The sequence below is a fragment of the Schistosoma mansoni genome, chromosome 1, assembly GCF_000237925.1.
Source record: "Schistosoma mansoni strain Puerto Rico chromosome 1, complete genome".
Taxonomy (NCBI): Eukaryota; Metazoa; Platyhelminthes; class Trematoda; order Strigeidida; family Schistosomatidae; genus Schistosoma; species Schistosoma mansoni.
This window is the reverse complement of record NC_031495.1, coordinates 55,790,530-55,862,618: the sequence shown is the minus strand read 5'-3', so window position 1 is coordinate 55,862,618 and position 72,089 is coordinate 55,790,530. Positions and strand designations below refer to the sequence as shown.

The following is a 72,089-nucleotide window of genomic DNA, read 5'->3' as shown; positions in this document are numbered from 1 at the left end:
CTGGAAGCAGACAAGGATCTTAATGAACACTATAGACATGTAACACTATACGAATTCTATTTGTCATTGATAAATTATTAATACAGCATAAAAACTGTTACACGGAAGTTATTTGACTTTTGGGGTTACACTTTACGACAAGTGAAATGATTCTCACTTACAATGCACTGATAAAAAACTGTTCACAGTCACACCTATATGATTGAGATTGCGAGCACTGATGATTAGGTAATCAAATACTAGTTTCAATGAATAATGATATACTTTAGTTTTTTAATTGAGAACATTTTGCGATATTGTACATTCGACTCACCTGACGTAGTACCTAGGTTCAAGCGAACTTTTATTAAAAATGTTTCCCGACATTTTTAGTAGAGAGTACTTCAAAATAACTGACAGTTCAAAATATATTCAATGCTTGGTGGTGACTTCGTTAGGTTTGGCGAAACAAACTAACTAGGCATACCCAGTCAAGTATTGACTCCGAATTAGTTACCCTCCTTGTAAGTGGAGTTCTCGTATTAGATTAACTCTACCTAGCAGTTACATACTTCTGTCAGTGAACAAATCTGTTTTTTTTCAGGTGATCGTTAATTTCTATTTCATTCGTTAACTGTTAGGTGTAGAGAAGTAAGAGACGTCAGTAACAGTTACATTCAGATAGTCTAAAGGTTGATGTAGTAATAGGATTTTATTCTATGTCAATTTAGATAACTAAAAACTATTGATTTTAACGTATTTATAAACCCATTAGTTAGAGTTGCCATACATTGACGATGGCTGAAGAAACAGTTATTTCATTCTACTTTGGGACTCCACTTAAATAAGCGTTAACGCCCTAAAATGGTATTTCTATCACAAACTTCACATCTATCAGTGAGAATAATTCAGCGGACTAGTGATATATATGCATAGAAAATTGTTACATGATTTGTGGTTTTTAGTTGTAAATGAATCTATAAGTGGAGTTTCAGGATTAGTTTGATCCAAAATAGATATGCAGTTCTTGTTTTTTCTTTAACTAACTTTTACAAATCTTTATTTATGACTTTAATAAATAATTAATTAGACTTTCAGTAATTTGTTAATGGTTTATTACTTTTAAACTTACCCCTCTTATTCACCTTTTCTCTCAGCCTTGCTTTTCTACACTACCATCACTAGGATCATTAATTCAAACTGAAGTGTTGAATTAACTATAAATCTGTAAACATTCACACATTTGTTATGACTATGATATTATTTAGTGATTTTACGTTTTATTCTTGGACAAAAATAATCAAATGATTGACTGATAAATCAATATTATTATGTTATGTGGTTAGAGATAGTAGGTAGGAAAACTTTGACTTGAATTTCATGCTAGTTGGTACTTGTCAGTAAGGCGTATCTGAAAATTAGCATGAAATTTAGGTCTAAAGTTTCTTGCCTACTACCTTTAACACTTTAATATCTCGACATTGCATGTGATGCAAATTTACGCATTACTTACTTAATTACTTACGCCTGTTACTCCCAATGGAGCATAGGCCGCCGACCAGCATTCTCCAACCCACTCTGTTCTGGGCCTTCTTTTCTAGTTCTATCCAGTTCTTGTTCATTCTTCTCATGTCTGTCTCAATTTCTCGGCGTAGTGTGTTCTTTGGTCTTCCTCTTCTCCTTCGACCTTCAGGATTCCATGTGAGGGACTGTCTTGTAACACAATTGGGTGATTCCCTCAAAGTGTGCCCAATCCACTTCCAGCGCTTCTTCCTGATTTCTTCCTCCGCTGGAATCTGGTTTGTTGTCTCCCACAGTAACTTGTTGCTGATAGTGTCTGGCCAATGGATCCGAAGTATGTTGCGTAGACAACTGTTGATAAACACTTGTATCTTCTGGATGATGGCTTTCGTAGTTCTCCAGGTCTCCGCCCCATACAGTAGAACTGTCTTGATATTTGTATTGAAAGTTCTAACCTTGGTGTTGGTTGACAATTGTTGTGAGTCCCAGATGTTCTTTAGTTGTAAATATGCTTCTCTTGCTTTTCCGATTCTCGCCCTCACATCTGCATCTGATCCACCGTGTTCATCAATGATGCTGCCCAGATATGTAAAGGTTTTCACATCCTCCAAAGCTTCTCCGTCAAGTGTAATTTGATTGGTGCATATTGTATTGTATCGGAGAGTCTTGCTTTTCCCTTTGTTTATATTGAGGTATACTGCGGCTGAGGCTGCTGCTACACTGGTCGTTTCCTCCTGCATTTGTTGTTGCGTGTGTGATAGAAGAGCCAGATCATCTGCGAAGTCTAGATCGTCAAGCTGCATCCTGCTCGTCCACTGTATCCCGTGCTTTCCTCCAGTTGTTGACGTCTTCATGATCCAGTCTATTACCAGGAGAAAGAGAAAGGGTGAGAGTAGGCAACCTTGCCTAACACCGGTCTTTACCTCGAATGAGTCGGTGAGTTGTCCTCCGTGGACGATTTGGCAGTTTAGTCCATCATAGGAGTTCCGTATGATATTGACTATCTTTTCAGGCACGCCGTAGTGTCGAAGAAGCCTCCATATTGTCGTCCTGTCCACGCTATCAAATGCCTTCTCGTAGTCAATGAAGTTGATGTAGAGTGATGAATTCCATTCGATTGGTTGTTCCACAATGATACGTAGAGTTGCGATTCGGTCTGTACACGGTCTATCCCTACGAAATCCAGCTTGTTGATCTCGAAGTTGGGCGTCCACGGAATCCTTCATCCTGTTTAACAATACTCTGTTGAAGACTTTTCCTGGTATTGAGAGGAGAGTGATGCCCCTGTAGTTGTCGCACTTGCTGAGATCGCCTTTCTTTGGTATCTTGATCAGAAGTCTTTTTTTCCAGTCTATTGGTACTTGTTCTTCGTCCCAAATCTTACTGAAGAGGATGTGGAGTATCTTGGCAGTTGCTGTTACATTTGCTTTCAGTGCCTTTGCCGGGATGTTGTCTGGTCCCGCTGCTTTGCCGCTCTTGACTTGTCTAATGGCCATGCTGATCTCCTCAATTGTTGGTGGGCCAACGTCGATTGGGAGGTCTGTGGGTGCTGCTTCGATGTTGGGTGGGTTCAGTGGAGCTGGTCGATTCAAGAGTTCTTTGAAGTGTTCTACCCACCTGTTTCGTTGTTCTTCAATGTCGGTGATTACTTTGCCTTCCTTGCTTTTCACTGATCTTTCTGGTTTACGGTAATTTCCAGCAAGTTTCTTTGTTGTATCATACAGTTGTCTCATGTTTCCCTCTCTTGCAGCCTTTTCCGCTGTCATTGCTAAATCTTCCACATATTTACGTTTGTCGGTTCTGATGCTCCTCTTCACTTGCTTGTTTGCCTCTGTGTATTCGGCTTGTGCCTTGGCTTTTTCTGCTCTTGTTCGGCTGATATTGATTGCTGCATTCTTGTTCCTCCTTTCTTCAATTTTATCCAATGTACCAACAGTGATCCATTCCTTGTGATGGTGCTTCTTTTGGCCCAGAACCTCCTGACATGTTGAAACGATTGCCTCTTTGATACCTTTCCAGTTGCTCTCCATGGTAGTTCCCTCTCCATTGAGTAGATCATGAAAGGCCTGGAACCTGTTGCTGAGGGCTATGTTGAATTTGTTGAGTTTGTCAACATCTTCATCATATTTTTAGGAATACTGTTATGAGTTTTTGTTGACAATGGTAGAAAATAAAGTCATAGAATAACAGTGGATAACTCATTTGAGATATCTGTAGTGAAAGTAGAGGAAATTAAGTACCATGGCTTAAAACTAGTGTTATTTTCCAATTGTAGGCTATTAATCATTTATACTTTGCGTTCTGCTGATTTTAACTTCATTGTTTCTTTCAACTGGTTGATATGGAATTCAGAAGATTAATTTGGAATTTCACAACTCTTATTAAGACAGTCAAGATTTATATAGCGCCATGCTTAACATTGTAGATTAGCGTAACTATCATTTGTTCAGGTTACCTGCCAATATATATTTAACATCCCTCAGATTTTAGTTTAGAATATCACCAGAAGTTCCAAGTAAATAACATACCATGATGTCATATTTCTATGACTGTACAAGATCACAGAAGGATTTCACAATGGGATGATCTGTGTCATCTTCCGCACATAAAAGTATATATGTATTGGCATTACATGACAGTCATTTCAGTTTAACGAGAGGACGTTCATCACTTGTTATTTGTAAACGACGTGAACGTTTTCACATATTTAGATCGATACAAGCCCCACATCACATCACAATGGTGAGATGAAATTGCCAAAACAAATTCCAGAGTAGTCGAAGTCTTAACAGTATTGGTGGTAGTAGAAAATACTAAGCTCAAACATTCTGATTCCATAAAAAAATGAATTCATAGATTAAAAATTATAAGATAATTTTGAAACTTAAGACCAAGAGGAATACAAAGACTAAATACATTTTCGCCGTTATGACTAATACTGACCCATATCACCCCGCGTTTCTAACCAGTGGTTAGTATGATTATGCGTACTCTAACCAGGTGGTTTGCACCAACGAACACGGGTTAGTTCAAAAGTTGGTGACTTCATGAACTGATTTTACTACCAAAGAACTTGTAGACTTCTTTTTGGGTTAAACTAACTTTTTTGAACGTATTAATGTACATATTATACGACACAAGATTTACTGGTTAAATTTGTCAATTTGATCCACTGGTATTCATTGTTTATAGATTAGTGCACCCTCTAGTTCGTTGATTTCAGAAGTTATGAATACTAAATTGGAAAAGTTTATCTTTTCAACATAGCAAGTGTTGTGGTAAAATATTTTATTTAAGGAAACTTTTAATCGGGAACAATTTAATAAAATTATCATTATTATTATTATTATTATTATTATTATTATTAATGGCTTTATTCAATATTATAATCTGGTACATCAAAATGAATGTAAAAAGAATTATAACCTGCAAATAAGTTATTCATGTGACGTGAATTAGATTAAACAGTTTCAAACGATTATTTTTTTCGTAGTTCTCACTACAAACTAATCTTGATTAGTTAGCCACTTAAAATGAGTAGGTACTACACATTTGTTCCTGATAGTACGGGACTCCTCAGAAGTACGCATTCACGAATCCATCACGAATCAACCCCAGAACTTTATATCTCGTAGCGAGCCCCTAACCTTTAAACCAATTAGTCGGAATCCAATGGTTTATCCTCATTCAGTTAGTAGTGTTGTGCAACCATCTACCAATACCTCTAGTGGGTAACTACTCTACTCTCAACTTACTTGAACTTCAATAATCATTACCTCCCAATATAATTCCAAGAGTTATTTTTTTCTAACTGTTTTAAAGCCTTATTAAAAACATCATTTAATTTTAAATTGACCAATCAGTTTTACTTTTGTTACATATGTATGATAATGTCAGTGAAATCCCTAATTTCATCGCACTCATATATACAAATGCTTTCTCTTTCGTAGTCCTTTTACAGATGACTTTTGTCTCAACTTAATTTAAATGAAAGATAATATCTGATGAAAAATAGAATAAATCAGTAAAAAAATAATCAAATGTTGAACAGCTTTTTCAGTAGTTCCGTTAACTTATCTACTGTAGTCGAGTTTCTGTGTGCGGAAGCAAGTGAATATGTTCATATGGTCAACTACGTATTACTCTTTTAAATTGTATTCAGTAACAGATATTTGAAGTGTCAACGGACTAGAAAGAAGGATACCTCATCAAGATACCAAAGAAAGGAGATCTGAGCAAATGTGAGAATTCAGAGGCAAAAGTTCGCTGTCAGTACCAGGAAAGGTTTTCAACAGAGTGTTGCTCAACTGAATGAAAGAAGCAGTAGACGCTGGATCGGAGAACATTATGAAAACTTCTTCGACACTATGGAGTTCCTCAGAAGATTGTCAACACTATCCAGAACTCAAACGACGGACTACAGTGCAGAGTTATGCATGGAAGACAGCTGACAGATGCATTTCCAGTAAGGACCGGAGTCAGACAAGGCTGTCTACTCTCCCCATTCCTCTTTCTTCTGGTGATAGACTGGATTATGAAGACTTCGACATCTGAGGGGAAGCACGGAATACAATGGACATCCCAGGACCAATTAGAAGATTTGGACTTCGCAGATGACCTAGCCCTCCCATCTCATACACACGGACAAATACAGATGAAGACAGCAAATGTAGTAGCAGCCTCTGCATTAATAGGCCTCAATATACACAAAGGGAAAAGCAAGATTCTCAAATACAACACCAACCCAATCACACTTGGTGACAAAACTCTGGAAGAAGTGGAAACATTCACGTACCTGGGGAGCATCATTGATGAACAAGGAGGATCTGATGCAGATGTAAAGGCGAGGATTGGCAAAGCAACGACCGCATTTCTACAATTGAAGAACATATGGAACTCAAAACAACTGTCAACTAACTTCAAAGTAAGAATCTTCAATACGAACGTCAAGAGAGTCAGTCCTACTGTATGGAGCTGAAACGTGGAGAACTACTACATCCATCGTCAAATATGTTCAAGTATTTATAAACAGTTGTCTACGCAAAATACCCTACATTCATTTGCCGGATACTATCAGCAACAGCCTTTTGTGGGAGAGGACAGACCAGCTTCCAGCTTAAGAGGAAATTAGGAAAAGATATTTGAAGTGGATAGGATATACATTGAGGAAATCACTAAACTGCATCACGAGGCAAGCCCTAACTTGGAATCCAGAAGGGGAGCGGAGAAGAGGAAGGCCAAAGAACACACTACGCCGGGAAATAGAAGCAGATATGAAAAGGATGAATGTTGACTGGAAAGAACTGGAAAGGAAGGCTCAGGACAGAGTTGGATGGAGAATGCTGATGAGCGGCCTATGCTCCTACACGAGTGGTAACAGGCGTAAGTAACAGATATTTGAAGGTAACTTTAATTTTATAGTCGTTATGGATAATATTATTAATTTTTACCTCAACAAAATTTAGGGATATGCTGTGTCATTCACAAAATTATCAAATGTGTAGAAATAACTTTTAAGAAAAACTTAATTTCTATGTTGAGTGAAAATCTTCAGAGTGACAACAGGAAATAAAGTTTTGAACCCGTTTATGTATAAGAATGAAATATAAACACTTGGGAATTAAATCAATGAATTAAATTTTCAAAATGTTTTGTTTTTTGGTTAACATATAGAAGCTATTTACTGTCTGTAAAATTCCTGTTATTGGGAAACCGATAGCTTAAAAGTGTCTGATCATCAAAGGTACTTTTCTAATATGATATTATTATTCAAAAGAACCTAGTTTAAGAAGCTGAATCATATTCACACAGGGGTTGATGGTAGCTAAATCAAAACTTGGGTAACTTGAAGGGATCAGTCACTTTGTCTAAACATTGAGATCGTACGTTGAAAACTCGCTACTGTCAAGATTTTTATTGACTATCAATATCATTCTTGCATACAAGATAATACTAAGTAAATTGTTATTGATTTTCTAACTTTGAAGGGTTGAGTACGTCAATAAGTAATATTTATTACTTATTTGATGACCAATAAATTCACCTTCGATAAACTACAATAATCCAAGATAAAATTCGTTGTTGGTTGTAATGATGAACTGGCATCGGGTAGAGAAGAGTTGAAAATCAGAAAGCAGTAAACGGATATTTCTTCCTAGGTTGCTATCAGCTTGATTTCATATGCGACTTAGCGTTCACACTAATGGATAGTTCCGAACTGTGAACAAACAACTATTCAGTGCTCCTTTGATATTCGTAATACTCATCTTCAGCTTATGTTACTTTGTTGTGACTACTATACTCAAATTTGTTCACTTATTCAATGAACTCAGTGAAACGTTCGTTACTAACATTTATCTCAGTATATTTTTTGACCAGTAATGGAGTCATAAGGGAATAGCTGTCATTATGTCAAGAATAATTTTTAAAAAATAATGAATGAAACGATTTATACCACTTTCTTAAACTTTCCACTAAAACCTTATTTAGTCGTTATCTAGAAAGGAAGCTAACAAAACTTTTCAAAGTCAGTTTATCAAACATAAATAATTTCCTTTACTGTTTACGATGTATTCTGCATATATTTGACTTAACATTTATATTTTTGAATCGATTCATTGAGTATTGATAAAAAGAATAATTCATACCACATTAAAGACTCGAGTGAAAATCTTCATCTCAATAGGATAATTATTGAAACATAGTGATATTATTGTAGATAATGTTGAAATGCTTCGAATCACTAGATAATGTGATTTTAAACTGGATTTTAATATATACCAGACTTGATTAGTATAACGCATCTTTGATTTAGATAATATTTTCGAATCTTTCAGTGATGTCCATTTACATATTGGGTGTTTGGGGGTATCTGACAGGAAATCCTGGACCTGAGTTTTACCGAATTACTTAGACTAATGAATTAATCGCAATTTGATTGACAGACTTCTATTAATACCAATAGAATTAAACAAACATGATGTAGGTCACTAATATTATATTTGTGCAAACCGATGATTCCTTCGTACTTGGTTGCGTGCTTATTACGAATTCCAAATATATTACATTCAGTTGTGTTCATCTAGTTTTGTCTGTTTTAAATCGCACTATTTAGGGGATTCTTAATTAGGAAATCAATTTAAATACTTCTAATCGTCCTAACTACTCAGTGATTCATCAGTCGTATGTATATCCATAAATAGTACTACTTAATAACAGAGAAGTAGAAGCTGAATTGTCCAAACAAGGACGTCAAACTAACTAAATACTGAAATTTAATTTCCTAGTGTACAATTTTTCATTAAACTGTAGTGTGGTGTGGGTCACCGATATCCACATAAGTAGTATATTACGATGGTCGGGCATTGAATGTATTTCAGTAGAAGATCGATAAGGAGAGAACAGGAACGGCACGCAATTGGTACAAAAACTCATGAACAATTATAATCGAAAATTATGGACCGATATTTGCAGAAGGGACAGTCAAGATTGAGACAATTGATTGATAGTTTGTAAATTGACTGTTTACTGTATGGTTCTCAAGTTTTAGTGAGATATTCTGTAATGTTGTGCTAAAATACATTCGATTGTCCCCACTCGTGTTTTATTCATTACAGTAGTACACAGGAAATAATTTAAAGGTGAGGAAAAATCTACTTTTGAGGTAATTTATTTTTCTACTAATGTTGAGGAAGTCAAAGGTGAAACATTGAGGAAATGAGAAATTGAACAAATTACTTGTGTTAAGATGTCATTGAGATAGATTTTTAATTAAACTAGACTATTATATCTTAGGAAGTGATTAACAACAGAATTTAGAGTTCCCATCCCATCCCATTAAGAAACTAGCCTTACAAATAACAATTCACTTTAAATAGAACATTTTAAGCTAAACAGTGTAGATGTGTGAAATGGATAGAAATTAAAAATACTCGTGTAGACAGAGTAAGTTTACGTAAAATTTAATCTTAGTAAAGTATCTAGAAACCTTAGAAATTTGTGCAATTTAAGCGTAAACGTATTAACGATGAAAGAAAACTAATATTTTAAATATAATTTTAGTCACTACAGAAATACAGTAAAACTAAGCAAACTTAAAAGCAAAACCAAATGAAAGTAAAACAATCTAAATTATCGCATGTTATTTCATTGAATAAACACAAGACAAATTTATGGGTTCTCAAGGTCATTCATTGTAAGAGCATCAAAAGTACAGATAAAGACATTGGTTTAACATGCTCAATTAAAACTGGTTAGATTATTTTAATTTCAATGGATAATTCATCTCGAAAAGATTGATTTCGAACTTTCTCGAGGCGGTGATGCGTTAAAATATGTTACAATTCGTGATCTTTTTCTGTTAGGTGTGGCTTAATAAAACTTTTAAGTTAGTTTTATTCACATTGTTATTATTAGTATATAGAAGTACTCTTCGGACCATTGCAAAAGAATTCTCGTAGATCATTCGAATTGCTCCCAATATATGAGCAAACGAAATCAGGATCTGATAAAGAGAATTGGTAGAGATTATTGGGTTTGGAAAGATAGCCAGCATCTTCGTCGATAATCTATCTCAATAGTCCGAAGAAGAGGTCATCACCAGCTTTTATGATTATGGTGAGATCATTAAAAAGCTGAATTTTGAACAATCAGAATGTTATAACAATCAGTGAAGCTGTCCCACATAGCTATAAGTGGGATAATAAACACTTAAATCTCACACATTTCGAAGCCCTAAGCATGGAAAACTGCCTGAGACTTATTGTAACCGAGCTACGATTTCTACCTCTTGTTTTACAGTCTATAATGCGGCAGTTACTGTTTATCTCAGTGTTCTTGATTTTAGTGGAGTGGCAGTATTTGAAGATGTAAAATAAAATATGGCTCGCAGCAGTTAGTATTGTTACACTTCCATATGATTCATTCTTCCTAAATAGTTTTATAATGATTGTCTATAATGAAGGATTCTGTTAAGTTTTTACGTCAGTGGTCATATGAGACGGCCTGAGATGCTCTGCACATGATAGAATCTGACAAAACTACCTCCTGGATAAATAAAAGGCGTTACTTCGTAGTCAAACAAACTGAAGGCGACAATAATCGGAATGAACAGTATCTTGAAAGGTAGGCAATGGTAAAAAATCATGAAAGGTATAAACTGATTAGAGAGAGAGAGTAGCGTCGCACCTCTGCCTGTGTCGTGGAATCTTCATTTTACCCGTACTTTGGCTTTAAGTTAGTAGATTACGTTAAGACTAACAAAATCAGCATCATTTTCGAATATTCCCAGGGTTGTTTATCCCGAGGAGAGGCAAATACAATTAAAAACTCTGATACCTACAGGATAATTAACCTAGAAACTATGCCTTTGTTTATTTGTACACCACAACAACCACAATAGCTTAAGACTAAATCGTATTTTCTCTTTTTTCTGAATAGCTTTCTAATTCATCCACATTGAAATCAAGGGAGTTTAGCAAGACGAAAAATTGGTTTTGAACTTAATATTTAATGTAGAGGTATCAGCGTCTTTCCAAAACGTATTTTAGTAGTTACTAGTCACTCAGTGTATGGAAACAAAAAAAGAGGCCATGAGTGTGTAGTGATCTACTTTTATAAAGAAAACGCGGTTGGCATAGTAGAAACATTTATTGTCGTGCTACTTGGCATTCGTCAGCAAGGTGTACCTGTAATCTTGAGGGAACTGGTGCTCCCTGACAGATTCGATCCCGTGTCACTCAGCTTCACAGTCAGAGACGTTACCACTGAGCTATTCGGGCCGCGACCGACCTCATGTAGGAGTGAGATGTAATCACAATTGATTGATCACTGGGTGGTGATCAATGTCATGTGCGTCAAGCCCTTCTTAGTGCTGATTGAATGCTATCGATCAACAGTATTGTTAGATGTCCAAACAGCGCAGCCTCATGAAGTGCTTGCGGATTATTAAGGCGACTGAACTGCTAAACTCAAATAGAAAGCCCCTCACAGATGAATAGCAAGCTACAGGCAACTCAGAATAGCTGACAGACCTCGATGATCTGATGAATATCATCATCAGTCCAGCCTTATGGCAGAAAAAACATTGTGTTGGACTTCAAAACATAGTAGTTGAAGAGCACGTTAATGCACTAAATGTCAAAAAAGAAAACATAACAAACAGACTAACCAGAACGAACGAAGTATTAGGAGCTCAAAAACGTGGGAGTCTACGTATATTACTTAAGAATACAAAATCGATGTGACATAGATTATGTAGGAGCCTGATCTGCATGATCTACGTGGAAGACTAGGCTCAAAAGCACATCAATAACACCAACTGTTTAAAAGTGGCTCCTTTTAAACGTGGTAAAAACGCTAAAGATGAAAACCATATAGTAGTTGCTTAACCTGTCAGTAGAGTGGAGTTTCGAAAAAAACCGAAAGCTTACCAGGACAGATCTTCAAGAGAGGTCGGTAATCTTCCGGAAGCTGGTAGAGAATTCTGATGACGATCCGAAAGCTAGTTTTGAAGATAACGTATGTTGTATTAACTCACCAATATGTAAATTACTTTCGGAAAAGGTAGTATGAGTTAAAGTACACAAATTAAATGGGATGAAATAAAAATGGACTCACAAAGTCTTTATGCAAGAGGCGTTTTCAAATCTAACTTAAATCTCCCGAGAAATAATCACGTAATAAAAAATCAACACAAACTGAGCAGAGTTCTGTAGTCCCGAATGAGTAGTAGGTGATATCTTCCTAACTAAACAGCAATCTTAGTCAAGTAGACTCAGCAATCCCATAGTAGATAGCTTCTTCTCACCGTCTTAAAACTGAACCAAGAAGTGCCTTTTGGTTTCATGCCTTTGTAAACCATAACACCTTCACTATCTTCATTCTAGAGTAATACAGACCCGATCAAACATGACTGAATGTGTGTTTTGGCCTTATTTTTGATTCACGGACATGATGTCAGCTATAAAGCTTACTTTCCACTTTGAGAGTGAACTGTCCATACAGCCATTTTATTTAAAGTCACCGTTTATGTGGTCTTTCAGTCAAAGACACCGGTTCGTAAGAAGTTGTGAAGGGTGGAAGTGAGGGTGACAAACTTACATAACTCACCCATAGATTATAAGACCAACCTCAGATTTATCTGTGGAAGAGGCAGGTAGTAATCCTTAGGGGTCATGCAAGTAAGTAACCCAGCCATTTATATCATGAGCAGTATTGAAGAGGAAAAAACACGACTGTTCCTGAATAAACCAAGAGATCCTACGTTTACTATGACAAAATAGAAATGTTGCCACCAGCCTAGGAACAGCGAATGAGATGGAATGTCACAAGTTCATCTGGAATAAGTGTACACGCACAACCTATGTATCTCGATGGAAATATGAAAACCAACGGGCACAATTTCTAAGCAGGCAGACGAAGCCACCATTCTCATACATCTACTACAGGACAAGAACATGCTCATGGATTCCTAGTTTGATTGAGTCATTTAAAAGAGAGGTAGACACAGAAGCGTACTAGAAGAGGACTAACATGAACTGAATTTATCGCATTATTCATACAACAGGCTGTAAAACTATTGCTCCGTTATTAAATATTAAACATTTGTTTATGACAGTTCTCCTAACCAGACAAATCACATAAGCCAATGTGAATAAAGATGTCATGAATATTCAAAGCCGGCAAGGTAAATAAGTCAGTGCGTTTTCAAATCTGCCCGCCTTTTCTTTTTTGCGACCTTGAACGGCCTGACACGAGGCGGTCATTCCGTATTTGATTTGTTGATGGTCGGTTGGTTGTCCTCTGGGTTGCACGAATATCAGGTTTTCTCGTATTTGCGTCGTTTTTGGCTGTAGTAAATTCTCGAAATCAATGCCGAAAGCGTTTATTTAGCTTCCTCTGTTTTGTAGTGTACAATTTGGCTCTTTTGTAGCTTCGTAACTTGACCTGGGATACCAATTACCTTACTGAACCTCACTCTCCTAGTTTAAAATTTGTAGGGGTCCACAAAACTGCGTATTGAGTATAAATTATCAGTAAAAGATACTTTGGATTTGTGTGAATCGTTGTTTTCTGCAAGAATTAAGACGACATGACGAGTAACCCGTAAATCTTAAATGTTTGTAATCCTTTCTTCAGTTACTGAAGTATTATCGCATGAAATAGCTGTTTTTCTAATAATTAACGAGTGGTGTTTGTAGTGATTTATGTTCCAGAGACATTTCGATCGACTTAAGTGGGGCGTTTCAACGCATAATACTGAGCAGGCGTTTTGGAAGCTGGATTGAATTCGACAGTGTGTTTATGGAGTTCCAAAAATTATGGATGCATAATCCTATCCCTTCTCAGACTACCCAAACGCATTACATTCACGGCGAAAGTAAACTGCTGAAGGACGTGCGATTTAAGTACAGTTTTGTGGTGTTCCATTGCACATTTGGTCATCGGCGTAAACCACAAGTTCTATCAGTGAATAAAAAACTGTGAGAACTTCAACTAACATGTGACGTTTAAGGTCTAAGTTTCGAAACTACCAACCAAGGTTCCGTGTGAAATTGGACGGTGATGAATATGTCATAAAGTCATACAAGATGCATTCGCTTTTCGTCCTCTCAGTTTCGTAAACAACACCCCCGCCACGAGAAGGCAGTGAGTAGGACTTCCCTGTCAGAGGCTATATATTCGCGTGGCCATGTGAGAGCATTTCGAGAGGGAGAGCGGACTCTCCCCACTCTCGGCCGTACCAGGGCATTTGGGGACAATCCACTGCTACTAGACACGGAAGCCCGTTAAGCGAAAGCTTCTTCTATTCCGTCCACAACCATTTGAACCATTTGAGCTATATATTGACGTTCACTTGTAAGCAGGAGCTACTTGAAACAACAACACTACAGTCAGGACCGGTAAGTGCCGTTGAAGTAAGAACACAGTGTACTGGCACAACAGATATATTTTTAAAATTGAAAGACACGGTTCGAGTACAAAAGGGGAAACTCACTACAAAATAGTTTTATTCATCGTTCTGCTCGTTCAGATCGCGTAGTGCTTCTTCATCTTTTTCCAGTGCGTTTACTCTTTGTTGCCCTGCAATAGAAAAGCAAACTCTCATTAGAAACGTCGCAGGGAATAATTATTATTACCATTACAAGTTTCATGAATAGTTTGACTCTCAACTGCTTCAATTACAATTTATAAAGAACTACCAACACCCATGTTCATCACTACCATAATAAAGGAGGTGAGTCATATGTAAATTATTTTACAGCTTGTTTTTGCTTGAAACTATAATTTCGGTCTATTTTGGACTTGATAAATGATGAATTTCGCTTGCCTGGGTTCGCATTGTTACAAATTACGAAGTTAGGCTGAGTAAACATTCATCCAGGTTGTCAGCTCCAAATACGTCGGGCAACCAATGGACTGCAATAAACGCCATGTAACACGCATCAATATTACAAAAATTAACATGTGACGGAACAATACTGCGATTAGCTGATAAAAAACGACATTAAAAATCCGCGACAACATGTAACACATAAGCGAGAATCAACGACATGACTTTTCGACCATGCCTTCAAAGCCCAGTAACGCTGTCGTCCGAAGCGCCTCTTTATACGAGGATCCCAAGGCCGATTAAACAAGAAGTTATGAATGAGGGGATGCGATGTGCCTGGAAATGCTCGATGTTCACAACTGTATATGATGTAGGCTGACTAACTTCAAAAGATGTTCAGCTCGGCGTCTCCAAACGCGATTTTGTGAGAATGCTTGACCGAGCGACTTCAGTAAAACTAATAAGGTGACAACCAATTTTGAAGACTTACGAAACTATTTATCCCAAGTATTTATTCACCTCTAAGTGAGGATAAACGAGATACGTCAGAACAGGGAATGCTGGTTTCAAAGCATCTTCTGACCAAATAGTTTAGAGAAAAAGTAGAAATTTAAAGCTATGGTTATTGGGAAGAGTGTATTTGGTTCGTATACAGAAGTAGCATCATGTGCGACTTTTCTGCCAAGAGCTTAGTGTGTGGTGTGTGCTACTGATGTCGACAGATACAAGTAGTATGTATCATCAATCGAAAGTAAAGTGCCTGGTGGCAGAAGGTTGGGAAGATAGAACAAAAGAGAACGAGAACAGAAGATGATTGCAGCGGAAACAAAGGAGCAATGAGGTCTGAGACGATTGACCGACATTTTGTAAATAAGGCATTTACTGAATGGTCCTCAGATTTTATTCAAATGCTTTCGATTGTCCTGAAGACGCCACAAATACTGTAGTTTGACAACACTTTAACCAGCAATACTTTCTGTAATTGAGTCGTGCCCACCAAGTGAAGTCAAAAGTCAAAAGCGAACGGGTTTGAAGATATATTCGATAGGTTATCTATGTATCGACGTGGATAGGACTTCCTTCTAAATACGCTACTTTGATTCGATCGATGCTCATGCTATCGTCAGCGACGTTCTTATGGACTATATACCACTTAGGTTCACGCTGAAGAACCTTGAAGGGTCCTTCGTATGCTGATTCAAGGGGTCGTTGATGTGAGTCTCGACGAACGACGACATGTGTACTATATCGTAAGTCAGGTTGAATGTAAACATCAGTTGATTGCGGCTGAGTGGAAGCAGGTCTAACTGAACGCACCGAGTTTGTAAGCCTGCTGGTGTAAGAGTTTAGATCCATGTTCATTGAAGATGACGAAGGATCCACAAATTCTCCTGGGAGTCGGAGTTTTGTTCCATAAACGAGTTGAGCAGCAGTGTATCCGATGTCAGCTTTCACTGAATTGCGAATGCCTAGTAAAACCAATGGAAGAGCGTCGAGCAACTGTAAGACGTTTGCTGCTGATAATGAAGCTTTCAGTTCTCGGTGAAAGCGTTGTACCAACCCGTTTATTTGTGGGTGGTGGGCGGTCATTCGTAGGCAAGTGATTTCTAGTAGTGTGGTCAGACAGCGGAAAAGTTCAGATGCGAACTGGCGTCCGCGGTCTGTAGTGATGGTTGAACGGCATCCGAAATTCGCCACCCATCGTTCCACATTTGTTGAGCCTAATCACCTTAGATTTCTGGCAGCTTACATAGCCGCGTGCCCTTTTCCACACGTCTTTTTTCATACCATACCAACAAAACCGTACTACTACAAGGTTAATGGACGCACGAACACCTGGATGAGAAGGATTGTGCAACGTATTGAAGATGTTGCGTCGCCAAAGTGTGGGCACGATCAGACGATCCTCACCTGTAGATGTGTCATATAGTAAGGTTTCCTTACCTGTTCCCATCTGTTTAATCCGCAGCTTTCGAGTTGTTGAGGATAACTCGCGCTGAAGATCAATGTCTCCTTTTTGAAGTTGAGCGAGTTTAAGAAGGTCGATTCCTTGGAAACTGTTCAAGGAACTTACACGAGGCGAGGAGTCTGTAACTACATTGTTTGCTCTAGGAGTGTGTTGTATATCTGAAGTAAACCGCGAAATATAGTCTAGTCTTCGAAACTCACGAGCTGAGTACTTGTCTGAAGATGAGCTTGAAGAGAAAGTAAGTGGTTTATGATCAGTAAAAAGAGTGAATTCCCTGCCTTCGATAAAGTGCCGTACTGCACAACACATGGCTAAGAGTTCTCTACCGAACGTGCTGTACCTCGATTCAGTGTCTAGCAACCGTCTCGAGAAAAGTCCCAAAGGTTGCCAAGAGTGGTTAACCCATTGTTGTAACTCTCCTCCAATCGCTGAGTTGGATGCGTCTACTGCGTTACTAATGGGCTCTTGAGTGTCCTGATATGCCAGCGTGGTTGCCTTTGCGATATGTCCCTTAACTGTGGAGAATGCTTTTCGCGCAGTTTCGTCCAGATCAATGGATTTCGCATTTCCACGAAGTTGTTCGGTTAGGGGTTTCATAAGGGATGCGCATTTTGGCATGAACCGTCTATAGAAACATATGAGGCCGTTAAACATGCGCAGCTGCCTCATCGTGGTCGGTTATGGGTAGTCCAGAATGGCCGCCACTTCGCTTCTAAAAGGTCGAATGCCTCGAGCATCAACTATGTGTCCTATGAAATCTAAGTAGTCGGTTCCGAGTTGGCCTTTCTGAATATTTACAGTAATGCCATGTCTTCGAAGTTTTTCGAAAACAAGGTGCAGATGCTAGATATTCGATTCTCTGTTCGGACTTGCTACCAGGCAGTCATCAACATACTCATGCACGAAGTTTGGACCTCGAAAAATGTCATCTACGAATCTTCGGAAAGTCTGGGCAGCATTTCTGAGTCCGAAAGGCATTCGCAAAAGTTCGTAGAGTTCGAGGGGAGTGATGATGTTGGTTTTTGGAATATCGCCAGTAGCCATGGGGATTCGGTTATAGGCTTTAATCAAGTCGATTTTCGAAAAAGACAGTTGTACCTTTCAAGGTAGCTGTCAAATCGTGAGTTTGAGGCGACGGGTAACGATCGGGAATGGTTTTTGCGTCCAAACTCCGATAGTCACCAGTTGGACGCCAATCGTTGATATCCTTTTTAGGGACCGTGTGCAAAGGAGATGCCTATGGGTTGTTTGACGGTCGAATGGCTCCTATGTCTATCATGTGGTCGAATTCACTTTTGGCCAACCTCAGCTTTTCGGGAGCCAGTCGGAGTGCTTTCGAGAATACAGGTGGTCTTGTAGACTAGATGTGACGTGTAACATTGCTGGTTACACAAGGCAATTTCGGTTGCGGTTGGTATATCCCAGAGTACTGATCAAGTAATGGTTGATAGAATGGGTCTAGTGTGTGCCTAATTCTGACCGGGGATAGTTTGCAACCGGAAAAAGAAGTTACGCGAACAGATAAATTAGTGTTTCCGTCTACTAGCCTCTGTTTGCGCGTATCGATGAGTAGATTGTTGTGTTGTAGGAGGCCCATACCAATGATTGGAATAGAAACATCTGCGACAAGGAAGATCCAGTGAATGAGTTTGCGTAAACCCACGGTGGGGATAAACGTACCTTTAACCATATGTGACGATTGGCTTTCCGTTCGCAGCCTGTTAGTTTAAAACAGATTCATGAAGTCGTGCCGTGCTCGTAGAAGTCGGCTTCTGAGTAGCATAACCAAGCTTCGATACCATCCGGCCATAAGGGTATTAGCTGAAAGAAGTCTTGGCCTTAAGTAGCTTGGGAGTCTGTTCTGTCAAGGTATGTTTAAAGTATGGGGACGAACAAGGGAGAAATATTCCTAAATACGAAAAAATATCACAATATATAAAACATAAAGTAAGCAATGGTTTATGAAGTTTCAAGTAGGAACAGACTCACAGTTTGTAAGTTGGTGTACCAGCTCACGTCGGGCTCACCAATGATGACGCCACAGGTATTGTAGTTTGACGACACTTCAACCAGCAACACCTATAACTGAACCGTGCCCACAAAGTGAAATGAAAAGACAGAAGCGAAGGGGTTCGAATATACATTTGATAGGTTATCAATGTATCGAGAAGTGACTGATCAAAGCTGGCTAGCCATTGCAGGAGAAGTTGAGAACGGCGTTCCCAGATGTGATCTCGTGCGGATGCATGACCAAACGCCTTCAGTTAGGTGAGTCCATTAAAGCTAATGTGGACAGCATTCAACGTCGAAGACTTGTAGAGCTATTTATTAACCTCTACAGTCGACACTTGTTTACGTGTTCACTACAAGAGCATTAGAAGCGTTCTCCCATAGGTTGTAAAATGATATAAGGCAGCTGCTTGATCTAATGCTTTCAGCTAGTTGATTTCCAGTGGCATAACATTGTCTTCGTCAAAGTCGAATATTTGAAACTACATAATTGTGGGCTGTTTTGCCGTTGTAAACATTTCATTTTCCTAGAATTTGAAATCTAAGCAAAAGTGAACACTATCATACTCAAGAAAAGCTCATGTCAAGCCCCAAATATGGATTTTTATTAATATATTTTACTTGCTAATTACGTTTTCTATGATTGAATTCATGAGTCGATGTAAGCTAGACCACCATTGAGAACCTGAAAGCATTAGACGGCCGTTTCATCATAATATGGTGCAGAATCTTACATTGATCCATGAATTCAATTAGTCAACTTACTACGATCTCCTCAAACTCAATTCTGATCATACTTACGTCCTAACAACAATTGGACGTTGGATGCTAACCTTGAGTAAACGCGCCACATCTGATAGATAGCGTTCCAATGCCACCAGGATATTTCCGATATGAACGATGAGGTTCTCTGTCGATGGACAAAGAAAGTAGAGGAAACTTTGACACCTGGAGCTCTAAAATGGTTTCTGGGGTTGAGTTTCGGTGCAAAGTGAAAGTGCCCACCATCAGTGACCTGCCAACTTTAAATGAAATTTCGTCATCGGATTTTGAGGTATTTCTTTTGTTTTCGTACGCGTGAAATGAATGTTTTCTCACTTTTTCACTTCGTAAACTATGGGTTGCACAGGGAGTTCTGTATTAATATTCCGTAATGTTTACAACTGTAGTTATATAGCTATGGCTTTATTTACGACTGTCCATTCAACAGTTGTTATTTTAGTATGTAATCTTTAAGCACGTAGTTGATTGGAGTCGTGCCAATTGGTCCTGATTGTCGATTTTACTCAATCAGCTTGATAGTCTTAAAAGGAAAATTAGACATAGACGCTCTAAGACTCATCCATCCTTATCCCAAAAGGCTCAGTCGAAATACGCGTCTTTCAGTTTGCCGATACCTTTCACATTCCATATCTCTGTCTCAACTTTGATCTAGTGTCATCCTTATCTCTGTGGTATGCTATGTAGTATGTGGGTTTATCTCGTCACTTCACTACAATTTGAGACATACATTCTACTTATAATTAAATACTTCTGTAGGAATTCGCTTGTCGGAAAAATTCCGATTTGATAAAAGAAACAAGAGAATATTCTATCCTAGACATTGCTTCACTTCTGATTAGTCGTTAACAATGATTTTCTCACATCGTCTCGTGTTTTCAGGACATTACCGGTGACATTCGTGCAAATGGGATTACAAATATTTTTCAAAACACTTGTAACTTGTTGGAAATTCCTATAAATATCTTGTATGACAAGAAAAAACTCTTCTACACAGCTGGCCAATTTTTGACGTTCTCGACTGAATTTTCAGGATTTGATCTTCCGGTAGTCCATTTATCGACTTAGGATACATAGAGGACATAGTTCTGCTTAATGAAAACGCTGAAAAAGTGCAGAGTCTTTTGGTAGCACCCAGCAAAAATCCAAGGGTGTTTGGGATGCGTTTCTCCCCTTCTAAATGAAGATTGTTGCTTCAGGACTGAGTTACGTCAACACCTGAACTAAGGATAGGGAGTGGAGTAGTCGAACGCCTCGATAACTTCACTTATCTTGGAAGTCAAACCAGCCTTAATGGGTTGGTGTCTGACGAAATCTCTTCACTGATTTAGTAGGCTCGTTTGGCTTTTATAAACTTGTATCACCGATGGCGAAGTCCAGATATCCGTCTATCAATTAAAGGACGAGTATACTGTGCAGTAGTTTGTTTTGTCCTACTTTACCGCTGCGAAACTTGGTCATCAAGAGTAGAAGATACTCTTAAGCTACTAGTATTTGATCACAGATGTCTTAGAAATATTTCCAGCATCTGCCGGGACCACCGAGTAAGTAATAGTGAGGTTAGACGCAGGGTATTTATTTTATTTATTTTATTTAAACACATAAATATTGGTACAAAAAGCATCAGATAAATATGCGCCTCACAAATCTCATTTAATTCGTGTGAGGGCTGAGATACTGCCCAGGTGCCCAGATTGAAGCAGGTGGTTTTCTTAGGGGGCCACACCCCGAGCCTTTGACCTAAAGGTTTGATCCACAAGGCAGTAGAGCATCGTGAGCAGATGCAGTCCCATGGTAGCCGGTGACCAACAATAGGTTCATACGCCATTCGTTCCATCAAGATCCTGGAGCCCATGTGCACCATTGGTTTGGAATCAGGGTTTTCCAACTCCCCTAGGTGGACCCTCCATGTCCACTAACCCGGTTAAAGCGCTGGACATTCGCTTTACGTCCTCTCACTTTCGTAAACAACACCCTCGCTACGAGAAGGCAGTGAGTAGGACTTCCCTGTCAGAGGCTATATATTCGCGTGGCCGTGTGAGAGCATTTCGAGAGGGAAAGAGGACTCTCCCCACTCTCGGCCGTACCAGGGCATTTGGGGCATTTGGGTAAATCAGTTGATGACGGTGTAAATCTTCAGCAACTGAGATGGTTGGGTCTTGTGTTACGTATGACTGAACACCTACTATCACGGTGCGCAATGCTGACTAGTTTTTGAGACAGTTGGAAGAAAGTTAGGGACGGCCAAACCAAAACATAGAATCAGTCCATAAAGTCACTAACTTCTGGTCTGAGCCATGTTGGTAGATGTAGACTACTTGGTTTTGGTCCGCGCAACTATCTTAACCAGTGGTTGGAGACTCTGGGTGAAATGGCTCAAAATCTATCAAAATGGCGATGCAATCTTTTATATATTACTACCATTGAAGTAACTGCTTCTACGAATTTGGTGATCATCTTGTTGTGCTAATGAGGCGTGGCAACTTAGACCGATGGATATATGTGCCTGGTCCCACATTGTAGCTGACTGACTGACCGATTTTAGGCGATGTCACTTGATACGTGTCTTAACAGCACTGAAACCTACACAATGGCGAAGGTGCATCCACTATTTGTGTTCTCCCAAATTCTAATCTTCTGAATTCTTCATGTCCCTTTCTTTCTCTCTTTCCAAATTTATTTCACTGGATTATACTCCTTGAATAACATCTTCAAACCTTAAACTTTCGGATTACTGCTTATACTCTTATAACTTCTACCACTATGGTATTTGAATCGACAACTGCATCTCTGTGTAAATGTGGTATGGCGACCCGAACTGATGTACATACGTACGTACGTATATAGCCTCTGCCAGGGAAGTCCTACTCACTGCCTTCTCGTAGCGAGGGTGTTGTTTACGAAAGTGAGAGGACGTAAAGCGAATGTCCGGCGCTTTAACCGGGTTGGTGGACACGGAAAATCCACCTAGGGGAGTTGGAAAACCCTGATTCCAAACCAATGGTGAACATGGGCTTCAGTATCCTGAGGGAACAAAGGGTGTATGAATCGATCGTTGGTCACCGGCTACCATGGAACTGCATCTCCTTACGATGCTCCACTGCCTTGTGGATCAGACCTTTAGGTCGAAGGCTCCGGATGTGGCCCCCTAAGAAAACCATTTGCTTCGGTTTAGGCACCCGGGCAGTATCACAGCCCTCACACAAATCAAATGAGATTTGTGTGGCGCAAATGTATCTGGCGCCCCTTTGTACCAATATTTGTGTGCTTAAATAATGATAATAATAAGCTGATTTATTCAACTTTCAAATAGTCAGTGTGGAACTCTTCCCTCTTACTTAGTCTCGACCAACCAAACGGTTTTTATCGATAATCATTCTTTTTAAATAATGTCATATCTGGAAACCACTCATACTCATTAATTTAGGTCAGTTAAGTATTTAAAGACTAGTGAAACCAAATAGGTCGGAACATAATTCCTCAAATTCTATCTTTTCTTATCTAAAATTTGTGTAATTGTACTATTTTTTGGTTAACACCTATTGTTATTTTTGACCTGATTTTTTAAATTGCATCCTAACGTTTTTGCTTTATTTTACTTGTAGTATGATTTTTTACACGAAAAGCAGGTTATTGCTGATTATGATGAATATTTCAAAGCAAAGAAAAATTTGGATGAAACACTTTCCACATCAGTGTGTGGAATTCCACTAGGTCAGTCAAACCCATTACAGGAAAACAATAAACAAGGCATCGAATTATCGCGGAGTTCTCATTTCTCCAAACCTCAGTCACTTTCTTCAAACAATTCGTGTCCAGACTCGGTTATTGGGACACCTCCACCTGCTGCTAGTCATCTTGTCTCCGGGAAGATTTTGGAACCTAGCATAATAGATAGTGGAGCTTCTAGCCAACCATGTAAATCAGAGCAGATGAAGATTTCGAGTAATAACCCTGAATGTTCTAGTTCAGAGTTGATTCATATGAAACCAAACTCTTCTACTAGTTCCGCAATTTGTACATACTTAAAAGATTTTGATATCCAACCTGACGACCCATTCACGATGACTGAACTCAAAACAATAAATGAGCTTGAGGAACTTAAGCAAATTTTAATGCATGACTCCATTTCTAGTTCCTGTCAACTACAAGCTTATCATCCGACAACTAAGGATATAATAAGCAATGATAATGAAGTTTCATCTGTCACCAACTGTTCTAATGCTCACTCCGTAAATTCAAAAAAAAAGAGTTATCCTCCTCTTTCTAGTTCAGAAAACAAACACGATTCTTGCAAATTTCCAGAAACAGCTAATTCATTTCAAAACAAATCTTGTTTCATAAATAATCATAAAGCTCAAGGATGTGCACAAGATGTAGCTATCTCAAATGGCCTTCATAATTCATCTGGATATGGAAATGCATCGACAAAATCTACAAAATTGCCTAGGCCATTTTTAAACTCCTGTGTTCCATATAGCATAAAGGTAAGCATCCCACTTCTCTGGTTTTTCTAGTGATCTGACTTCACTTTTAAAGTCAAACCAACCAAATGTAAATGTAATTAGGTGTGAACCTTACATATTATGTGACTTGTAACGATAATACCTGACTGCACAAATTTCAGTTTATGTAATCTGAAATGAAGAGTTTTAAGAACACAAAATATCTTTTTCGTGGTTGCTGTAAATTTGTAAGCACCCGTTATCAAAACGCTGGTGGAATAGATCTAGATTATTATGAATTATCCCTCACTAATCTCGGCATGTTGTAGTTAGTTCAGATATTAGTGGCACAGTATGCGAGATTAAAGTGAAAATAAACATCTCTCATACCAGCTCCAAATGTTTTGGTAGGGCTTTACATAGTGTTGATTGTTTAGGGGAAAGATGGGGAGATTATAGTAATTCAAATCTTGTCGTTGATATTCATGAGTTTACCTACAATCGCAAGGGTAGCCATGCTTTAGGATTTCTCTCCTGATCAGGAAGTTACTACTGTGGTATTTAGATCTTAACGTCTGTTCTGTAGTTGTATACAGAAATAATTTACCAGATAGTAACCGTGATAGGGCTTTAAGCCTTCGTTCTTATTCGGTTCTGTCAACAAAAATAATTAAAACTTACATTTGAAATCAATGCTACTTGAGATCTGACTACACAAACCTGTACTTGGTAAATAAGTTGCATTCATTGATTCTATATAACAAATTATGTAAAACTTATTTTATGTATACATAAAGCGAAATTAGGGAGACATTGGGCGACGATAAAGTGATGAAAATAGTTGGATAATTGTGTCATTAGTTGTGAATGTAAAAAACAACCACCTCTTTCCTGTATTTTAATTGATATTGATCGTATATTCTACCAGCATTCGTCTGAGAAAATGTAGCACATCACCTTACTAGAACCCTAAGTACAACCATATGATTATATCTATTCTTTAATGGCCTTTCAGTGTTAATATAACTTAATTATATCATTGACTGATTTCAGAGACTTCGACCGACATTCTCGGGATGTGTGACTTAAGACATTTCCCGTTCTTCCAGGCAACCTGAAAGCTCCTTTTTTAGGCATTCTGCTACTAGCCATTTAGCTGGTATTGGACATGCAAAGTTGATAGTGGCCAAATATTTGGGATGTTTAACAACAGAAAGTAGTGTAGCTTTAGGTATCGACGTTTTTTGATGCCTGAGGACAGTTGCATGGATCTCGGTAAACTGGAAATCAGGTAACTTTTGCTGTGGATATAGAAGTTTTATTTGACTGCCGTTAACATACAATGCCAGTCTAATTTACACAGTCAGGCGTTGTGGTTAAATGCAGAAACAAAAAATTACAGACATTTGTCAACAATGTCTCTGAAGCACTGTTGGTGTGTGGTTGAATTGTCGATGTTGGTTGTAACTTAAGCTAGTGTAAACTACATAGAACAAGATGGTTAGTAAGTTATTTGTTCTCGAACACCTTGCTTTCACGCTGTTTTAGACCAGTTAAAGGTTATGAGGTTCATCGGATTCACACTGCGATGATTTACGTGGTTATTAAACGACACGGCGAACTATTCGTTGAACTGCGACTTCTCGGTTATGTTCGGCAGGATTTTAAGTGTTTATATTTCATCTGTGAAAGTTCTAGCTTATCCCATTTGAACACTAACACTAACTAATCTCAGCTTTGTGTACTTAATTTTAAGCTATAGTTTTTTTTATTCAGATGAGTGATATCACATACTAAACCAAGCCGGGGTAAGTAGGATGACGTTCAAATCTGCAACTCAGTCATTAAATCTATCGTGATGGATCGCTTCTGAGGTGATAGTTCTAGTCATCTTATTTCTTAATGACTTGGAGAATTATTATGACAAAGCTAGGCTTTTTAGTTTTCAAGGTATAAACCTACCTCTTCTCAATCAACTTAAAGGGCTTTCAGTCGAAGCCGCCTTAAATTTTCTTGGATTCTCCTACTACTTCAACTGACATCATGATGCTTGAAATAATATTGGTGGGTAAATGGGGGTCCCTTTCAGGGATTGAGGGACCTTGATTACAAACCGTCGTCGCATATTGTCTCCAGGATCTTTAATCAACAATTTGTGCGTAAGCCTACTTTAGCCACCGGCCATATTGTGAATGGATCTCTTGACATAACTTGTCTTCGACTTGGATCTAAGGGTCAAAAACTTTGGTGTCTGAATGACATCAAACCTTTCGTGTAAATCCTAGCGATTGAACATGGGGAATTTAAATCAATTTATGAATTAATACTCACAAACTCAATCGTTTTTATAAACAAGTCCACATTGAATCGTGTTTCCATGCCTTTTTTCATTTCCATTTGGCTGTATGCTCTTTCCGTTTAGATTTTATCATTAATTTCAGCATTTTTCTGTTAGAAGTTCAAATACCATCAGTTCGTTAGATGGTTACTTTCGTAATTTTATTACCTATTGATATATCAGTACTGTTTAGACCTGAAGCCTTAAATGTTCAGATAATGATCCCATGCAACAGGTTTATTCACTCAGTTTTGAGGCAAATATTCTTTTGTGTATTAGCAAGAGATATTGTGTAGTTGCTAAAACCGAAGTTTGCTTGGCTCTGTTCGTACCTGGGACCTGGTTGAAAATTCAGTACTTTAAACACAATTCCTCAGACCTCGGTATTTACATGTGCTTCTCATAATAATGCTATAGCATTGAGAGGTTGATCTCCTAACTAGAGACTCTCATCTATTTAGAGCATGCGAATTATGTGATTCCCTTTCTGCAAGTCCAGCATTTGTATGTCATAAGGCTTGACGAATGTCGAACAAGTCATTTATGTTTGTCGAAAAAATTTTGTTGACACTTCACGACTGTATTAACTCCCTCAAACTAGTAAATTAGTTCTTACTTTCAACCACCTTGCTCTTAGTTCAATAATCTGTTAACCAGCTATGCCACATATTTAGGAGAGGTACAAGACTTGTACTAAACATTTTCAGAATTTTGTTCAGGAGTCATGCTTTAGTTCAATTTTTTGGAGAAATATAATTATCTTGTCTAAAAAAATTCTTCACACATTCCAACCATCGCCCGATTAAAAATCTCAGTAGACATTTCTGTTTATTTAACTACTTAATCACTTCTAATTAAATATCGGTACCCTCTCATTTCTCTCTACTTTCAATTTCGTTCATACATCTGTACTTCATGCTTTTCCTCATAGATAATTGGTCAGCGAATATTTTGCTAACATGTCTTATGAATAAGCATAATTTTAGACCAGATTAAATAATATTGGTCTACTACGTAAATTTATTCCTTTCTATTTGTATTTATTCGTTCGATTGATTATCAAGTATATTTTTGGGATGATATCTTATGATAATTAATCAATCACATCCAACTGTGCATACTGGCTTGATAAAACATAGATATAATTGACATACAGTTTATCTTTGGGTCACGATTTGCACATAAAGCAACCTGATGAATTAATAATGTATTGATTTTCAAAACTTACGTTTTAATTTCAAGAAAATCAACTATCCCATCTATTCTTGTGAATAACTTCTAAGTACTATATACAGTTCCTTTGAGATATTGTAGCTTTTTATGTTCTTTATGTGCTATGTAGTGGAAGTACAGATCATATGGTAGTATAAGTTACACTGTTACTAATTGCTTTGAGTATGACAATACCATTCATCGACACCAAACCACTAAGTTTACGTATCAGCTTGTTGCTCATAACATCAGGAGTTAACGGTTTAAATTCTTGAGATTATGAGTTGTTGTGGTCTCATGGTTTCATCAGTCAGCTAATCATTTATACCTTGGTCCAATATATATATATATAGATAGATAGATATAGATATAGATATATATGTATATAAACAAGTGTTGTTTTTCGATTATTAATTTTAGTCGATTGCCTCCACCAATCAACCTCAAGCCTTCGGTGGTATCGCTGAACAAACTAGTTTTGTGAATACTGAAAAATGTCAAGATATGTATAAAATCGATAATATCGGCATAGAAACACCTGTTCCACATCATTCTCAGATAAAACTTTTGGAAAGTTTGTTGTCATGGGCAACAAATTGTGGTTTTTCTCATTCTCATGCTCGTCGTCTTTTAGAATTAGGATTACAGAAAAGAGGTAATTCATGATGTCATTTTTTTTAAAGAAAAATGAATATATAACTGGTTCAATTTATCTTATTTTATCTCTCTCACTAGCTAGGTTTGATGTATATGTGACTTAAATATTATAATTAACTGAATAATTTCATATACATATTTTCCACACATATAGTAGCTTGTATGTTTATCCATTGTGTTAAAATTTGATATTTTTTTATTTATCACCTACTCACTTAAAGTACAATTAATGAAGTTCATATCATATCCTGTAAATATTATTGTTTTTGTTGTTTAAGTTAGTGTAATAAGTGTATAGAGATTCTGCTAATGTCAATTGAATGGTTTATTATTTCAAATTCTACTTGACTTATATCTCTTTTCAACTTACATTTCATTTCAACTACAATGGCTAATATTGATGTAGAATAGATAGAATGTGGTTAGCAGTGGAATCCAAAAAGTGCGTTTCATCATATTTAAAACTTGTTGATCTGATTTACATGTATCCTGATGGGATGATCGAAGCCACTTCAAAGTGAAGTAAATAGCATACTCGTTGCACAATTGAGTAGCTGTCTGGACTCAGTAGCCAAGTGAATAACGCAATGGTGTCTAAAGCAAACAGTACTGGGTCATCAACTCTGTCATCTAGGTACATCTAACTTACAAGTCCCAAATAGAGTGAAACTCGCGTCCTGGATTCCACTGGTAGCTACATCCCATCTATTCTATATCAGCTTGTGTCATAATGGTTACATCAAGGCAACTCGCATAGACGCCCATATGCCAATCAAGACTGATCAAATATCAGTCGGAAATACAAACACCCGGGTAGTCCAAACCATTTCAAATGTTTGTAATTTTGATGTGAATGTCTACTATGTACTGTTTTCAGGGCTGTAATTTGGTTGGTAGGGGTTTCACTATCAATTTGCCTCTCTCCTTAACTAGTTAATCTTCATGAGTAGTTTATTGACTTACTTTGACAATGCACATGTCACGTTTCAGTGAATTCTCATGGTCTGTGCTGTTTAGCTCATCAGAAATTTGGTATTGTTTGACAGCCTGTCTGTATCATTCCATAAGTTAAGTGCGAAATCTACCTTAATGTGTAATACTAATAGTAACTGGATTGTTGTTCCAGGTTTTTTTGACCAAATTCGATTCGATGAGATAGTGTCTATTGGCTTTTAAACAATGCTATCACAATCGTTGCTTCCTAAATGGAGGCAGACGTCATTCCTAAGATTTCAAGACGATGCTCCATAAAAGTAACCGGTCTGTTATTTGTGCTGAACTCTAAAAGTTACCACCTTAGATTTGTCTTAGCATGATTTATTTTCCGAGAAGACATGTTGGTCAGATAAAATTCCACAAATCCGACAAGCCTGTAGCCACGCACATTATGACATGCTTAAGTGGTTAGTCCCAACTTTTGGACGGAGAACTTATTCTAATTATCCCAATTATCCTGTTACATATATTTGGGTTCTTCACTTAAATGTAATCTTGATTATTTTTTAGATTTATGTGCTCATCATAGTATTTATGATTTGATTTGCTTCTTGCATTTCTTTCGTGCTTATAAAAATGGAATTACCTTATTATTCGCGTAGTCGGTGTATTGCTGAGCTCCATATCTCTATACGTTCGCTGGGTCTTTTAGTGAATATCTGCCTTTCAATATTATCATGTCTAAAATATACGTTAACATGAATACAATTCGTGTTCTACTTTTGCTATCTACGTTGTATCAAAGTGATTTATCAACAGAATCTGGATGTAGCAAATAGGATGTGCATTTCGTTAGCGTCGATATCGTTTGATCATACTGGAGTCAGACGGGCACTGAACGCTTCAAAGTCGCGTTCAAATGTTTGAGTAGGCATTCGGCTGAACATAAATCTTTTCGATACTCGGAGAGCTAAATTCATTAAGCATTTAGAGAATTTCGAATATCATTAAGCTACAATTAGTTATAATGTCTTTAGGTCCTAGTGTTGCTTATTTTGTCAAATGTTTTTAATTTATATTTATTTCACGGAGGCTGCATAAAGCTTATTTGACCGCTGAATGTTCATATCAGTTCATTTATGGGTCTTTTAGGTTCCGTTAGTTTGCTTTGTTTTAGCGCTTCAATAATAATTCTTATAAGAATACTGTTTTATCCATAGATTTTTGTCAATTGGATATAACATTGTGTTTAAATTGTGTCAATATCAAATTTTAAAGTATATGGGAATGGCATGTAATTGCAGTTTCAGTGAACCACTCTAAGTTTAAAAGCAAAAATATCGACGAACTTTTATTAAACAAATCTTAATTATACTGATCCGTTGAAATATAACTAGACAAATTAAAATTAATTTTATACTGCTGATGATATCGTCACTTCACTCATTTGACCACAAACAAAGGCTGTTACGCAATGAAATTGGGCAAAATTTGCGTAAGGACCGAGAATCCTAGTGGTCGGAGCGTACTAATGAGCTGGAAGTAGCAGCTGCATCCGGTAACTGCTGGAAGCTCTTCCAACTCATTCAAGCCACTGGCAGCAAGAAGTCTGATGTGAGCGAAACAATCTGTGAAGATGACGGGATGCCAACTACTAATATCTATCGACGTCTTGGACGATGGGCAGAATTCTTTGAAGAGCAGTTAAACTGGCCTGCTACTCCGGCAACATCGACCAGATTGTCCTGCCCCCAACGGGTGGTGACGACTGATCCACCCAATGAGGCGGAAGTCCGCAAGGAACTCGAACTCTTGAAACGCTACAAATCACCAGACCCAGATGACTTACCTCCGGCCCAAGGCATGCAATCCGCACTTAATCATTTGGCAGTTAATGTCCGCAGGTAAGGTATGTGCTTTGCACCTTCGAAGTGCAGAGTACTTCTATAAGATTGACTGGATTCTAATCCTGTACTCACCCTGGGTGAGCAGATTGAAGTAGTTGAGAAGTTCGTGTATCTAGGTAGCTACATAAGTGCTGGTAGTGGCGTGAGTGATGAGATCGATGCACGTATGGTGAAAACCAGAGCGGCTTATGCCAATCTGGGCCATCTTTGGTGCCTTCGTGATGTTAGTCTGGCTGAAAAGGTCGGATCTACAACGCGTCGGTGAAAACAGTTTTGCTCTATTCTAGTGAAACCTAGCCTCTCCGAGTTGAGGATGTTAGACGACCCACTGTGTTCGATCATAGTTGTCTCCCAAGGATTGCTGACATCCAGTGGCAACACCATGTTAGTAATGCAGAGGTTTGGCATCGCGTGTTCGGGCGCAGAGACGATAATCTAATTAGTGTCCCCATTATGAAACACCGACTTCGGTGGCTTGGACAAGTTCTACAAATGTTGTCCCAGAGAATTCCACGTCGTGCATTATTTGCCGACTCTGGGACTGGTTGGAAAAAGTGGAGAGGTAGTCAGTGTATGACATAGTGTCCTGGTATGAAAGAAAGCTGCAAAGGGCTAGCTTCTGTTGGTCCTTCACGACTCCCTGGTTTGGGTCTGAGAGATGGTGCAACACAGTGGCTAGAGATGTTATCAGATATGGCTCAGAATGGAACCCAGTGGCGGGCCTGCTGTAACCTTCTTTTACTTTCTTCATAAAGAGTGGTCATAACTTCCTTAACTGAAAGAGATCTTGTGGTTGTACATTTCTGTTTTTCCCCTTAATACTCTTATTATTACAATAACATACACTCTGTGGTTCTTGTCGCTCATTCTTTTTTCTTCTTATATGCACCTTACCCCTTTTCTCTTCCCATTCTGATTGTTTTGTGTAGTGCATATATATCTGGTGCCCCCTTGTACCAATATTTATGTGTTTTAATAAATAAATAGATAAACTGCTGATGATAATCTTTAACAGGCTTCAAAATTTCCCAGAGCATCTTATTTGTAATATCTTTAACCAAAATACCTAACAGTTTTCGTACCCACGCGACGCACAAATTAACAGTAACAGGTCATAGAAATTCACCTTGATCAAGAATAATTTGACATTGACATTTCCAGACCTATTATGATTTTGATTGTACTAAAAATATTCTGCATTGTTTCCTTCGTATAACTTAAACTTGTTAATTTAGGTCAGTTATTTATTTACTCTGAAGAAGTGACTTACATTAAGTCATGAAACGTCGGAAATACAATTTCTACTCATTGGGATATAACAAATAATATATTTATTACTAACATTTTAAAGGAAATCAGAAAAATGTCATACGTGAACGAAACAGAAATCTACTCAAAAGTCGTTCCATTAATTTCATGTTTGTTAATTCAATTTTTATCGTACTATATAGGGTTCTAATTAGTTTAGATTTGTGAATCAGTCATGGGTACCGTAGAACCTATCTCATGTATGTATCGGTCCATGTTCCCACATCATATTAGTAACTAAGGTTAAGGATTTTATTTTAAGAGTTTTGCTTCTCATCATTTCGGAAGTTTTCTTTTGTCAACTTAATGTGGATAAATACACATTGTTTCCTTTTTCATTTTAGCCTTTACATGTCAAAATCTTGAGCAGAACAAATTGATCTTATTAAATCTTCTTCATATCTTCAACTCACTATTGACAACTTTCTCAACTAATCAAAATCCTCATAAGCTTAGTGAACAATCAGCTCTTTTGATTACAGTTACCTGTTCTAATGATCTATTCAAGGTGAGAATTATTTGAAATTGTAACATAAAAAATAATAAGGTTAATAAATTGCGGAAAATTAAAATGCATAATAGACTAGTAAGTTGTTTGAAACACGAAATTAGAATGTAGTCTAAACGTTTTCGTAACTAATTTAATTTGTTCTTAAATTATGAAAAGGGTAGTTTCACACTGTCCTGCCAATAAATATGCGGACTTAGCTACCAACGTCATTACTTATGGACGATTGTCGGCCCTTTATGCTACTAAAAGCCTCGAAGGTTTTCGGATTCTTGAGCATCTTGCTCACCGGATGATTGTTAAAGACGATTGGATATCATCTGTGCGCACAATTCGAACGGAACACTGGGAGTTGAGAAATTTGTATGCAACAACCATTTCAAGATTACTGAACGTAACTATAAGCTGAGGCGAACTGAACGTCGCACCGACTAGATACTTTCTGTCCAAACGACCATTGTTCTTATAGTTAGTTATGATTCTTCAACTTTGAGCTTTGGTATCTAAGGGTTGACAAAGGTGTTTTGAATAGTGAAAACGGGTATGGGGCGAACGTAGTACCACAGATGTTCAGTATCTTAAAATGAGTAAGATTGATGTGCTGTAAATTTTTCATAAAATATTCATAGGAATGTTCGCCTATTTATTTGTTTAGAACGTTGCTGCATTACAAAGAAATTGTTAAAGTCATCGAGTTTAGGAAAATAAAAATTGAGTTAAACAATCTGAATCGTAATTATGGTTTTGGGAGGAAAACATGTTTCAAGTCACATCGCTCATGTAAAGGTCAATCGCTGATTATCTGAGAGTGCAGCATATGATACTTTCCAAGCTTATATCGTTTCTTCACAGTTGAAATCACGAGTCGATCTAAGCTAGACCACCACTGAAAACCTAGAGGCACTGAACGGCCGCTTAATCATAGTATGGGACTCCTCAACTGTGAGGATACTGCAATCTCCACAAATCCCCCATACTTATGTCGTTTTTGTTTTGTTTGAATGTACAAAGAAAAGCCAATGTGCCTGTGTACTGTTTCGTTGTAGTAGTTTGAGTTTTCGTTTTCATCAATTCAACCTCACCGATAAAGCCAATTGAAAGTTTTTATGACCGAAAAAATATAACAAAAAATATAACTAATATCACGGAAAAAAGCCATTTCGCTAAATTTACGGAAGTATTAAGAGAATAGAAGGTTTGATTTCGGGATATTAGAGTTTTTGTCAATCTAATCTTACTAGTGCACATTATATTAAATGAATTGAGTAAGTTTCAGAATGTTCAAAGCATTTTTCATAGAGTGCGTAATTGGTTCGGATTTTTGTCGTAAGGGATGATGTAATTGGTAAAACTAAAAAATCTTACTGAACAATGTCAAACATCAGCCGTAATGATATAACTTAAGATAGTAGTTGCTCTTGAATGTTATAAGCTTTTATAGATAGGTTTCATTGGGAATGCTGTGGAGCGTATATTTTCTTTGATCAGACTCATATCTGGATTCCTAGTTTGTAGCTTTCTCGAAATTAGGAAGCTTTGTTTAACATATGAAGCCTGTAAGTAGGATCTAATCCCGAATGCTTTTTGACTATTATCGCAAAAGAAAAAAAGTTTATATCCCACCTTTCTATCACTTTGATTCAAATTAACCGAAAAGTATGAATACAAACCTTTTTTAACTTCAATAAAATCAAGTTACCCTGTGATTCAAGGCAAAAGTTTCATATCGTAAGGCTAGACATTTTAATTTTTACTGGACAATTGTTTTAGCCCATTACATGTCCTTCCGGGAATATTCTCATTTGTCGTAATTGTGGTTCAAAAGACCTTAGCTTTTAATGGATAATGTATTTAAAGTAAACCATCAATTCTTGCTCGTATAATTGATTCGTCTCATGATGACAGCGTGACTTATCTTTGTCATAAAATTTACCGTTTCAGTAGCACGTGATGGTGACTTTTTTTAGTATACCCATTAAGCTCACAATTATTATATAAAGTCAGTAGATAAAACCTTAGTCTTGAAAGATATGTTGCATATTGTCATTGCATAATACTTTTCAAGGACTTAGTGTGTGAAATAAAATTCAACAGCAGTTAAGTGAGACAATATAGAATTCCCTCATTGCATGATTCAGGTTTTCTTGGCTGCTCCAAAGGTAAAGGTCGACTGTTTACTATCCTGATGGGTTCTGATCCTAATATTACGAAGATGAAACAACCATTTCTTATTAGTGATTTTTTCTAATTGCTCAATAATCAGGATCAACTTTCTCTTATTATACTCATATTTCTACCTAGAATCTGGAGGAAGCGACCTCAATCGCTCAGTTGTAACCTCTTTCGTTGCAATACAACACTAAGGTTTGGATTTCTGAGAGATTATCACCTCTCTCACGATCACAGATGTGTTTTACTGATGAGTGTGAAATATATATCCAGGGTTTTCTGTGTACTGATTTCAAGATAGAAAGTGATGATTATCGGCTTGAAATTACAAGGAGTAAAATATTGGTGGAGTTTCGTTCTCTAAGTTGAATGGTTTAGTTGCGAAGCGTTCATTGTTTTTCTACACAATATCAACACTACAAACTCCAGACAAAAGTAAAGTACCCTAATTTCTCCATCTATAGCTGATAGCTTGTTCTTCAATCTTGATCTTGAGTAGTTATTTTAAATCATTAACATGTCGTCTTCGTATTTATTTTGACTGTATAAACTTGGAAAATAAGTCATTTCTATTTAGAGGATAATCTCATATGTTGTTTTTTACCCGTCCTATATGTTTCAAAACATTTGTCGGAAGTGCAGGTTTACAATCTGACGGCTTTCTAATTAAAACTTAGATTGTCATGTATATGTTTCATATATTCCTACCTATTTCACATGGTTTGATCCAGAGCTGTTCTAGTAATGATTGGATCGTTTAACTATGGACCAGACTCATAGCCTGGTAAATTCATCTCCAATTAATTTCAAAAGTATTTTTAAATTGCTACATCGTATCTACATAAAATGATAAAGTCTTTATACTTCTTATTTATTCTAGGCAAAACAACTGGCCCGCCTAGTTATTCATCTAGAACAGAGCGGATTCTCACAAGATATGATCTATCGTTATATACAAAATCCGCATTCCATGGAAAACGAAGAAGTAGCTAAACTTCTTATTAATTTAACGCCACCTAACAATACTGTTTGTCAAGTCGGTCCTATGAATTTTCCATCATCAAAATCACTTGGCATGAAATCCCCAGAAAAATGATTGAGAATACGATGGAAAGTATTCTTTCATTTTCTGATGTCCAATGTTTTCAACGAAATTTTTCTAATATCAATTGTATACTGTACTACTGAAGCTGTGATCAATAAAGCTTTTCAGATTATTCAACAGCCAAACATTTCGTTTCCTTTCATATAATGTCTGTACTAGTTTAATATTATATTCCCATTATGTTTGCAGATAATAAATAGTAATGATGATAAGAACAACAGATATAAGAAGAACAGCTCATTTCAATCAATTCTTTTTGTCAGTTTGACTTTACCTTTTCTCAGGTTTGTATTGAGCTCATAGTAATAAAGACTAAGAAGCTTTGTGCGTTTACTCATTTTCTCTATTACATACATGAAATCTTTTGTAATTAACTCATAACTAACTACCAGCTGGCAGTTGTTTGATATTTTCTGTTTTTAGATAATTCACAGATGCTTATTTTCCAAAATAAACTTGTTCAAACATTTCCTAAAATATCTTTCCTTAACGAATTTTATCGAAGCATTTTTCGTTTGTTTTTGTGAAACATTTTTTACTGACATGTAGATAGCATTAGATGTCATACTTTTCTTGAATTGACAATTATTTAGTTTTAGTATAGGGGATTTGTGGCGATTAAGGAATTTTTACAGTTTAAAATACTACTAAGAAGTCGCATATTATGATGAAACAGTTATCCAGGGCTTCCAGGATTACAATAGTTGTCTAACTAAGATCAGTTCATGATTCAAAATGTAAAACTCATTTATCTCTTAGAGCTTTTGATCATGTTCCCAGAACTGAGGGGAAGATATAAATGTAACTCTCGTTCTCTACCGCAATTCGGCACTGACATAATTTTAAATCTTGATAAAAACGATTACGTCAATTGAAGTTTCCAGTTGGCTTCCAATGCTTTTGAATAAAGGATTTATTAAACTATTATGGTGCTATCAGTTCTGTTCCTGGCACACCGTTCAAAAACTAACCGCTAACACAAGATAGCTAAGTGGACGAAAAACTTGATATCCATCCAGATTTACTTGGAATATTACGACTCATTGCACATAGTAACGAAGGCATGACCTTCAGGCATACAGAAAATCAGTGAACTAATTGTAGTAGCAGCCAATCAAGAGACAACAAAGGTCATGCGGAAAATTGGACTACAAAAGGAACACTCCTCTTTACCGTTATTAGTGAAAATTCACGGTTATTTACAAAAGCTGAACAGTTTTGTGATTGTCTAAGCACATGCTTGTCTTCGATTCCTGTCTTAGTTCTTAGGATGGGTATCTATAGTTAAAATATCCTGAGTCGCCAACTGAAAAGAGCTGCGAAAACCCTTCAGCAATGCCGAAGGGTCTTCCTACTAATAGAATTATCGTGATAATTAAAAGCAAATGGGACTGTGCGTTTCTTACTCGTGTTGTGCCCTCTACAACTCAAAGAAGTAGTTCTTGACTGGATCAACTGAAATATAATTTGACTTGTTTGGATGTGCATTTGGCTAACGATAATTATTAGTTCTATTTAATTATTAACAGTGTCAAAAGATCTTCAACTTGTACTTAGCTTCCCTATGTAGTAAGAGTGTTTCCATAAGCTTTGTGCTAATGTGTTCTGTAAATTTGTAGTACAAAAATGTCGGTCTATATGATTGTGAACGTATCCCGTATTCATGTATAGTACACATTGGTCAACAGATCATGCTTACCGGATAACTTCTTTCTCTACATAAGTTGATATGTTGTTATGGATTCCAAAATACATTAAATCAGTGATTTTTCGATGAGATACAAATTTCGGATGTAAAGATCCGAATGCCACAAAAGTGAACAGTTGTGAAACTGACAATAATTTGAGGAATTGTATTCGCTATCCTTTCCTTCTTAGGGCCATTTTAGCGCATACTAGTCATCACTAGCTCCAATCATTATACTTTTTGGCAATACATATGTCACAATATTCATCCGTTCACTTTTGTAGACATTTTATCAAGAAGTACCAGTAATCAAGTCTTTCTATAGAATCTCCTACAAACATTTGGTAATGAGTATTTTACAAAGAGAACATTAATTAGCTCAAATTATGTTTATTTAAACTACCGAACTATTTAACCAAATCAGTGTAACGATCAACAAAGGCAACCATGAATAGTATTTCATCTTATGAATTTTACAATTTTTTATTCTTCATTATTAATGTAATCAATATTTTCAAATGAGATACTTTTACCTGCTGATTTTAATAAATTTAAAATTAGAAATGATTCACTTTCATCCGTATTGTTCATAATGGTCTCAGAAGATATATCTCCTGTAATTTTTCTAGGCATTTGAAAACTGTAATAAGCATCTGTTAATTGTTTAGTTTTCATTTTAGACTTATTCTCATCAGCTTTTTTATCGTCATTGGCCCTTTCACCAGAGGGCGTTGATGTAGCTAGTGGTTTATGAATATGATTTTTCGCAGATGATAGTATCGGCAGTTGTTTAGTAAAGTCACTTATAATAATTGATTCATCATGAGAGCTTTTTCCCTCTGGTGGTGGAGTCCCACGTTTAGACTGATCAAACCAAAACGAAACAAAAAGTCGAAAAACGGTCAGCAAACAGTTATTTTCATATCAGAAGGGGTTTTTGTGGATATTGTAGTAATTTTAGTAGCTGAGATCATGAGTCAATTGAAGCTAGACCACCATGGAAAACATTCGTACCAGTCTAGTAGAGGTACATCTATCTATCGAGTCATATATAGGAAGAATGACATATACCGATTTGTATTGCTAGTCACCAACAAACATATTAGAATATGGTCAACTGCAATGTCGACACATTTGAACTGAAAGTAAATGTTTCACAAACGATTATTTGTGTTCCAGCTTGAAACACAACTGGGATAGATTATTATTATTAGGATATTCTTTAATAAAACATTTCGATAGAGTAATGAGAAGACTGAGTTGATCTGAAAAATGTGATGTATTTACCCTATACATTTCGAACAATCTATTCTCACGTACTTGTCAGGGCATTTTATATGAAGATTAATAAAGATCAATTAAATAAAAGTTCAAGTAAACAGGGTGGTAAAGAGGACATTTGATCTTCATATAAAATGTTCTGACAAGTATATGTGTGACCAGATTGTTCGAAGTGTATTGCGTAAATACATCACATTTTTCAGATCAACTCCGTCTTCTCATTGCTCTATTGAAATTTATAAACGAGACTAATTGCTTTAATAAAACATTGTCTGTTATTTAACAAGTACCAAATTATTATTTTTTGGTCGTCTACTCCATAAAGGTGGTCATTTGTATCTAATGTATCTCTTATATCAGTATGTATTTAAAGACCACAGTAGTACGTTCAACTTTGTCTTTGAAGCAGTTCAATTTACTGAACAGCAGTTAAGTATGATTTTCGAGTCTTGATTTAAATGTTCCGTGGATGATCGATTAATATTCATCTCACTAATAGCTTATGTTTTGAGTTACTCTTCATAACGTTTATTATTATATTAACTTTTTCCTTTATACACAAGTTACTTATTGAATGAAATTAAACCTATTTTACGTCCTACTTGTGTTTTCGTTGATGCCCATTAATTATAGGAAGAACCTTTGTGTCATTTCTTGAGTTTGCCTGTAGAATCATCACTCAATCATATTGTACCATTTCAAACAATTGTCCATATAAAATAAATTCACAACGTCGAATCTATTCGTTTTTGTATAGTGGAAGCGAATGACTAGTTATTAGATATAAATACAATTCTGAACCAAAGTCTGTGGACATAATTTATGATAATAATAAAATCTAAAACTTTTTGATGCAACACATTTTATCAGTTGAATGTTTCTTTAAACAATCATACTCATTTATTTTCATCTAATGCTTGAAAAAGGCAAAAAATATATACAATATAAAACATAACGAACATTAATCTGTATTCACCGTTGTTCACAGTGACTTATTTGATAATTTCTAGGTAATCTAAATTCGATCATTGAATTAATTTACGAGACATAGTGTAATATATATGCCGTTAATAATTAAATGTACCAGATAGTAACTAATCTTAACGCTTACCTTTGAACCATCTAGACATTTTGTGCAATATATCTTTTCCGTGTTAAAATTTTGTTCTCTATATGGGATACAAAATGTATCTTCACATCTTTCATTTGTTGAATATGTTTGGGTTGATACTGTTGATGTCTTAGATTTCAGATTGTTTATTTTATCAGGTAAATAGGATAAACTTAATGAACGAATCTTTCTTTCTTCTTCCAATTTTAAATCACTCTTTGAATAATCTGTGTGCTTAAGAGTGTTAACGTTTTTATTGTAAATAAAGTCATTCTTTTGTTCGTTTGGAAGATGTTTAACAATATCCTCATTTTGATGATCTTGATTACACATATAAGTTTCATTTAACTTATTACATTCAGTATTGATTACTTTGAAAGGAAACACTAATTTAAACTCTGGTGATGACTTATGATGTTTGAGTGTATGAGTATGAGCTTTCGTAAATTTACTTGTGAATTTATGAAAATTATGTTGAAAAACTTGATCACTCACTAAATTTTCAAAATAATTATTTATACAGCAATTATTGTGTCCAGTAAATTGTTCAAAGCCTGTTGTCATACAGTGTCTGGGTAGGTAGAAACAACAAGATTTTAATTCAATAACTTGAAGTAAAACGAGTTGAATAAGTCATAGTTCTAATTGTGAAATAAAAATGACTGATTTTTATACTACATAATTAACTGAGCAAAATTTATAATCTTGTAATACAACTACACTTTTTCATGGGTTGTTTCCAATAAAGCTATTGCCTGAAACAAGTAAATAATCAGTAATGTATTAGTTGTTATTCGTCTTACAGCTTCAACAGTCAACTTTAGATAACAAAAAACAGTAATAAAATTCATGTTACAAGAATGAAAAGGACTCGATTAAACACATTCACCAAACTTAAGTTATTGTTTGATTAAACTTTCGTTTTTACGAAACAAAACGTATTATTTATCGATTTTCAGAACAAATACATATTGATATAACGGATAGTTTAAAATGTCTTTCAGGTATACTGTAATAATACGTCAATACGATAATAAGATTAGTCACGTCATATAAGATCCAGGATTCTCTAACCAGAATAGAGAACGAGGTTAACACTAGATAATACCTTATTTAACACAATTACAAGTAGTCACAGTGAGTCCGGAGTAGAAATCAATAGGAGGAAAGGAGGTCACATATTTAATAGTCAGTAGGCTAAGTTCCTGTTTGTCTACACTCAGTGACGAGTTACATTTCACTTTCAACTACCACATATAAATGGAAATAATATATTTTCTTTATATTCATACAGTTGTTAACAGAAGCATATCTAAAATAATACCAGATAACAAATTCTGTTTCACAACGTGAATGCTATTACTTCAATAATGTTCATATATTGTAAAAGATAATGTGTAAAGGGTATCTAAGAGATAAATATCGGAACAAAGGAAACTTGTAAGTTTTAATTTTCCCCTTTGTTCAAATTCAGAAAAAATTAAAGAAAGTAAATTCAGTTACTGGTAGAAATTCCAAACACCTTTAATTTTATGTCAATATATAATAACGTTCATTGATGTTGGCTTATTTTTAGATATTTTATTCTTTACATAAAAGTATTTCATTATTAAATTGAACGTACCTGGATTTACAGTCATCTAAAAAATCCTGAAATTCATCTCTGTTTGTTTTTATTGAATAAAGATTCAAATTATTTAAATTACATGGTTGACTAGCGAGGTCAAACTTCCAATTATCTTGTGAAGACTTGTTGGTAGAGTTAGATTTCTGAATGTTTTGTAAAACATTTGGACTAAAATTAGAAATATCAGTTGTAAGGTTTGTATTTGTCTGTTTGCTGTACAGCATATGACAGTTTTTACACAATCCAACATCATAAGATCTAAGTGCTTGGTCTTCATATTGGTTACATTGATTTTGGGATAAAATGCGCGGTCTATTGTGATATACATTTGTAGGTATAATTTTACTTTCCATCTGAAAGACAATGCAAGCGAAGTATCTCATATATTATGGTATGTTTAAGAATACTTGAGGTTAGGACAATAAAAAAAAGAAATTTCTGTCGAACAGTCAAAGAATGAACCTCAATAAAACATAAGCGAATATTCACGTATGAGACCGAAAGGTCCAAAAGCTGAGCTTACAGTGAGTCGGCCGATAATAAAGCAAAAGAAAGGAATTGCATGTAATCACATCAAATTCTGAGTTTAGACAAATTGGGAGTTATCAAACTCAATAAATAAAACGGTTTTAGAATAAAAATTAGCGTGAAAAGAGAGTGAGTAACACCTGCCAGATCCTAGAGACGTCGTTTTTAAATTTTGTATACGACAGCTTTAAACCATAATCTCTGAAATCGAACCTCGATCATTTAAAAATACTTAAAAAAGCCTGCTCCAATGCCTTTCTTCTAAAAGACTTTTAGCGTCAGTACCAAAGTACTTTTTAAAAAGTGGTGAGAACTCTTTTTGATATGATTTCCTTGATGATAAGAATGTAGCAGAGATTTTTGAATTTTTTTTGCAAGATCCATGACATAGGGTTCCTGGAGAATCTTCCAAGCTCTTGTAATAACAAGTCATAAATCTCAAAACGTTGACTCTTGATGCTGTTTGCAAAGATTCATGTGCATTTACTTCTAATTCTACTAGAGTTTTTAATTTCTCATAAACGTGAACAATAATACTTATAAAGATACCTAGGAGATAATCTAAATTTTTGAAAAGTAGAGGCGCTTGTTAATTTATCCTAAAGAAAGAGAGAAATAAATCCCTCTGTAAAAAGGTTTCAGTGGTTGAAGACTGTGTTAAAAATCCTATTAACTCTTCCATACTTTTTATTCTGCCATGAAAGTACACTGGATTTGACAATAAGCTAATAAAGAAATGTTATTTGTTTGTATTCGTCAGTCAGTCATGAGCAACGTAGAACATAGCACATATGTATGTTAGTTCCACTTACCATACCATACCATCACGGAGAGATGAAACTGTTAGGGCGAGTCCCAGGGTAGTATATATAGTAACAAAACTAGTGGTAAGAGAAAAGCTTGGGCATCAAATATAGGATTCGGGAAATAAATATGAATTGGAGAATTAAAAAATGGTTTTAGGCAATTGAGAAACTTAGGATCTAGGGAAAAAAGGTGAGTGCGTCTACACAGTTGTGAACGATTTTAAGCAGTGTCACTCAAAATAAAAAAGAATGAATAGACTGACCTGTCCCGAAGATAGAACAAGCTATGTGGGCTGGTATAGTACTACACGATAATCACGTGGCCCCCGATTAAGTGGTTTGGACCTACCTACAAGGCCTAATCCAAGGCTGAAGTAATTAGCAAAGCAGCACTAATATACCATGCAGATTAGAACCTCTGTACTCATCAACTAGGACAACCATGATCGTTAGCGGTGCTTTATAATACGAATGTCCCAGTGTTCATCATATTGACACCTATTGACAAGATTCTAAAATTCTTGAGGTTCTTCATTGTCGTTTGAAGTGTTGAAGGCGATCATCTACTGTGATTACAGTAATACTTATAAAATAAGAAATAAAATACAGGGTAATATCCGCTGAAGTTCTTAACTTCGAAGTAGCTTGTAAGACAAAGCTTGAAAATAAAGTATAATTGTTTGTCAAATGACCACTAGTGTATGACAAGTTGCATTTGCAAAATAAATGGGAGTTTTTTACATTCTAAAACTAGCTATTATATAGCATCTTTTTAAAATTCCTGAAATTCCATACATCTACCGTTGATAAATTAGGCTGAAGGAAAAATAGAAAGAAGGAAAAAGGTTTTCAAACCCATAAAGACATATGTTTGGAATTTTTTCTTAAAGAATCATCACATTTAGTAACACAACTAATCATCCATTTTACTGCTTTATAATTTCTTCAGACACTTGCCATCGTTCTACTAATCGTTAGTATAATATAAAATATGTATATTGCTTATAAATATTCATTGTTATTGTTTCTAGGTTGTAGTCAGCTGAAAGTGAACCACGAAATAAATGAATTAATCTTATTCTGCTACACTTTTAATACTTGCTTTAATCAAATTCAGAAAATTATGCATGTTTAAGTTACGTTGAGTAAGGACATCACTTGGCAATATTAACATTATCAAATATCTTTAAAATATTTATAAAGCATAAAATGTATGCAGCACATCTATCTTACAACTATAGGAGGACTATGCGGTGTTTTTGTATTTATTTCAAGTTAAGAAACAAAATGAACGATCGTTTAATTTGCTCATGTTGTGTGAAGGAAAATGATTTCTAAATCAGAGCTTACAGCACGGGCACTTCTGTTGTTAATAACTGAGAAATTATTGGTTGAGTTATGATTTGGAAATAATGGGACTTCTACCACTCTAGGAGACTGTTGAATTTCTCTGGAGTACTGGGAAAAATACAAGTCAGTAGGCTGAATTATTTCGTCATAATCAGGCTTGGAAAAATGGGTTCCATGAATATGATCAAACAATCCAAAACTTGTTTCTTTATCATTTACATTCACTGGTTGTTTTAGATCATTTTCTGAATTGACTTTATTTCTTTGTAGATCAAATAAATCTGGTGAGTCCGATCGAATACTAAAACTTGGTGACTAAAAAGAGAGGAACTTCCAATATACAATATGAAAAAATAATTGAATAAATATTTTTAAATGATCTGTCTTAACATACTACTTTCTCTGGTGATTATGAGTTACTAAGTCAAGAAGGATCAATAGTTTTGACACCAATCTACAAATGAGTGTACAAGGAAAATAAGCATATACATTTATTTGTACCTATGAAATCTCATTCATTTTGCTTACAAGTTAGTTCATATTTCTAAAGTCAGTCAATTCACAATATCACATGACCACCATGCGTTGTAATTAGTGATGTCTATTCTCACAAAACTTCAATAAGTTGTACCAGGCTTTTATTACTGATCAATTAACATGAATAATTTACTTGAAAATTTATGCACAGATAATCAATATACTCGGTTGCAGTTTGTCCCATCTTTCTAAATTACTATAAAAGTGGAATGTTTTGTGTTACAGTTTTATCAATATCACTTATTTCATGCCGCCACCGTAATCAAGTCGTTAAAAGCTGTTCATTTTATAAATTTAGATTTATTTCTAGGTATCTTTCTATCAGATTTTGTCTAGACGCTACACAACATACCAATGTAAACATAATTCATAATGTCAAACGAAAAAGAGAATTGAAATCACATTAAAGTAAATAATAAAGCTGAAGGAAAGTGTAAATCAAATATGCACTTGACTTAATAGTCATTATATCATTGGTTTTGTACTGAGCATAAGGTGTGAAATGAATCACATCTCGCTTTAATTTTATCAACTCTAGTAATTAAGAAGAATATAGAACAGCATTTTGTAAACAGGTTGTGATAAGTGCTTTTTATTATTAGTGAACATCATATTTGAAATCAGTAGAATACACATGCTGCTCAAAGTCATAATTATTACTCCTGACGAACTTGCACCAACTTTTGACTAGTTTAACGATAAAACTCTTAGGTCTTAGAACGAATCAAACTGTACAAGGTAGGATTTTAAAATTACTCAAAGTGAATAATTTATAATTACTTTTAAGACCGTTTAACTAAATTATTTTTAAAGTGGGCTGATTCAAAATGTCCAACTTCTATCGGGCATGAGTTTTTAGTCAGTTCGTTTTTTCGTTGTGTTCCGTGATTATTTATTTCAATGGACTCGATTTAACTTCTTTTTAAAAATTAGATTTCTGTTCATCTGCGTCCTAATAAAGTATAGAAACCATAAATAAATGATTATAGGGGTTATAAAGTTACAGAAAAGTTGTTTGCAATATATATTGTTTGGAAGTAAATTACTTCATTACGTTGATAAATTTGTGTTGTATGTAGAATGATATTGAGGGAAAATGTTTTTGATTAACATTAGATTACTATGAGTTTGAAACTCGTAGAAACTCTGAACTGATTAAACTCACATAAATCCCTGAAGAGCATGTATGATGAAATTCAGTATCGAAATTACTGCAATTTACATCAAGTAGATTTTTATGCTCTGTTAGAGGCAAATATTCCTTCACACTAAAATTGATTCCTCTTCCCTCTCTAGGTTTATATGGTTGACGACTGACTGGATGACACTGGATTTCTTCTGGAGGGTTATTTCTTTCTTTAGACGTTCGACCACCTAGTCCTCTAAAACAAGTAAAAAACATAGTAGAAGTTTCGTTTAACCGTGCAAACGAGTGAAATTCATTGGTACGAGGATAAATTCATTATGTTAACTGTTTATAAATATAAACTTAATAACTGTTATTATTTTTATCAAGTGATGAATTGTTTTATTATATTTCATCTACTGATTTCATCTACTAATTGATCATTCGATTATCGTATTAATCTAAATCCATTACGAAAATTGCCACTGTGTTGAAGATAACTGATGTGTGGGCGAGAATGATAATGATTGGTTGTCTTGATGAGTCAGACATTAGACAGGATGACAGGTGTTATGTATATATATATTTCCCTATCCTTATTATAGATTGACACTTATTGAGACTTATTGACTGTTCCATGTGTCGGATTTTGGTGTGAAATATATTGACGTTATAGTCAGGCTAATATTGTGTTCTTGATCTGAGTTCTGTTGAAGTCCTGTAGAATAGACACTGGGTGGGAATCTAGTGTAGATATTCGTCTAAGATAAATTAACGTCCCACATACGTGTAAGAAGTAAAAGGACTGTTATAACCAGAACCCCCTAAAGTTATAACCAGCATCCTCTCTCTCTCTCACTACGTTTATAACAATTGGCGACGGCATCCTTGCGTTTATAACAATAACATATTTAGAATCGTTTTTGGACATTGGTTGTAATTGACCTGTGTTCCTAAAGGGAAGCATTGGAGATAACATTTTCATTTTAAAAAGGTTATCTGCCGCTATCATAAATTACACTGATTAGCCCAGTGTCAAAAGGAATCGAAAAATTCCTTACATTTTGCTCGGTAAAAAATAATTGTTCCCAGTTGACTAAAAACGATAATCTTAGGTGAAGGTTACAAAACCATGTTTACTTATTTGTATGAATTTTAATAGAACTTATAAAACAACATTTGAATCAATTAATGGGTTGTTTAGTATCATGTATCCTTGTCTGAACTTATACAGGATAATAACGAATTGAACAACCAGAATAGTACTTGCGGAACTAAGTGCACATAGTCTGTCAAGTTATGCGAAAACGATATTAAATAAAAATATAACCATATTTCGACTAGTGTTGACAAAATGAAACGGGATTCCTATGGTTGGTAAATACTGTTGCTGAAATAGAAATATTTAGTCTAGCCAGTCCCATTGGTTGATGATTAGTTTAATTATTTTCAAGCCTCCTTAATAGGACCAAGAAGATTTTTATTTTATATATAGTTAAGACAAACTAGTCTGCTTTAAACAGGATTATTACCTATTGTTATGAAGGAAAACATTCGTAGTAAAGTAAAAAAACAGATATATAGCATTGCACTAATCCGGTATTATTTGTTCAAGACAATACGGAATTGTCAGAATACAATATCTCAAGTTTCCCTAAAACTTCTTATATCATAAAAAGAACAATCGATAAGCGTATACATGTATTTTGAGATGGAGGAGAAGGTGGATGATTTTGATGGAGTTTTGTTCCCTGAGCTGGACGGTGAACGGTTCGGTCGTGGAGCTTTCATTGTCCTTCTGAACGACATCATTAACAAAAGGATCACCTTACCATACATAAAAGGTATGTAAGAAACGACAACGAGATTGCTGAAAACCTTCGGAATAGGTGTTGCTCACAAACAAACAAAATCCCTCCATTCAATCTTATGCAAACCAAAGGATTAAATGACAAAAGAAGATAAACCAAACATCAACTACAAAATAAATTGTGCCAACTGCGATAAACACTACGTTGGACAATGCAGACGCCCTCTTCATCTTCGCCTGCATGAACATCGATTAGCAGTCAAACGCCATCACATGTCTTCATTTATATCAATGCACGTGGACAACTGCGGACACACATTCGACTGGAAAAATGTGACGATTCTGGATAGAGGCAATTCCAAAAACATCAGAAAATTTTTAGAAGCTTAGTACTCAGGTCAATCAGCAATAAACATGCACATTGAAATCAATCCAGTTTATCAACCAATCAGGAAAACTAAGCAGAAACATAGGAACAAAAATCAAACCAATGGGAGATACAACCAAAACAAAGAAGAAAACATTGACAGACTTAAGGTCAACAAGAACCAATCGACATCGAGGTGTACAGGACAAGCTGTGAAGAACATGTGGAGAATTTCGAATACTTCACTTCTACCCGAAGTTTGTGCTGATGATGTCGTTCAGAAGGACGATGAAAGCTCCACGACCAAACCATCCAGTTCAGAGAACAAAACTCCATCAAAAAGCATACATGTATTCATGGAATCGGAAAAAAAATTATTTAGAATTAGATGAAACGTTTTTCAGAAGAGAAGAATCAATTCAATTGTGAATTATCAACGTGTTCATGAGTAAATGTTTTGATTATATCAGCTCTTACAACTTGTTCTTTGCACTGTATGTGTTGGATAATGTACTATATACCTTTTGTACTTCTGATTACAGGTATGTCTATGACTTTAGAAGAGTAGATAGTGTACGATTTCAACGAAACTGTGTGAAAGACTTTCTGCTATTATATACAGTTTTTCGGTTTAATTCTAATAATCGGTCATATAACAATGTACCCCCGGGGTTGAAGTGAATATTCTCATGATCCATGGTGAATTCGTAAGCCATAAAATTATTGATCACAACTTTAATTAATAAAATCTACAACATCAAAGAGCTGATAATGGTGTTTCTAACTTGAACTACCAAAATTAGTCTGCAGACTAATTATAGAATAATCCCGTGTGAAGATGTTCATAACTTTCTTTCTTTCGCTCTTTACTTTATTACTTCGTAGTGTGATAAATTTTATTAATACATCAAACATTAGGTTTTAATCAGAATTTTATATGTGTTTTTATCTTTTAATGTAACAGGTAAAGTAATGAAAAAATCGGCAGCCTAGAAACAATATGATTAACAGTTTAGTTGGATTATAAATACCTATTTTATCAGATGATAGATCTCTAGATTCACTGATAGTTTCCAGGAAACTATAAAAAACACGAAAGACTGTTAAAACTACTTCCATCTATATCATACAATACTACCCTTTTTCCAATAGTCCCCGAAAATATGGTAACAATTATTGATAGTAACCTATCTTTAAATGACATGAAGTCATTGTGATAGTATCCGTGAATTTTTATCATGGTATTGGAACGATATTTTTCATAAAAATTAAGCCGAATGTTGATGATCTAAACATGAGGAATGTTTACCTACCGTTTTCTAGCCTTTTGAAGAAAATCGTCGATTATTTGTTGGACACGTGACCGTTGAACAAATTCACTGGATATACAAAAATAAAAATACTTTTTTCGTAATAATAGCTAAAATTAAACGATGATAAGAAAAGCTGACAGAAATCACTGGTTAGTGTAACATAATCCTAATACAGGTATATTGAATAACACTTTGACTTAACTGGATCTTATCCTATTGAGATGATCACATTATTATTATTATTATTTTAACACATAAATATTGATACAAGGGGGCACCAGATATACATGCGCCACACAAAAAATCATCATTTCATTTAATTATGTGAGTGCTGCGATACTTCCCGGGTGCCTAGACTGAAGCAGATGGTTTGCTTAAGAGGCCACATCTGGAGCCTTTGACCTAAAGGTCTGATCCACAAGTCATTGGGGCATCGTAAGGAGATGCAGTCCCATGGTAGCTGGTGACCGACGATTGGTTCATACGCCATGTGTTTCCTCAGGATACTGGAGCCCATGTATACCAGTGGTTTGGAATCAAGGTTGACCGACTCCCCTAGATGGGTCCTCCTTATCTACCAACCCGGTTAAAGCGCCGGACATTCGATTTTTATCCTCTCAATTTCGTAAACAACACCCCGCCACGAGAAGACAGTGAGTAGGACTTCCCTGGCAGAGGCTGTATACGCGTGGCCATGTGAGAGCATTTCGAGAGAGAGGACGGGCCCTTCCCACTCTTGGCTGTACCAGGGCATTTGCGGGCAAGTTTTCAATAAACCTCTTAAAATATTATGAAAATAACGCATAAAATAGTAAACGAACTTTCCAGTTAATAAATAGATCGCACCATCAGTTTAACCTTCACTTGGTAACAAAAAATATTATTTATCAGACACTAACCTTGGTAGTCTGTGATGACAAGACTGAGAATTCAAATACGTTGGTTGTGCATGGTTGTATGTGAATGGTTTGGCCTGATTATTACCAGTCTTCTTTTTTTAAAAAAAGATTTATAAAAACTATTGTTACATATTAAACTTCATAGTATGGTGTTAGGTCTTTCAGTAAAATTTGATATAAATGCGAGGAAAGTTGTTGCACACTGACACACGCACATAGTTATGCGTACTGATTTAAATGAGTAATTGTGACATAGAAATACAGAAATAAACGTTTGGGCCTTCACCAGGACCGTAACCGATAACTTTGCGTTTGTAAAAAATTCAGTTCACACCCATTTCCGCTTTGTTGTTAGAACGAAATGAGACTAATAAAGAAGGTATCAAAGCACTTTTGGGCTCCAAAATTGCCTAATTAAATGGCTTACTCAAAAACTCTTTAGTTTCAAGAAGTAGCAGCTTCCAGATAAATGAGTCACAAGGGCTCTACCGGCTTATTTCAAGCTACAAGAGTGACGAATTCGATGTAGGCAGATGCTATTTAGTCGTTTTACTCAAAAATTCACATGAAGTAAATATGGGACACATATAGATATTTTTAAATCTCAAAGGTTGTTACCACTTAAATTTAATATAAAGTCCAAAAAATAGGAGTACCTGTAGTGACCTACTTTTATGAAGAGAACACAATTGGTATAACGGAAACAATTATTATTATGACCAATTGTACCAGTGATTGTTTTACTGTACCTGTTTGTTTAAGTGTACCAAAAAGACACTCTTCCGTTGTTTGTGACCATGCACAAACTCTCGTACGCTCAGTAGTATTGCTTGTAAACTTTGACACGATCTCGGTGTTGTTTTGATACTATGAGATCGCCGACAAATACATCTTACTACAACCTTCAACTGACTCCTGATATTTGGCCTTCAGAGGGATCTAACCTAGTAACTGGCATGTAGTTTTCTTGTAGTGGTGATCATAGTGAACTGCAACTTGACGCCTACTACATACTTAATACAGATCCCTAAACTCATTAGGAATTTATAATTTACCCAATATTTTTGTAATAATTATCAATTCTTATAATGATTTTATTTGTAATAAACTTCAAATATGATTACACCCTAATGAATACTGATGTACTGTGGTGAATAACCAATACACTTACTGCACAATTAGGTATTTTATGTCGGGTTTAAAGCTATCATAACCATACAATACAATCTCACACTGTGTACTTAGAATTTGAGTTCTTAATTGTGTCTTGTTGAAGTTCTAGACTTATTACGATTAATCCTGCATCGTTATATTATTTTAAATTCGCATGCACTCATTAACTGAATGAGAGAAGCTCAAGTTTCAGCGGACATATGTCAAGACAAAGGCGTAAAAGTTATTCCAGAAGTGCATGAAACCGTTACCTGGGTTAGTCTTCGCCTTTGTTGAATACTTTCAATTATTCGATCAACTGCCTGAGTACATCGTTCTGAATTATTGTACTCACTAAAAATGTCAGAAACAAGATTTTCTTTTCCGAGGTTGGACATAGTAGCAATATCATTTGTTCTTCCAGGCATGTTTACTCTCTTTGCCCAACCTTCAGGAAAAAACCTGCAGTAAACAGTAAATATTTCATGTCCACTTTTAATTTCATTCAAAACATAAAGTTAATAATTTAGCTAGCAAATCTTATTCCTTGATAAGTAATATTTATATGCGAATCTCTGAGTCAATACATCCATTCGGTACCTTCAGTAGCAAGGCAATGTAGAACAAAAATGTCAGAATTTTTCTATTTAATCCTCTGTTTCGTTTCTAAATTATCAAATGAAATCGGAATAACTTCTGAAATATCATTCTACTGGCAGTTTTGCTGGCAGCACTTTCAGACCCAGAAAGAATCCTCATTTTTCATAGTAAATGTCAGGAGAGATTTCGATCTCATCTTATCTTGCACAAACTATTCTACAACGGTTACGAAAAGAGGCTGCTCTTGAAAAGATGTTCTGATAGTGCTATCATAAGGGTGGACACGAAATCTACCAATTGAAAACTTTTAAAAGCTTTATATGGCACAGTTACAATTCAAACCATTTATATTTCTCAAACTCAATGTGGTGTTTATATGAACCAACGATTTCTTTGTATTGATGACTGTTTTGATTTTTAATCCCAAATACAGTAGATTTGTTCGTGCTCATCTAATACTTCTTGATTAAGTTGCGTTATTGCTGGGATTACTAATTTATACCATATTTCAAATACTTTTAAACATCACACTCAAGTAAGTGAGAAACACAAGGAAACTGTCGAACTCCAGTTGGTACCTAGTTCTACTACCTTACTAGGCTTCTTTCATGACTTGAACGATTGATTTTATTTCCCGTTAAAATGAAAAGCAAGTACGCAGCTGATTTACACAATAGCTAAACGAGAAGTAACATCGTGGGCACTCAACTCAATAATATGAAACACAATTATATGAACGAAGAATATTATTTTAAATGATTTCTCATCAGTTTCTGCAATTATAAATACAAATTAATAATCCATAAAAAGTTGGCCAAGTTTAAGGCAGAGTACATCATTTAAGAAACGGTGACATGTGAATCAAGGAGTGTTTGTGATATAAAATAAAGTCGAATCGTCAATGTTGGGATAACCAATATAGAGTGTTAACTTGAATCAGTTTATACGTGAAACAAAATCGTAAGATAACTGATCAGAATATATATAGTTGACATAGAGTGTGATAGAACAATGGGATTACAAATCAGGAATTACGTAATGTGTAGAATAATATGAATTAGGTCAAAAATAGTAAATAGGAGCAGATGCTGAATAAATTTCTTTAAAAGGTTAGCCAGTGTATACGGGCTCGTGAGCACCTCATAGTGTGGTTAAGCAAAGGTGTAGTCAAAGCGGTAAACAGCTCTATTTTAGCCCATTTAGTTCAGACGGGACATAGAGCCAACATCAAGCAATCTTTCACAATAATATATCGTGTTAGTAGCAGTCTGCCTAATTCCGTCAGACTGAGAATCCTGCAGACGGCTAAGGCGATTGCTATTCGGACCAAAAAGCCAGAGCCTTGTATCCAAAAGAAATATGTTCAGCCGCTCCTTTTACCCTGGCTAATTTCAGGGTCAACTTGTTAATAATCAATTTTATGATATGGTGACATTAATTTGAATAATGTTCATTTTTTAACCCTAAACTTATTTTATCTACACATCTTACCATTGTCATTACTATTATTACACTTGCTAACCTTTCTACATATTACGTAATTCCTGATTTGTAATCCCATTGTTCTATCACACTCTATGTCAACTATATATATTCTGATCAGTTATCTTACGATTTTGTTTCACGTATAAACTGATTCAAGTTAACACTCTATATTGGTTATCCCAACATTGACGATTCGACTTTATTTTATATCACAAACACTCCTTGATTCACATGTCACCGTTTCTTAAATGATGTACTCTGCCTTAAACTTGGCCAACTTTTTATGGATTATTAATTTGTATTTATAATTGCAGAAACTGATGAGAAATCATTTAAAATAATATTCTTCGTTCATATAATTGTGTTTTAATATGATGGGAATTTTTCAGCGATCAATAATATGAATTAACTTGCTTCTAGTCCATACTAAACAATGCTATTGGTTTGTTTGTGTCTAATACGATTTCTTAAGACTATGACAGTTGCTACAAATGTTGAAAGTGTGAAGTACTTTATCCTTATCAAGAAACTTTGACATTTAAAATGCAGAAAATATTGACGGCTTATCATGATACTTGTCAAAAGAATGAATTACCAAGAACGTTGACTGTATTGTACAACTACTTATTATCCAGCCTAAAAATAACTCCTGAGACAAACGTTAAGAACATACACAAAGCCAATACCTTTGATGTCCGTATGTATGCATAATCCTCAGAAACACAAAGCAGTTTTGAAGAGCCACAACTTTATGAATATGAACAAATTATGTCCCATATCCAATTGCCTAAACTTTAACAGCTCATATTGGTTAACTGAAAATGTAATATACGCTAACGAATATTTCGTTGTGGGAAGTAAAAAGTCAGCAAAATGCATGTCGTTTAGTGAATTGTTCTAGGATTATGGCTATGTTTGAAGCGCGCTATTTAAAAAAGACAGCGGAATTTTCCTCGCCGAGTAAATTTTAGATGTTTTCAGCGTGTATTACGTATCAAGATTATTGTTTACACTTTAATTAAATTTATGTAACGGTAATAAAAATCATTACATGCAACATTAATAATGTGTGTTTGTATTTCTATCTTGTGGTCTGACTTCCACCTGCCAGTACCCTGATGCTAGGTCTAACGTTGAAAACCAACATGCGCCACTCACAGCGTCTAATATAGAATCGATTCTCGGAAGAGGAAAAGAGTCACGCTTAGTTATAGCGTTAAGGCGTCGATAGTCTATGCAGAGTCGCAGAGAGGAATCTTTCTTTTTAACCGGGACGATAGGTGATGCCCAGGGGGATGATGACGGTACTATAATATTCTTGTCAAGCATATCCTTAATCATCTTATCCAGCTGTGGTTGATAGTGTACTGGCACTCTACGAGGCGGTTGACGTAATGGCATATGATCACCTGTGGGAATAGAGTGTTGTACCGTGGTCGTCCGATTACCAGAGATATTCTCTGAGAAAACAGAAGGAAATTTTTGAAGTAAGGGAACTGGTTGATAGACGGACATCCTCTGATACTTTGTTTATTGGATTGTACCTGGTGTATGACCTCCGACACCCCTACGTGAGCTACCGACTTAGTTGCGTTCTTAAGGCGATGTGTTGGAGCGGTTACTCCCCCGATTCGAGCTTCCGCCTTAGCTACATGTATAACGACGTCATATTTTAGCATGAAGGCGACTCCAAGTATAACATCCCAGGCGAGTGTGTGGCATACTAAAAATTCGTGTAGGAATGAGTGTTTATTCACCGTTACCTCCAACCACACCTTAGACCGTACTTCCAGAAGGTCACCACCGGCTGTTTTTAGTGTGGAGAAACATGGTTTTTGTCGGCTTATGCGATTCAATGTACTTAAAAACCCTTCTCTCACAATGGATACTGAAGCTCCTGTATCCAGTAAAATAGTAGTCTGTATGCCCTGTAAACTACCAGCTATTGTTATCGGATATACTGATTCAGAATAATACGAAGACAAATGGGAAAAACTAGTCTCACCTTGTTTCCAAAAATTATTGTGCCCACATTTTCGGGCTCTCCGCCCAAAGCGTTGGCAGTAAAAACACTCCATCTTCCGGTTATGTTGATTAGTTCTTAGCGGCTGTCTCTCGGGGCGTCGTTTGACCGCGGAAATCGTTTGAGTGAAATCGGACTGATGTGTTTCTTCAGGCTGTTCAATAGCATTCGCTGACAAATGCGGTGTATTGACAGCGTTTAATAGCTTGTCTGCAGCAGCGAACCGTAGAATTGTGGTTCTTAAATCCTGAATGCTTTTTGGCGGCATGTAAAGAAGGTGCTGTCGTAGTGCACCCGGCAAAAGGCCTTCTGTGAACCGTGCGCGTATTATTTCTTCCCGTATAGAGACGTCTAAACTCGGGAAGGCTACAATTGCTGCCTGCTGCAAGGAGTGCAGGTATTCCATGGGGTCCTCACTCGCTTTCTGGTGACGCGACAGGAACTGCATGGTCCCCAGCTGTGTATCTACTGTTAGCGAAAAGCATTCATCAAGCACCTTCTAGTTTTGGGCAGACGAGTTACTTGCGGTGAAACCGTTGGCAATCGCCCTTTTTGCCGCTTCATCGTCTAGACACGACAGGAGATAGTCAAAATGTTCGGCTAGCTGGGACCTTACGTAGATACGTCGTGATCCTGACCTTCCAAATGGCATAGTCCGATGAGACTCACCAGTAGTGGTGGCTGGCGGATGATTGCCCCGGTTGCTGGCTTGCTTGGAAGGACCGGTGGTTCCTCACAGTTTTCATCGCGTTTTGACGTAAACACCTCCATCACCACTTGTAGCACGTTGTATTTCGACGTTTACTTGGGAGCAGGAGCGACCTGAAACAGCAACACAACAGTCAGGACCGACAAGTGCGTCTGAAGTGAGAACACGGTGTGCTGGTACAACCGATATATTTAAAATTAAAATACGCGGTTTTTAGTACAAAAGGGGAAAGTTATTACAAAATAGTTTTACTCGTTATTCTGCAGGTTCAGACGGCGTAGGGCTTGTTCTTCTTCTTCCAGTGCATTCACTCTTTGTTGTCCTGCAATGAGAAATACAAACACACATTATTAATGTTGCATGTAATGATTTTTATTACCGTTACATTATTTCAGTTAAATTATCCGCTAAGAGTATCGCCTTTTGTTTTTAAAGTAATTTATTTTCGATATTTTTGTGTAATTTGTTTCTATTATATTTGTTAGCACTTCTGGTCCGAACAATTTACATTCTTTCCAGTTTTTTGGTCAAAGATTACTCTTTTCTCTGGGTATTATAATGTCCAGTTCGTATCTGGAAACTTCAGATCGATGATTGAACAGTGCTGGAAAAACAGTCGCCAACATCCGGGCTGTCGATAACTCGTTCAAAACGGTATGCGGTGCGATGAGTGCAAAAGCTGATACCACGACGTTTGCACGAATTCGACGCCTGAGACTTTTAAATGGTTCAGCAAAAACGGTTGCATATAGCTTTGCCAGCAGTGGTACTCGGACGCAAACAGCTTGCTAACCTGGCCATTTCAATGGTAAATGCTGCAAAAACGTTTGTTAGAAAACTAGTTCGGGACACATCGAACAGTACTCGCTATGTCTACACAAAATTTGATATGAAGCCACCTCAAATAAACTCGGCAACAACTGACTCACATTGACTATAGGAGGTGTAAGATCCATTTGAAGGTTTTGTGAGTGAAAATCCCTCCACGTATATATTTGCAGCTTTTTCTCATTGGCTCCTTTAAGTGTACATTTTGTTAGCCTTTTTGATGCAATTTGAGATTGTTTTGTTTGTTTTTATAATAGTTTTCTCATTTTTTTCTTTTGCTTTCACTGAGTTTCTATGTTTCTTCCTGCACTGTATCAATGTTGTTTTAGTTGATATTTTATCTTGGCGTCAGCCATATTAACTGTTCCCTCTTTGATTGTGTTTCTTGATTTGACTGAGATCGTGCATTTTGGTTGTGAATTGAGGCACTTTCCCAGAAATGGAAACACTTTGTTTTATAAAGCAACAAACTATTATCTTTTGAACGGATTTTTACTTGATCTATCCAGAATAATACTTATTTTTTGGTGCGTTTGGTAATTTTTTTGTATCTCTTATCGATTTGTCTATTTATTGTAATTAAGATCGATCATTGTGGGAACAATCATTGGTTGAATAATTGAGTGGTTCATATTTCTTCAGGTAAATTTGTACATTTGTATTTATGATAAAATTTAGAACCGTTGTTTCCCCAATCACCTTGTTCTGATTTCAATTGGGGTCCACGCGTCTCTACGTAACTAGACAGTTATTCTTCAGCCAAACTGAATTCGTATTTTACAGGAGGAAAGACCAATTTCAAAGAGGTCTGTTCAAATAAAAACCCAGGAAAGGAAGTTTCCTCTGTCTCACATCCTCTAAATGTTTGTCGGCAGGAAACGCCTGAGAATCAAAATCGCAAAGCTAGATCTGTTTTTAACAGGAAACACAATCCTACTGCCCGAGTCTCTGATAATCTTCCGGAATCACATGGTATGTTTGATACGACTGCAGTTGCTACTCTAACGAAAGTTGATGAATGGGTACAGGTCCTAAACAAGAAACGACACAATGATATAAAAGAAAATGCAACGCCACAAAAAGTAGACGTGAATTTAAAGGTTGATCATTGTGAGTGGTCAGTTATTTTTCATAGAATCATGGAGAGTGAAAGCTCTGAACTTGAGACTCATTTCGCTAAACAGTTTCAATACTTCGTCACAAAGTGGTTGATGTCCAATTCTACGGCACTTTAATGCACCTACGGTGTATTAGAAAAATCTGCTAACTGAATTGTCAGAAATTTCCTTCAAGCAAAAGCTAGCTGATACATGTGCCCTAGTACAACATGTCAAAGAAGCGACTAGGTACGACCTGGACTCTGAATCATCCTTACTAGATCTCATATTAACCCATTATGAGGATGACCCCACGAACCTTGATTGTATTCCACCCCTAGGCAAGAGTGATCATGCAGTTCTAACCTTTGACTTACATATAGTTATCAAGAACGAACACGCATTATCTCAAACTAGACCAAACATATTGAAAGCAAATATACAAGATACTATACACACAGCATCGTAAGTAAATTTAATGATAGAGGCAGGGACCCATATTGATACAGTTTGGGATATATTTCGAAATTTATACTTTCAAGTTACTGCACCTCACATCCCTTGAACTGCACCAAGGGGGCAGAGAAACTCTCCACCATGGTTCAGTAGGAAGGTTTGCCCCCTTCTCCTTAAGAGGAGAAGAATGTGGGAACGATTTAGGTTACTAAGTACTGATGAGACAAAATCTCTGTATCGAGAAGCTCAGAATACCTGTGCCTCGAACCTTCGTAAGTCTGGGAGGTTTTACGAAGGGAAAATTGTTAGACAATCTACGGATTTTCCCAAAAACTTGTATTCTTATATAAATTAAAGGATAAAACGAAGAGGTAATATTCGAGCACGATGGGGAGACAGTAATGTTTCATCATCAGTGAAGGACAACTTTGATAAAGCTCAAATAGTTTCAAAGTGCTTTGGTAATGTATATATCGTTAGTCCATACAAATGCCCCAACAAACACCCTGGACAACATGACCATAAAAGAATTCGATGTCCTCAATCTGATAAACAAGCTTGATATAGGCAAATCCTTGGGACCCGATAAGATGCATCCTAGGTTGCTAAAAGAATTAGTTAACTTTGTTGCAAACCTTCTAAGTATATGGTTGAATCTATCTGTAACTCAAGGTCGTTTACCAAAAGATTAGAAGAATGCCGTAGAAAGTCGTGTCTTCAAAACAGGTAGGAAACATAAACTTGAGAATAACCAACCCGTTGGCCTAACTAGCGTTGTCGTTGAAATTTTAGAAAAGATTACTCGAAAGCAGCTGTCTAAATATCTCGATGGAAACCGGATCGTTTCCAAAAAGCAGCATGGTTTTAGGACAGGTTATTCCTGTCTCACGCGCTTATTAGTGGCTCGTGAAAGCTAGTGCGCTCTTAAAGACCAAACGTTGTCTATAGATATAGTCTGCATTGACTTCAGCAAGGTGTTGACAAAGTTCCTCCCAGCCAGCTGCTATGTAAGTTAAGAAATGTCGAGGTTGGAGGTAATCTATTGACGTGGATAAAAGACTTCCTATTTGGGAGCCAACAAAGAGTACGGGTGAACTTCAAGTTGTCTAGCTGGAAAACTGTACTTAGCGGAGTGCCTTAGGATACACTTTTAGGGCCAGTGTTATTCCTCTTATATGTAAATGACCTTCCTCTTCCCCTATCGTCATCGGTCTTGATATATGCTGACGATGTCGAAATATGGAGGGCGATAAGAAGTGAGTTTGATGGCCTAGAACTTTAAAGGGACCTGGAGAAATTATCTGAATGGTCCCAAACCTGGCAGTTGCCAATAAATACTTTCAATTGTGTTGTGATGAATATTGGCCATCGAGGTAGGGTACATACACAATGAATAACACTGAGCTACCTATTGTCCAAACGTACAATGACTTAAGAGTAATTGTTAGCCAAGACTTAAAGACTACTGCACACTGCCATTCAATAGCCTCCAAGAGCTTTAGAACCCTATGGTCAATACGTAGAATCTTTAGCTATGCCGATGCTAAAACCTTTTTGATTTTGTATACAGTATCCATACGTTCTAAACTAGAGTGGTGCATACAAACGGACAGCCCCTGTTTAAAAAAGGACAGTGAGCTTTTGGAAAACGTCCAGAGAACAGCAGCCTAGCCGATTCTTGGAATAGCGAAGCTCCCTTATGATGCCCGACTGACTAAACTAAACGCATTCCCATTGTCATGTCGAAGACGTACAGCTGACTTGATTGCAGTTCTCAAATTACTTAGTGATAAATTTTCTCCTGATATACCTTGATTTTTCTTGTCTTCCAAGCAGAATTTACCAGGACACTCCGAAAAAGTTCACAAGCCCAGGACAAACTACATGCCAGTCAACTACTCACTTTCCTACGTTGAAAAATGAAATGGTTGCGTCTTGAGCTAAGCTCTTCTGTCAGACGAGCTGAGATATTTCTGTTGTTAGTCTTCACTTATGCTAAAATTTCATCTTTGGGAGACATAAGCTCTCAATTGTGTCCCTAGTTGACCTTAGTATAATGTCCGAGTGTACAGCTCATAATTGGAGCTCAGAGTCAGTGAGAATATACAACAACAGTACGTTCGATGAATATTATTACTATTATTATCTAGACAGTTGTAATTGATATTCTAGCCACTAGAGCTTTCTACATTTGTTGAATAAATGGATCGTTGTCATTGTTCGCACACTGGTTCTAGTTTAGGAGAAGGAGACAGTCAACCACGTTGAGTATTATTCTAGAGTTTAGGCGATGATATCCTAACCGCGACACTATGTTTGCCATGTAGCAAACGTTGCAAATAGACAATCAACACTTTCTCATGGCTTCACGCTATTGTTAAGGAATATAATTATCGATTGATCAAACTCTGCAGGTATGGTTAAACATCAAACCTGATGTTTGAAATGAAAAAATGCATACCGTTTGAGGCTTTTTCAGATAACACGAAAAAGTGGGAGGAAATTCGCTTATTTTTGAAGCTTATTCAGAGGACGAAGTGTCGCTCAGGCATGGTCAAATCGTTCATCAAGCTTAACTGTTTCAACGTTAAAAGATAGATCAATACTTGTTGGGTAGTTTATCGAAGAAAAATTACGTGAATTGACTGACTTCACTACACAGATCCGGTTATATGATAGTGTTCAAGCTCTTTAATTCTCTGAATCGTTCAACGTCAAAGCACGTTAGATCAAAAATGAAAAATGAAATCTCGGAAAGCACTTCTCGAAAGACAGTAGTGACCTATGACCATCTTGATCCTAGTTTTGGTGGTGACATTTTGCAATATCTGATAGAAATAGGATTCACCAACCTCAGTTAGATACTCAAACATTTTCCGTTGTTGAGTGTGTTCTATCCTCAGAACAATATAACTGTGTTGAGATTCGAGTTATCTATTTTGTCCATGACTCTATTTTTTGATTTTTTCTTTGCTGTCATAATGATAGGTGGACTGAAAGTGGCGAGCACAGGAACTCCTAATTGGCATGGTATGGCTCGGCCATACACATGTTGTCACTATACATGACTTATCCCTTTACACTTTCTATTCGTAGCCTAGGTGTATTCTTCAGATGCTCTAAACATCATATAAGTGACTGTCATGGTGGGACAATTAACTATAGACAGTGATGTGGCTTCTGCGTAGAGTGTTCTAGACAAGGTAGTCAGATCATGGCAAATCTACAATTTTGTGATAAGTTTTATTATGGTAGTAGCAAAGATATATGCACTTAGCGCCGGCCCAAACCCACATTCAGCAAATTAAAAACAAGTGCTTGGGTGGTTATGCAACTTTCATTTTATTCTTTCTTTGTGGTTGATTTCTCACCTCCGGAACGTATTGAATTAGTTTATTCTCAATTTTTGGCCTTCGATCACTGTATAGACCTGGTAAATTTATTAGGAGGCTGTATTTTTGCTTTTCATGTAAATATTTACTTCATTTTTACCACTTGGTCACTGAGTTATTACATTTGTGATCGTTTGGCTCTATACTTGTTCCTCTAATATAGCGACCACACAAAAGTTTTATCCGGCGTTCAAGTTGTTTCGAACGTTAGAACAACTACTACATCCTGATTTACCAAAACATTTCCCAAGGTCATGTTAAGGTCGATCATGATCGAAAGTGATGTACACATTTAACACATTCCATCGAGTAGATTGAAGTACTTCAGAAATATTCTGTCTATTTGTTTGTCATCACCCTACTTACGCGCTATGATAGGGTGATACGAATGTATGAGGTGGTGTATGATTTATACATAGGCTAAGAGGAACTGCGATTTATACCTTAGTATTGTGGGTCCACCACCTCCATTGGCGATCACGCGTGTAGGGAATTTCTTAAATAGATAATCGATTATGTCGACTATACTTCAAAACCCGAACGGCTACGCGTGAGGAAATTTTCGAGGAGATATGAACTATTGGTTATGAGTTGTGATTTGAAAGCATCTTCATACTGTACTGAAATAGCTGCCCAAAGATTTCACATGTTTTGGTCACTTATAAGAACTCTCAAGTGTTCTGACAAAGACATGTTTCAAATTTTATGTCCCAACGACCTAAGACCCCATGTTGAATATTGTATCCAGGTGGCTAGTCCTTATCTAGTTAGAAATACAGATACTTTTGAACATGTCGAATAATTAGGTATTATTCGGTAGAGAATTTCATAGAAATTTCCTGCTACCAGCATATAAAATGCTCGGTCGTTTTTCACTTATCTTGTCGTAGAAAGTGAGCTAATCTTACTATCCCATCCTGGTTCTTAAACAATATACTGAGTGTCAACAATTCTAATTATCTCTTACTCAAGAACCAGCGAATTCCGAAGTTATTTCTAGGCGACTCAAAAACTTCAACTGTACAAACTCAGAATGGGACTACATTTCCTCATACGGTTGTTAGGGACCTAGAGTCTACTTGAACGGGTGGCATCAGCTCTATCAGTGAATGACTGTAGAGCGAAACTGGGTCCACACTTTAAAAAAATTGTGAGGAATTATACAGGTAGTCGACCTACTGTTCTTAATACTGATTACTGAATATTAAGTGTTTAAACAGAGTAAATTTGGGCTAAATGTACTCGTCTATTAGCAAAGGTGCGCACATTTTGATTCCAAGTAGTTGTTTTTGCTTTTACGTGAGTAAACTGCTTTTCTCGTTATTGAAAGGTGTCAAGTCGGTTTTTTCTGCATTTATGCCGCCACTGCAGTGTTGGATTTCTTTCTGGTCACTACAGTTTGCCCTTACTCTTGTAATACCGTGGTGGGTTTTCAACCATCTACTTTTATATAGACTAAGATTTTAACCTTTTTCTCAGTATCTTCAAATTACATCAGAATGTTACTCCTAAATCCTAAACAATTCAGAATTTTATGTTTTTTGAATATCAAATTTTCGTTTTAGAATACGTTTCAACTTATCATTTGGGTTAACATTATTTTCCCTCATTTTATGTAGTTTCTAATTTAGGAACCATTACTCTCTCTCTTGATTCCTTTTTACGTGATGAAGTATTTTGCTCTTGCCAGTGATACCTCCAAGATGCTTAGGTGTCTTAAATAATACTTATAGGATTCAATAAAAATCTCAGCTCTTCCTTATATAATGTAGGCATAATTATATTTGTGTTACACTAAACTTCATTAAGTGTTTCACATGCTCTTGAGAATATCGAGTTATTTGTCAAGTACCCTGATGGGTGAAACCGAGAGCGGTCTAACCAAGAGATACCCATTATTCTACCACTGACTTAAGTCGGTGGCTGTTTGACTGAGCCACCTTGGTAAGTTCAGACTATCTAGTTAGTGTCCGCGCAATTATCGTGATCGATGGTTATAGATGTTGGATGGCATAACTGAGAATCAGTCGTGATAGCTCAAATGTATGGGACTGGAGACTATTTTATGCTTTTAGTACTGTGGAAATTCTCCCTATTTTCTTGAGTCGTATCCTCTCTGTTTTTTCTTGCTGTTACTGGTTTCTGTACTATTCTACTCGTTTTTATAGTTTTATCTCTGTACTAATGTGTTTTTGAGATTTGGGCCAATGTATATCTATACTAGGTTTTGCATTGCTTGTTACTTACTGCCTTGAAATCGAGGTTTCTACAAATTATCATACCTTTAGGTCACTTCTGATTGTCATCGATTGACCTTTCTCATTGGGCTGCTTATTGGCCCTTCATATCAATATCAGTCTTCATTGGTATGCGCTTTCACACTATTAAGTGTTTACTTATCACCCATCCTTGCTTGTTTTAGTATCTTATCCTGATGGTTCTCCTAGTTATGGGAAACAGGTTTAAGGTTTGAATAGTCATCTAGTTGTCTTTGTAGCTCCTGAAAGTTCCTGTATGGCTTACAATTAGGAGTTTCGGTGAGACTTAGATATTGATTGTTTGAATTATTTATGTAAACAGATAACATTGTTACATTATACTATTTTAGTGTATAACTAGCATGAAATCTCTTGAAGATTATTTTTGAAGACTATGTTGTGTGTTCACCGAGAAAGTTCAGCTCCAACTCTGCCTATTCAACAGTTCTATATTGGAAGTGATGATACTTATGGTATTGCTGATGCGATACATAATTCCATCATTCCGCCTGTTAATCAAACAAAACATATTAGCATATCGTCTAATGAACCTGTGAAATCTATTTCAATTGATTACTGTAAACAAAAACCCATTTTGTACTCACAACCGGTTGTAGCTGATTTACACTTACAACCATCATGTGTTCAAGAGATAGCTAATTTTCCTGATGAGACACCAACTCAATTATCTACAAATTTTGATCCCCAATCTAACCAACCATCAAGAACCACTGATAGTCCTCTTGAAAATCTTAAACCACCTAGTGAGCCAACTAGAAATATTCAATCTGACATCCCAGATAAAGAAGGATATGAAATAAATGAAGGTTTGCTCCACACTTTCAATTTCTGTGTTTTTAATGTTTCTTGTGGGATTTTATGGTACTATGGGATCATGTGTTTTACCGAATATTATGGTCAATAAAGCCAAAAAGTAGGATATTAATCGTCTACGTATCAATTATCGCTGTGAATTTAGTTTTCTGTAGTAAAATCCTAACGCATTGTAGTCTGTTTATGCACTTAAATACTTTCAACGATGTCTACAAATTTTTTCGGTCATAACGTACTGATACTGAGACCTTGGTCATGACACTAAACTGTCGTAGGTCAAAATTTGCTGGAAGATCTCATATACCGTTCTTACTGCATTCGAACTTCCATTACTATATCCATCTACTTCATCAATAAACTTTGCGGAAGTAGGCTTAAATAATACCTCATCAAGTATTGGTTCATGTGCTTGACCTTGAGACACCGTCCATAAATGTTAGGGATAATTATACCTAAACCGAAGTGGGTGGAACCGGCTTTGAAGTAGAGACGTGTTTTTGTTGAAAGTCCAGCACCTTAACCACTAAGCCACTGCTCCATGCATTTATATACTTAAGCTAGTTCACTAGTTAGATAACTAACCAAGATGTGGTGTTACTATCTGCGTTATAATGTACAGTGACCGATCTTATTTCAGTCATTTTTTAGACATGTTAGACATGTTACCTTGGATTTTGAGAAAACAGTTAACTTTTTTAAATGATCGACGTTAAATGACATTTCAAACATTTCTCTTACAATCTTTGCAAACTGCATCGGCTAATACAAAGAACAACAGATCAATATCTCAATATTTTTTATGCAGTTCGTAAACTCACTTCAAAAGCTAGTGCAAAGACAGAATATATATATATATATATATATATTTGAACATTCATTCTTGTTCATTGCAAAAACGTTACTTGCATCAAATAGTAGAATACTGATATTATTGCTATTCCTTAACCGAGGATTTACTCGGAGGACCGGTCTTCAAGCCAGTCTGATTGAATTCCAGAATACAGAACTGCTAACCAACTGAAAGGGTATGTGAATAAATATTAGGCAACAGACTCGTATGTTACATGCAAAATAACGTCACATTGTTTTCTAAAGGCTGTTTCTAGTGTATAACATTATTAACGGGTTCATACAGTCAAATATCTTGGCATTAGCTGAATATAAGGCACTGACGAGTAGTCGCTTCTTCTGGTTATCTGGATTGGTTCAAGATGTGCCACTTCCACCGTTCCACTTGTCGTTAAATATGGCTTTTTACCATGCCATTTAACTCCCAGACCATCGCTAATACTAGGAGTCTTCTTATCTCAGTAGAATAGATGCCGTATCAACATTTGATAATAACGGTCTGGAGTGTATTGATTACATACAGCACCATTCACTTACATTTTTCTGTACTAGTATCACTTCGTATCAACAATTATTTTTTTACTCTTAGATTTCTTACGCGAACCAGCTCCAAATGGTGGTTGGGGTTGGCTTGTTGCACTAGGGAGCTTTCTATGCATTTTTGCCGTGGATGGTGTGTGCTTCACTTTTGGTCTACACATTAATGAAATGATTCACGAAGGACAATTCAGAATAAATCCATCTGACCCGAATGAATCACAAAGAAAGCCATCTTTAGCTTTGTTAAGCTTGCCCGGAGCACTACTGTGTGGGATGTATTTTTTATTCGGTAGGTAAACATCTGTGATTTTTTTAGGGGAAACTGCACTGGATTATTTCAAACAATTTTACACTACAAAAGGCCAATTATAAAATGTCCGTACTATAACTTTTGAGCTAATGTATGGAGTCCATGTGTCCAGTGATTTGTCTTGTGGCACATATTTGTTATCTTCGTTAATATCTGTTCATTACTCCATTGATTAAGTTATCTTCCATTTTAGTGATTAGTTGTTAGCAAGTTGAGTTTCGTTTGCATCAGTTTAAGTTAAGTAGCCTCACATTTTTTAATTTCTCACCTTAATGCTTATAACATAATAATCACCTTATTGGACATGAAGTACTATTATTATCAGCAGTAATGTTCGAGGAAATTGAAAAGATGAGGGACAAATTGTGAAGAGAGTAATGGAAACATCAATGGAAAACTAAGGACAGTATGGAAAATGGGTAAATAAGAATTGATAAAAGTATGCAATAGATGGCACGTTAAAAGTTTGTTAATTGAAGAGTGATTATAGTAATTGCGACTAATATAGAAACATTTGAAGTTATTTTTGACCATAGACTACAATATATGGTGAACCAAAGCCATTAATAATAATAATAAGAGGCTTTCATTTTCTTTCACTACTCTCGTACACCTAATGCTTTCATAATATGATGCCGCTTTTTCCCTAGTTTTTTCCATGCAAGCCATCATAAAGCAACATAATAGATCGTCGGGTTGTTATGTATAACTCTTGTCTTAAGCATATCAGTCAGCAAAAATTTACAGGCTAAACAGCCTATTTGTAACCTTGAATGCGTGACGTTAGCATTACCTTCTCTATGGTTCTACTATATGCAAGTAATGATATGAATAAAATACCACACACTGGCAACTTAAACATAAATTTTGATTTCATAGACCAATCCCCTCAGTCAAATAGTTATATAATTCTTTGCTTAGTTTATGCAGATCTTGTGTGATGTTTTTGTACAATCCCGGGATTTCATCAGTGACATATCGTCGGGGTTGATAAGATTACCAAGGTACGTAGACTGGTTAACACTGTCAGCTATTTCACTCCACAGAATTACATTGGCTATTGAAACAGCCAAAATCTGATGGTTCATTTTGATTTCAATGAAAATTAACTCATTCGAAATATTCTTGTATTACCACTCAAAACATTTAGAATGGAGATGTAGTTAGTGTCTTCAAACAAAACTATAGTTTACTAACTTTGATTTAACCAGGGTTTCCAGGTGGATTTATTTTAAAAGAGAAAGATCTGTTGGAAGATATAGTGAGAAAAAGAGGGAGATTGGGTAACTGGTGATAGACATCACTTCATGTAGCCAACTCAGAAGTTCGTCCACCATTGAACTCTGGCCTAGCCAAGAAACCCGAGCTTCGTTTGAGTGTGACGTGAATATGATCTTGATGACCATAGTTGTCAGACATTTCTCTGTCGTTATCTTAATAGGATTTCGACCCTTTATTTAGTCAAAGCACCAGACATATGGGCCGTTTATATGTAATTAGGTTCAGATGGAAGTAATAAGTTGGTCGTTTTTCGTCGAAGATGGCTAAAAGACGCCAGTAATGACGGTTACGGTTGTGTGAAATAAGTTGTAAGTTTCAGTCTCAATATCAATATCTTACTTTCACTGTTGATTGGAAGTACTCAACCTAAGAATTAAGCAGAGAATGTTTCTAGTTTTCTTTCAACTTGTCTTCCATGCCTATTACCCTACCCCTAATCTTCTACTTATTCACTCTGTGGTCACCTAAGAGTGAGTGATGACATACTTAGAGAACTTTTATTTTGGCTAGCCTCGCATTCGGATAGCTTTAGATAGAATGGTAAGCTGTATGATTAATCCATAATTTATGTTTGGATCCACTGTTGAAATGACACAGTTTCGAATGAAAAAATCCAAGTAGATTCTTATGGATTTATTCCATAAGTATTTGGATTGTAAAGGTACTAAAACCGAAAATGTAATTCGACATGGAGGTTACAACTATGAATTACAGCTAAAATATTTGAAAATAGAGATGGAACTTTTTTTAAGACTGTTGTTTTAAGTCGGCATTACTGAAACAGATAACGTTTTTAAAAATCTTTAACGGCCTATAGTTTCTAATTATAACAGTAAGTATTGTTGACATTTAAACGTTTAATAAAAAATAGCATTTAATTTCATAAATCTGGATATTGGTAACCAATAAATCCATAAAGCACATTTAAAGTAGTTAGAAAAATTGAGATATTTTTGCGATCTATGAGTACCCATTGTATGAAAGTATTTTCTTCATTCGAGATGTCTGGTTTCAATAACGGCTGCTTAAGGGGAACATATAAACTTTGCAGTTCTTAAAAAAATAGATAAAATTTTAGAATGTTCAATTTGTTAATCTGGTTTTGTTGTTCAACAGTCATTTATGAGTTTTAGTTTTATTTAATATTTATGGTACCGTGATAATTAGAAGTGTTTAAATTACTGTACGAACTAGGAACTCGTGAAATAATGCAATCTAAGTAGACAGAACTAGGTTAGGTATTGTATTTGGAATTAGAGATCAGGTAGACACCTAGTACAAAGGAATCATTAGTTCATGCAAACACCACAGATACTCACATAAGATCCATTTATTTTGTAAAAAATCCTATCTCTAGCTATCGTATATCAAGGTTGTAAGGCTGTACTTAGTAATACCTTTTAGATGATCATTAGGATTAGGTGAAAAAATTTTATTTTAGTTTTTTGGTTGTATATCAATATTTGCGATTAGCTTTTTTATGCAATTATTTCTCGTTTTTTGTATTAGGTCCGTTTACAAGTGCTCTAGTAAATCGTTTTGGGTATCGTATAGTTGCATCAGTTGGTGCAGTCATTACCTCATTATGCTTTCTAATAAGTGCTTTATTCATTTATGATTTGGTTACATTTATCGTTGTATTCGGTATAATTGGTGGTAAGTGAATTACTTGAGATTGTAGCGTTTACTTTTTTCTCCAGTGTTTGTTTAAGATGTAAAAAATATACAGGAATGATAAGAAACGTGTGGTGTTTGAATTTGAACTACCGGTCTGACAATGTGACAGATGAGCTACAGAGGCTGCAGTTTAAAACCCTTTATTTCTGATAGACTTTTATCATTGATATATTGTAGGGATAACCAGCAGAGTTCACTATGTCCCAAATTTATTAGTCATCTGCTTCTTGAGTAGAGATGGTGTAAATGGTTCCATCATCTATTGTTTTATATTTCGGAGTAGAACTAAAGTAGATCACTATTTATACTTTAGTTGATCTTAGTTGACTTTATTCCAAGATATCTGCAACACCTAAAATTCCTTGATGGTTCTTATCTATGCGTTGATGTTATGTTATGTTTTATAGGTTTTGTACAGTTTATACAGTCGAAGATTATATTTGTGGGACCACAATGAAGTTTTTTCCCTAAGCTATGGTATATATTGGATATTTTGCCTAAACTTGAATCCTTAACCATTTCCATTTAGTAATTTCAACGTGCTAGTAAACAAGGAATAAATTCATAGCCTGACTCATATGGGATACTTTTAGAAAAGTAACAAAGAGAATTGTTTTGAATGTTTTTATAATAGTTGCGCTATGTTAGCTGATCTGTCTGTTTATTGGAACAAAGCTTTTTTCTTAGTTAATAAGTGTGGAAAAAAGTAAACATGACTAAAATGTACAATCAAACGATATTTGGAGGTAATTAACTACATAACAGATTTATGGTCTCATGAAGTAGATTGAATGCATATATATGTATATTTTGATTTGTTTAAAGTGGAAAGGCAGAAAATACCAAGTTTCTAAAGGTATACATAAACTTGTTGGGTTTTAGCTTTATCGATTATTTTTATTGTTATCTTTATTTCTCAGGAATCGGTTGTAGTCTAGTTTATTTACCGGCAATTACAGTTATCGGACACTGGTTTGAAGAACATCGGGCTCTCATTGTTGGCATTGTCATGTGTGGTGGATGTTTGGGTGCCGGTTTAATGGCTATAATTACACCTTATTTAGCAGTTCATTTTTCATGGCGTGGTAGTCTCATTCTCATTAGTGGATTGTTTAGTCAAACATTAGTAAGTTTTACATTTTTTGTAGTGTCCATGATTCATTAAATGTAGTCTTTCTTAGGGTAACGCATACATTTATGAGTATATAAGGTTTCCTAAAACGACGCATGTTATCACTTTGGAGAACTACAACTTACGTACCTATCCAACTTAGTTGTTTTTAGCACCCATCAGGTAAGCATAGCTGTTTTATCAAAAATACTTATCTCCTTAATGTAGATGCAAAATATCACTCATCTGGGATATCATATAAAAAATTATTGCAGGTTCGAAGCTTCAATGATATATTTCTTTGGGGTTGTTGCTTTGGTTTAGTATTTAAAAATACATCTGGGTTTAATAGGTTCCTGGAGACTTCATTAGATAATTCGAAATTAAGTATTTTGCTGTGTAAAATACACTTGCTGTTATATCTTACTCCGTAATTAACAAAATTAAGTTACCATTTGAGACTATAGACCGATATTATTTATTGTGATTAATGAGTACTATAAAAAATCGCATATATATATATATATATATATATATCGTTCTCCAGTTATTTATTTTACTTAGATTTATATTTGTTTGTGGAAGATATTTACTTCTGACGAGAACTCCAGACATTTTTATCAGGTCTATGGAATGGTGTGGTTTTCTTCATTTTAAGATCTATTGTTTAAAGGGATTTCAATAGCTTTCGCAATTTTGCTGTCTGCTCCAAAACCTAGGCAGTCCTTAAATAACTTATGACCGTTGGTTAGTGGGTATCAACTCAATTCTCCATTCATCATATGAAGGAATACCAAAAGCGTTGAAATAATTCTTGGGTTGCTGGTTGTGGGAAGCATACTCTGAAAATATTGTGTGTACTAGTGAA

At 36.0% G+C, this 72,089-nt stretch overlaps 3 protein-coding genes across 3 annotated transcripts in view; 2 read left to right on the top strand and 1 right to left on the bottom strand.

Annotated features, from left to right (window-relative positions):
• Nucleotides 1-19,773: 19,773 nt before the first annotated feature.
• On the top strand, nt 19,774-36,743 carry Smp_072490 (hypothetical protein; the record flags this gene model as incomplete). Its single annotated transcript, XM_018794928.1, has 5 exons — nt 19,774-19,866; nt 23,198-24,079; nt 28,008-28,242; nt 32,740-32,903; nt 35,953-36,743. 5 exons carry the CDS (start codon nt 19,774-19,776, stop codon nt 36,166-36,168), a joined length of 1,590 nt encoding a protein of 529 aa, XP_018649292.1. The 3' UTR covers nt 36,169-36,743.
• A 5,094-nt stretch (nt 36,744-41,837) lies between these two features.
• On the bottom strand, nt 41,838-52,199 carry Smp_072500 (hypothetical protein; the record flags this gene model as incomplete). The annotated part of the gene is made up of 5 exons (XM_018794927.1): nt 41,838-42,236; nt 44,568-44,882; nt 46,270-46,486; nt 50,620-50,711; nt 52,044-52,199. The coding sequence occupies 5 exons, from the start codon at nt 52,197-52,199 to the stop codon at nt 41,838-41,840; spliced, it is 1,179 nt and encodes a 392-aa protein (XP_018649291.1).
• A 12,814-nt stretch (nt 52,200-65,013) lies between these two features.
• Smp_161430 (putative monocarboxylate transporter) overlaps nt 65,014-72,089 on the top strand; it is a gene marked incomplete at its 5' end in the record, with an annotated part of 39,669 nt that continues 32,593 nt past the window's right edge. Inside the window, 4 exons of the mRNA XM_018794926.1 lie at nt 65,014-65,197; nt 66,892-67,131; nt 69,943-70,089; nt 71,031-71,236. Of these exons, the coding sequence (XP_018649290.1) occupies nt 65,014-65,197; nt 66,892-67,131; nt 69,943-70,089; nt 71,031-71,236 (777 nt within the window). The remainder of the gene's footprint in view (nt 65,198-66,891; nt 67,132-69,942; nt 70,090-71,030; nt 71,237-72,089) is intronic.